The sequence below is a fragment of the Aulonocara sp. 'chitande type north' Nkhata Bay genome, linkage group LG10 (assembly GCF_057382095.1).
Source record: "Aulonocara sp. 'chitande type north' Nkhata Bay isolate Kocher_YH1m ecotype deep benthic linkage group LG10, A_spYH_male_GT1.1, whole genome shotgun sequence".
NCBI classification, from domain to species: domain Eukaryota; kingdom Metazoa; phylum Chordata; class Actinopteri; order Cichliformes; family Cichlidae; genus Aulonocara; species Aulonocara sp. 'chitande type north' Nkhata Bay.
This window is the reverse complement of record NC_141353.1, coordinates 4,818,385-4,879,332: the sequence shown is the minus strand read 5'-3', so window position 1 is coordinate 4,879,332 and position 60,948 is coordinate 4,818,385. Positions and strand designations below refer to the sequence as shown.

At 41.9% G+C, this 60,948-nt stretch overlaps 1 long non-coding RNA gene and 1 pseudogene across 1 annotated transcript; both read left to right on the top strand.

The window, feature by feature from the left end:
* Positions 1-11,277: 11,277 nt before the first annotated feature.
* On the top strand, positions 11,278-32,264 carry LOC147320064 (uncharacterized). The gene is made up of 3 exons (XR_015131203.1): positions 11,278-11,340; positions 31,894-32,062; positions 32,145-32,264. It is a non-coding gene; the product is annotated as an uncharacterized LOC147320064 (long non-coding RNA).
* A 5,303-nt stretch (positions 32,265-37,567) lies between these two features.
* On the top strand, positions 37,568-41,759 carry LOC147320063 (uncharacterized; annotated as a pseudogene).
* The last annotated feature ends 19,189 nt before the right edge of the window (positions 41,760-60,948 follow it).

Here is a 60,948-nt window from a genome sequence, read left to right as displayed (position 1 = left end):
CACCATATAAGGGTTTGTGTAACATTTGTATTATTCATTGGCTGCCAAAGTCCATTTCATCCTTGGTCAAGAAAACTCTGGAAAGGCACACCTAATGGAAAATTGTACAATGCAAGGTCTCTAGTAGCTGACCAATAAACTAGCAACTAGAGCCATAGCCATGTTAAGTATGTCATTTGAATATTTCATTTAGTTTTTTCATTAATATGGTCATTAATGTATTCTGTTAATATAAATATGTAATTTTAGTATAAAGTTGCCTATATTGAATAAATCAAAGAAAACAGAGGGATCTAAATGTGATAAAGGACATTTAGCAGATTTGAATCAGGCTGTTGCAGAAGTGCACATTGATCAAGCATGGGGAGCAAAGGCTGGTCCCTGTTGTCCATCCAACAAATGACCTCGTAGTACCATATCACCCCATCAGAGCACTTCACTCTCGCACTGCAGGCTTACTTGTTGTTGTAGAGTATTTAAAAGTAGAATAGGAGGCAGAGCCTTCAGTTTTCATGCCCCTCTTCTATGGAACCAGCTTCCAGTTTGGATTCGGGAGACAGACACTATCTCTACTTTTAAGATCAGGCTTCAAACTTTCCTTTTTGCTAAAGCATATAGTTAGGGCTGGATCAGCTGTCCCTGAATCCTCCCTTAGTTATACTGCAATAGGTGTAGGCTGCTGGGGGATTCCCGTGATGCATTGAGTGTTTCTTCTTCAATCACATTATCGCACACTATGTGTTAATAGACCTCTCTACACTGAATTATACTTGTTATTAATCTCTGGCTCTCTTCCACAGCATGTCTTTAATCCTGTCTTCCTTTTCTGACCCCAACCGGTCAAGGTATATGGCCGCCCCTCCCTGAGCTTGGTTTCTTCTGTTAAAAGGGAGTTTTTCCCTCCCATTGTCGCCAAAGTGCCTGCTTACAGGAGGCCATATGATTGTTGGGTTTTTCTCTGTATGTATTATTGTAGGGTCTACCTTACAACTGTATTGTGATTTTGAGCTGTTTAAATAAATAAGAACTGAACTGAACAGACAAGCCACTATAGCTTAAATTGCTGAAAAATTTGGTTCTGACAGAACTATATCAGAATACACAGTGCATTGGGGTGGCTGTAGCTCAGGAGGCAGTACAGGTCATCTACTAATTGGAAGTCTAAGGAATATGGAGAGAAAGTGTCTGGACTTCTTTAAGTTTCTTGAAGACATTTGACCTCCCATCTGAGAAGTTTCTTCAGTTCTAAAATCAAATCGTGGATTGTTCCAGGTATTTAAGCTCCAGTGAGAGTTGACCCTCACTATTGATCCTCTGGCTCACCACATGAGCCGAGGTGTGAAAAAAGGTGTAGGTCATTATCAACAGAGGAAACCGTTGTGGGACCTTGCCTCAGCCTATTATGTGACTTACTGAGACCACCTGACGCAAGATGTGAGTTTGAGTTGAGCCACCTGGAAAAGGATATGAAAACTGGATTGTAGGTGGCAGACAATTGGTCTGGTGAACCACCCTCTCTGTTCAAGAATAGTCGTTCACAGTGGACATAAATAGTGGAGAGACATAGATGGCTTCTTTCACCCCTCTTGCAAACCATCTGTTCTCTCTGTCCAAAATGTGAACACTGACATCCCCAAAAGAGTGACCTTTAGATGCCGATGTACAGCTCAGTCTCGTCCTGTGATGGTGGCTCTTCTGTGTTGTGTGATGCATTTATGGAGTGGTTGTCTGGTTTCTCCAGTGCAGAGGTCTGAGCACTCCTTACTGCACTGCACAGCATACACTATGGTGTTTAGTTTATGTTTGGGTGTTTTGCTCTTGAGATCAAACAGTTCGTCTCTGAGGGTGTGGCTGGGTCTGAAGTACACCGGGATGTCATGTAATGAGCAAATTATGCTGAGTTTTTCGGATAAACCTGCTACATAAGAAATGACAGTGTTGTTCTGTTTGTCATTGTGATTCTCACTAGTTGGTGTCTGACCTTCTTTCTTGTGCATCTTTGCTGATTTGATGAAAGCCCAGTTGGGGTAACCACATGTTTTAAGAGCTTTCTTTGAATGTGTGTGTTCCTTTTCTTTCCCTTCTGGCTTTTAAAGGGAATGTTTTCTGTTGCAGGATCCTGATTATTCAAAGTTTGTATAATTGAAGAATAGGTCTGGATCACTAAGAACCTACACAGACATACTAATTGGAAGGTTGATGGTTTAATCCCTGGCTGCCCCAGTCTGCATGCCAAAAATATACGTGCCACAATCTAAAGACACCCAAGAATAGATGGGAAACAAAGTTAGTGACATCCATCAGTCTGGAAAAGGTTACAAAGTAATTTCTACGGCTTTATTACTCCAATGAACCACACTAAGCCATTTTCTACAGTTGAATCATGCAGCAAGACAATGATCTGAAACACGCCAGAAAGACTTAAATCTGCTCTTTGGCATCTGATTTTTTTTAAAAACCTTCATACTTGAACGGTGATATAAAAGCCTATTATCACAAAAACTTGGACTTAAAGAGCAATTACCTTTTCACATGTTTCCAGGTAAACCAGGTTTATCACATAAATAAAGTATCTTCTTGTTTTCTTGACTTTGTTAAATTCACTGCATATCTGATACCAAACCTGATGACCTTAACATCTTACTGATCTGTAGCTGGGCGTTAGATCCTGTTGGTTCCACGCTGCCACATCAAAAGTACTTTATAACGCTGCTAATTTCTCTGGGCAAAACATGTCTAATCACTCCCTGAATTATGTTCCCTGGCTAAACTTCTAATGAAGAAGATGTTTTGTTTTTTGCCACAGCTGTAGTACCACTTTGTAGTTGACACCAGAAAAAGGATGTGCAATCTGTGTCCCATGAGTGGTTTTCTCTTCACATCATAAGACATTGTCAAAACTTGATTCTAACGCCTACCTACATATAAAACTCACCAACTCTGCCTTCTCTTTAGCGATTGTTTTTTCTAAAAACTTTTCCAGCATTTCTTCTCTGTGTTCTGCAGTTTTTTCCACACATGTCTGAATTAGTTGTGACCCCATGACTCACTGATGTTCAAATGTCAGGCTGTGATGTTTAGTCAGGGAACATTTAGAACTTATGAGCAATGGTGCTTGTTAAAGGGTGCATAAAAACATCAATGAAAATAATTATACAAGATCCCTTCTCAAAAAATAAATACAAAATTGAAAAGCCATGTGTATCAAAGGGACAGCGAACTGTTGAGGATGCTCTTTTCCAAGGAGTAATCCAAAAATCTTATCTGATTTAAATTTGGCCAATTTTATATTCAAGATCATCTTGAGGCCCCTTCTTTTATTTTGCAATAATCTTGCTCCTTCAAATGCACTTTTATTTCTGAATGTGAACATAGTCATGTGGAGGTAAATTTGGGGAAGGGGTGAAAATTGTGCTAGTGTAGCCAAAAAACTGTACTATATACTTCCACACAACAGCAGTGCCATAGTTCAGGTTGTTTCTACTCCTAATTTTCTCCCAGAAGCAGATTACCAGTCTTACCAGGTAAGATGTATTCACAGCACATAACCTTGTGGATATTAAAAAAAATGATGAGAAGCGAGTCTTCACATGAGCGGCTCCTTTCAATCTTAGAAACTGTGGAGCTTAAAACAGCTGAGACCAGTCAGTGGTAAATGGCAAAATATCTATTCACAACACCAAGACCAAGTCAAGAAAGTATTTGCTCGTCTGCCTTCACACACATATGCACTGGGAATTTTTAACTATTCTTCCAGAAGCACAAACTGTTCCCACACAGTTGGGAGCATGGAATTGTCCAATATGTCTTGGTATGTTGAAGCATTAGAGTTCCCCTCATTGGAACTAAAGGGCTAAGCCCTTTATTAGCCAAAAGCAACTCCTCCTCCAATAAACTTTAAACTTTGCATAGTGCAGTCAGACAACTACTGTTCACCTGGCAACTGCTAAATCCAGATTTTTGCATCAGATTGCCAGATGGAGAAGCATGATTCATCATTCCAGAGAAAACGTCTCCTCTGCTCTAGAGTCCAGTGTTGGCATTCTTTACACCACTGCATCTGACGCTTTGCATTGTTCTTGGTGATGTAAGGCTTGGATGCAGCTGCTTGGCCATGAAAACCCATTCCACAAAGCTCTCTACTCAGTGTTGTTGAGCTAATCTCAAGGCCACATGAAGTTTGGAGGTGGAGGTTTAGAGCAGTTGACTGCAGAAAGTTGACAACTTTGCTCACTATGTGCAGAGTTGTCAACTTTACATGACCTTCCACTTTGTGGCTCAGTTGATGTCATTCCCAAAATGACAATTCATTCCCAATCACTTCCAATTTGTTATAGTACACTGATTTTATACATAATACCACTAACAGCTGACTGTGGAATATTTAGTAGTGAGGAAATATCACAAGTGGACTCGTTGCATAGGTGGCATCCTATCATGGTAAATGGACGGACTGATTCCTATGTAGTGCTTTGCTACTCTGCTGGAGCGCTCAGAGCACTTTACACAACATGCTACATTCACCCATTCATACTCCAATGAATGCATTGGAGAGCAACTTGGCTTTAGTATCTTAGTATCCTAGGTACTTGATTTTGTACACTGATATTATACACTGTTGTGTACATTCAAGTGATTAAAGCGCTTGTTTCAACGATTCATGTGTGAGTTAGTACTTTAGGCAAAAATATTTCTCTTCCTTTGATCCAACCCTACATTTAGATCATGTTCTTCTTTTTTTTAACTGAAGGCCAGTTTTACATCAAGGACGATAATGTTCAAAATGTTTACAGAGAACATCAGAGAAAAGGGTTTAGTTCTTGTCATATTAGAAAGATCCTAAAATTAGCATTTAATGCTTTAAAGTGAATTGGAATAGAGTCTACATGATTAGAATCAACTGGTGCTTTCAACTGCCTTTCAGTTGAATGTGTATAAAAGATAGCATGTTCACTTCAGGACATTTCAGGAGATCAGGCACACGTTTCCCCTGGAGTTCTTTGACAATGACATATTCATTCATATCCTGATTAACCAGACTGACTAAGAAGAAAAAGGTTACACTGTATCTTATCTTGCTTGAGGCTAGTGAATGCCAATGAGGTGATTAAATCTCAAAAGCTGTTAAGTGAAGTCAAATTGGGTGTACAGCAGATATCCTTCACTTATATCAATCTGCATGACGCCCACAGGCCAAGTGCTTTCAAAGATAAGATGAACAGTAGTAGAAGTAATAGTGCGGTAGTGCGGTGCTCTGAACGGATAATTGGAGGTGAGCTTCCCTCCCTCCAAGACATCTACAGGAAGCGGTGCCTGAGGAAAGCGGGGAGGATCATCAAGGACTCCAGTCACCCCAGCCATAAACTGTTCAGACTGCTTCCATCAGGAAGGAGGTTCTGCAGCATCTGGTCCCGTACCAGCAGACTGAGAGACAGCTTTTTCCATCAGGCCATCAGACTGCTGAACACTTCATAGACACCTTAGCTTCACTACTGGAACTTTAACATTATGCACTCCACACTGTATATAAATGCCACTTGTTTTGCACATATTCAACTCTGTATATTTTATATATTTTATTATTATTATTATTATTTTATTTTATTTTTTTACTATTTAATTTGTAAAAATGTGTATACACACACACACACACACACACACGTAGGAAAATATTTAGTATACACATCCAGAAATGCATACACTATTATATATTGTACATATATTTATTAGTTTCAGGTTGGCCATTCTTGTATTTTGCTCGTTTGTGTTGTTGTGTTTGCACATCTCTGTTGCTTGTGGGGCTCGCACACAAGAATTTCACTCGCATGTGCTGTGCCAGAGTGCCTGCACATGTGATGTGACAATAAAAAGTGATTTGATTTGAAGTAATCATCTGTCTTTGTAAAGTCTCTAAGAAAAGACTGGGTTTCTCAAAAGACATGGAAAACCCCAAAATACCTCATTTAATGTGATTCTGTCCTTTCTGAATGCTTCTGGCACAGGAAATATACTTTGCCAGCAAAAAACAGATACAATTTAAGAAGGAAAGAAAATTGTAGACATGTAGGGACAACAAAAGAATGGGAAAATAGGCACCACTAGACTAGAGTTTGTTTTGCTTTTCTTTTGCTCTTCCTTAGCTTCAAAAACAGCAGAAAACTGTCAGTTTTATTTCTAAAGAAAATTAAGTGTAACAAAGTTGACCAAAATGCTTAACGAATTGGTTAACAGACAAGTGAAAACAATAGACAAAAATACACCATATGGAAAAGAAATAGAAAAAACTTATAAGACTTGCATAAGATTTGGCCTACTTCATATAGTGAATCATATAAGGCTTATATGATTTACTCATGAAAGTCACCACTTTCTCATTACTTTCATATATTGTTTTAGTAAGTATCCAAGTTTCATTTATATAATTTTTCAAGGGATCTTATATCTGTTTTCACTCTTGTATGCTTTTCATAAAAGTTTCACACAAGACAGATACAAACTTTATAAGATTTATATATATCTTTTCCATATGGGACAGAACCATAAGAAATAACATGAGGGCAAATACAATACATTTAACATAAAAACTGTCATAATGCATAAACAGACTCAAGCGCAGAACTCTGTTTGTGAAACGGTTGAACAGTTGTTGTTTTTTTTTACAAAAGACACCAGGTGCTTTATACAAATGTGCAAAAGAAGACAGGGAATCCAGGGACGGGAAGGGAAAACCACACTCCTGTAGGTCAAACGCACGAAATGCTCCTCTTCGGTCACACACGCCACTTGAAAAACACTCACAAAAGCACTCCAGGGGAGAGGCAGGGATGGGTCCAGGAAGATCTATTGACATGGAGAACACGGTCAGTAGCCAGGAAGAAAATCACAGGAAAACGAGGAATTAACTAGAGAGAGCCGGGGCTACACTGACAAGAGTTGTACAACAATCCAGCGATGAGAAACACCGAACCGCCATCTTAAATAGTCACCAGAATATGTTACGTATTTAAAATATAAAATCTAAGTAACTTTATTCCGTTTAAAAAGGTGATCATTAGAATACAGTTACTTTGTTGAAATAAATGGATTACATGGCGGTCTTTTCCGATTTCAAATGTTAGGCCAGTGGTTCCCAAACTTTTTTTGCCAGGCCCTTTCACACCGCAAACATTTAGTAAACAATTAAACAAATAAAAGTAAACTGCAATTAATTACAGGTAGCAATAAACTAAACTACTAACTCTTTTACGCTACATCCATCCCTACATGGGTATTTTTGAAAATGCAGCTTTTCTATGCATTTGGACTAGAGCTGGACGATAGAACGATAACGATATGTATCACGCAGTGGCGTGTCCAGCGGGGTGGCCTGGGGGGGCACAGGCCACCCCCCCAACCAGACTGGCCACCCCAGGTGCCACCCCAAAGACAAAACAATAAAATTCAATCAAATATCAAATGTCCGATTATGTTTTCACGGTGAAGCTCAGATATCCGAGTGTATGTGAATGCAGCATCGGCTTCTGCGCTATGTGCATCACGTTAGCAAAGGTAGGAGAGCCAAGCACGAAAGACGTCACTGCAGGAAACAATTTTTCGGTGAAAGAAAATGAGGACAGAATAAATGTCCCGGTAAGTAATATTAAGTTTGTTGAGTTTAGTAAACTTCGGTGAAATTAGAATACCAAGGAAAAAATAACACTTAAAGAATTATTGCAGCCGTGGAATATTTCAGACAGTATGCTACTGAGGGCAGCTAACATAAGAGTTATGCGTTATAAGATATAATCTAAGTCGTAACATTGCTGTATGGAGCTGCAGATTTGGTTGCAGGTTAACATAGCTGGACTGGCCATCGGGCATACCGGGCATATGCCCGGTGACTTATTTTTTATTTTTTTTGTAATGGCATGAACAATGAGAGGTGGTGGATTGGCCAGATGCAGGTCGATGTGTAAAAAATAACTCAGTTGTTTGGTGGTGGCTATGGCGGGGCTTCCACAGAGGCCAGCAGGTGGATGAGGGAAGGGGAGGCAGGAGAGACCCGAGGCAGCCGCCAGTCCGAGTGTCAGGTGAACTGAACTTCAGGTAAGAAGTTATGACCTGCAGTCTATCTGGGTCAGATATAAACTAAGTTTAGGTGGAGTTTATTTTCGTTGTGCTGACTTTTTACCCTCAGTTGCAATAACTCGTACTGCGTTCTAGCCAGCTTGGAGTTTTTAGGTGGGTGGATGCTATGATGTTACTGATAGTGAACTTTATTTTATTCATAAGGTTAGTTAGTAGAGTTGCCAACGGCTCCTTAAAAAAATGGAATGGTCCCTCATTCAGAGAAAATATTATGTGTTTGGTATTGAGCTGAGAAGAGACGCAGTTTGTCCCGGACTTTAGCTAGAATGGAAAAAGACACAAAGCTGGAGTTATTCTGTCGTTACGCTGCACAGCTGCCTCTTCTTCTCTCATTCTCTCCCCTCCCTCTCCTGTTGCTGCTTCAATCATGAAACTGATCAGTGATCAGCATATCGGCTTTTCTCTCTTGTTTGTTTATCGCCCACTTTGCGCCAGAAACAGGAAACCAGCAGATGTCGCGCTAAACAACAGCAGCACGTTTAAGCTTGATCAGCTGTTGTTAGAATTTATTTAATATTAATTTCTAGTATCAGCTGATGTTTGCTGGAGCCACAGCTGTAAAGCTGCTGGTCATGATGTCGGTTTGGATATGTGGTGAGAGGGAAACATGAAGATGAAACCAGGAGATGTCCTTACTGAACCATCAGAGCTGAACAGGTGATGGAGAAACAGGTTTACCTTTTAGGTGACATGAATGAGTTGAAGTTATGAACTGTTTCTGAGAGATAAATAACACCAGGATCCTTTTCTATGTAGCTGACAGCTGGTAACTGTGCAGGGGCGGGTCTAGCAAAGTGTTTCCAGGGGGCCAGGTAGGGCATTAACAGGGAGAGGGGGGCACAAAGAAATACTTTTCTTTCTTATTCTCATTTAAAATATCTAGCTTTTATTAAATAATTATCTAAATCGTACAACCAAAGTTTTTATCTGACGTAAAATGTATAGAAATCATACATATACCAACAAGACTGTACATCACTGTCACAACAGCATTTGTTTTCATTCAAAGTCTTTATGGCTTTAACACCTGGTGGGTCGGTCTGTAGTCAAAATGCCCGATTTTCTGTCCCAGTCCAGTCCTGCAGGTTAATACTGGCAGTGTCACCATGCCAGCTGACTGTATTTTATCATCAGCCAGTGTTGTTCTTTATCAATATTACCAAAGTTTACCATAAGGCAGCATAGAAAGTATTTACTTGCTTTCAGGTTTTATTCAAATATTAGTCTTTTCAGTTGTTTCCCCACTTTTTTCCTGTTTCAAAATCAAACACCAGTTTGTGAGAAGATTATCTTCTTTTTTAACAGGCAGATAAAGTTTTACATTGGAACTGGCTAATTTGTCAATTGTTTGTTACAAATGTTCGTATTTTAATATTCAAAAATGTTTTTGCTCAAAACATATGTGCACTATATGTCAGTAAAAATACTATGCAAATATTGCTGTCCTTGAATGCTGAGTAAACACTGACAAAGCACTGATTGTATCTCTTGTACTTTATCAACACAGAATCTAAAAACTTTGCACCGTAGTGGTTAAAATCTCATTCTAATAAGAGTTAAAAGCGCATTCGGTTATTAGGTTTATAGGATTATTGAATTATGGTTAACGGTTGGTAGAATCTGCCAATTACATCTGCCACCCTTCTCCAAATCTGTGCCCCTACCTGGCCCCCCTAACAAAAATTTTCTAGACACGCCACTGGTATCACGATATAACTTTTACTCGATAGAGAAATTAAGCTATCGCGATAGACTTCGCCGCTCTTGTCCTCTTAAAAAAAAAAAAAAAAAAAAAAGGTCAGCCAATCCAAATTAAGTAGCGCAGAGCCGAACCAATCACAGCCGCAGCGTCACGTCGCGTGACTTGTTACGTACAGCACAAGTGCCAAGCCGCACGTGTGTTTGTTTGGGAAGCAGCCAGCGGGTAATGGAGCCAGCGCGTAATGGAGGAAATGAGTGTGTCGACTAGAAAAATCAACCGAGCGTGACCGAAGAGAAAACAGATGATGGTTCCAATGCCGGAGAGATTGTCGAACGGAAGAGCCATAGAAGTTCCGTAGTGTGAAGGTATTTCGGCTATTTCAAGTCTGACAAAAAACAGAGTAGCGTGCACTGTAAATTGTGCCGAAAGCAAGTCTGGAAATACAATAAACTGGTGCATGCGTCACACTGTGCGCCACGTTATTGTTTCGGTGAAATGAATTTCTACAATACTGTTACTGTTAATTCTACTCTCTGCAGTGTTTAAATGCTTACATATACACACAGTTACTGTCCCTCCACACATACGACTCGGTTCTGCTTCTATGCCCCAGCTTTGTTTACTTTTTCCCACCGAGGCTTCTAGACTTCTAATTGGCCAACATTTCTGCACGGTTAGGAATCTAGCGCCACCTGCTGCTTTGGCATGTTCATAGCAGCGTTTTCCTTCATTTCTGCCTTTATGTGTGGACGGGATTATTTTTTAAAACGAAAACGGAAAATCTCCGTTTTCAAAAATACCCGTGTACGCGTGGACGTAGCCTCAGTCTCTGACTGGAAGCGCTAATTCGTCATTCGGCTTTTGTCAGACTAAAGTAACTGTTTGAAAAGCTCAGCTATACAACAAGGAGAGATTGAGAATTTCCTTTTAGTTCTCAGTTTATTTGATATTGACAAAAGTTAGTCAGTTTTGTCTGTTCTTCTGTAAAACAAACTAAGATTTATTTTTAGAATTAATATTTTGTTTCTAAGTGGAATTGACAATTTAGTAGTCTGTTTCGTTTGTTTTATTTTGAAACTTAAACGCTTTAGCGGCTGCCTTTTGTGTAGTTTGTAATATTTGCCTTTATTTATCTGAAAAAGTCTCATGTTCCTTAAGTACATCTACCCTGTTGAACTTATTATGGGAAATAAATATTTAAATAAAAACAAGCTGCTGATTATTTCACATTTTACTTGTGAGCAACGGCACATTTAAATCTTACAAATATAGTTATTTGGCTTATATCGTGATAGATATCGTTATCGCCTGAAATGAAAAAAACATATCGTGATATGAAAAAATCTCATATCGCCCAGCTCTAATTTGGACCTTTCGTCCACGTGTAAACGGCGTTTTGAATCACCGAAAACTGAGATTTTTTAAAATTCCTGTTAGGTTGGAGCTTTTCGAAAACGTTTTTGCGTTTATGTGTGGATGAGGAATACGGAGTTCGTCATGCAATGTCAGAGGTATGTGCCTTTTATCACGTAACACTGTGCACGCTACGTTATTGTTTACATGAGATGAATTTCTACAATGGCGGATAGAGACAAAATATTGTTACTATTAATCTGACTATCTGCCGTTTTTACACGCTTACATATACACATGCAGTTATTGTCCCTCCATTTAGAAAGGCAGAGGCGTCACGGTGTAATTATTTTACGTGTAGTTTTTTTTTTTCCTGTGTAATAATATTCAACATTGCTATCAATACATTTTTCAAAAAATGCCTCTCTGTGCAAAATGGGTTCAAAAGCATAAGCAACTGTGGGATACTGTTTGTCCATGATTTCGAAAGGGGGAACAAATTGTGGCAGGATCAGCCTGATAATATTTGTATCCCACTGTAACTTAACTGTATAAAGAGCTAAAATCTCCAAAATGTAGTAAGTCATTATAAGAAGTGTTTGTGAACTAAAAATCAAGAATGTGGGGTACTGTTTGTCCGTAATTTGCACAGCCCAGCGTGTGCTCCCGACGCAGGGGAAACTAATTCTGCCGGGGAGACCTACCTTGGCACTTGTCCAGGTGAAGCCAAAGGCAAGATATACTTCATCATATTTTTTAGTATTTGGCTTGGAAGGAAGATGGTTTGGAAACATATTTGGCGATGCTTCATCTTCTGCTTTGCGTTTGTGTGGGACTCCTGTCAAAAACCTGTCCATTATGCTAGCAGTGTCCAAGCCTTCTTTTTTTTATTATTCATACTGCCCCCCACTTTGGGAACCTCTGTGTTAGGCTATCCCCTCTGTAATTTAGCTAATTCCACGCATAGCCAGAAACCTAAACAGAACACACAATAAGAGGCTCTAATGTAAGCGTCCTGTTAACGTTGGTGGCATCAGTCACACAATGGACCTGAAACCAGCACAACAGAGCCAGCAGTGCATTTCTTACTTGGAAATTCCGACGCCACTTCATATTCAAAAAAGAGAGGGGTGGACAAAATCTGACAGTGCAATGCAAACTCTGCTTGTCAGCAACCAGGCTACTCTCAGCGTCAAAAGACTCCCCCTCCAACCCTAAATAAACATCTGGAAGTAAGTTTTAAAAAAAAACCCTCATGTTAGCCTACTGTAAATAGCTTGTTTTAGTTGTGGTAGCTACCTGGTTTATGTACCACTTCAGTATGTTTGATGTTACTATTGCTGTGTGATTTTAGCTAACATTGTTAGCTGCTGTCATGTGCAGTTCTGAAAGCAGTACCAAAATGATTAACAGTAGGGTGGACATTAAGGTTGGGCCATATGTAAAAATTTTCCAACCAACAATCGGCAGTTCGATAAATGAGGATAGGCGATAAATGACGATAGCTACTTTTTGGATTATTCATTTATTTATTTATTTGTTTAAGATGCATCAAATCACACAAAAGACGTCAGAGATTTTTTTTAATGTTCACTGGAAGAGACATTTAAATTTTTTACTTGTACAGGGGAAAAAGAAGCTAGTTTCTCTTTGTTTCCTTCCCAACCGTTGTGTTTTTAAAAAAAATAAAATTTAGATAAAATGTTTTTGTTTTCTTCCGAACATAGGCTGCTGCCTTTCTTTCTTCCTATTATGAGTTTGAGTAAATGAATCGCTGCATTTGGGCGCACTCTGAGGAGGGTGCATTTGCTCATAGCTGAAGAGGGTGCCGTTAAAACAGCGCTATTATTTTTCCCATTGACTGTTCTCACTAATAATGCTAGCTTCAACTAGCATTATTACCAAATTTACTCATGGGCAAATAACTCTAGTAAAAACAATTTGCGAAAGCCTCAGCCTATCCTTGATAGTCGATATATTCGTCCATTTGCCCAACCTTAGTGGACAGTAGGTAAGGCTGCACTTTTGCAGTGATTTTGTATAGAAAACTATTTATGTATCAGTAATATGTTTTCTTTTCGTCTTTCTATTTTCCCAGAGGATGCATCCCAGGGTCATGCACAGTTTACTCAACGCAAACACATTGGATGATGAACAAAGTAGCAAAGACACAACCCCTCCCCTCTCAAATAAGCCATCCTTAGCACTCCAGCCATCACCCAAAAATGAATAAATTCTTGGTATTTGACTTTATAGTCAATGAAGTGCAGCCCTTTTCTACTCTTAAGAAGACCTTATTCTGTAAGATGGTTGAAGGACTAAGTGGGGGCAGAACTCCTGTGTGAAGAAAAATATTGATGACACACATTGAGAAAATCTTTCCAAAAATGAAGGAAGCAATAACTGAAATTCTTCCACATGCTCAAAATGTGTGCACAGCAGCAGATATCTGGACTGCGCATCACAGATGTTTGGCATCTTGTGCCACTGGATGAAGTCAGACACATCTGATATCCTTGTGTTGGTGTTGTTCCCACATCATCACAATTAATGTTGTTCCAGGTTCAACATTGCAAGTGACCAATCACCTTCTCGTGACACCATAATTTTGCGACTTCGAAAAATACCTGCCTTAAAAAAACGTACTTGCGAGGAACCGCCTCTGTCTGCCGATCCAGCAATTTGAATTCCATTCAGGATACTTTTCTTTAATAAAAAGTAAGCATTATAGATAGTTTCCTTGCAATATTGAATTTATCGCTTGGCTTGTATTGATGGGATTTCCGGCTCTTTTTAGAGAACCGGCTCTTTCGGTTCGGCTCACTGAAAAGAGCCGGCTCTTTCGGCTCCGAACCGGCTCTTCAGGTTGTTTTGTTGCTTTAATTAATTTATTATTACCTCCCTTTGTTGAAACCTAAAGCTGAATAGCTGCCTTAACTTTCTGCCAAGAAACAGATGAAAAGAAATTGTTTGGTCTCTGTCAAACAGGTGTTGTTTGTAATGTGTTTTATTCATTACTTTGGGTTGGTTACTGGTTTTTATACCACTTCTTCTGTGCCCGTTGTCTTTAATATTTTTACATTTTTGCTCCATAAAACAGTACTTGTCAGTTTTTGGACATGGAATATCAGCGGTTGAGGTCCCTTGGCTCATCAAAATGGAAGTAAAAGGTTTCAACATCCAGCCTTTTTATGATTGAATACAAAGTATTATAACAGAGTTATCAGTATGTGATTTTGCAAATACTTAATCGTGCTTTATTGTAATTAAGAGTATGACTAAGTATAAGTTTAATAGTAATGATGAATAAGAAAATATAGCCAGAGTAATGAAATGAGTCTAATTCCTAATTCCACATTTCTAGCGTTAACTGAACTTCCAAAAGAGAGCTACACTAGATCACTTAAATTACACAATTGAAAGCATATGTGTATTGTTTGTGTATTTATTTATTCATAAGACTTAATGGGACACCAGAACAAGCTAAAGTAATTGTTGTCAGAGACATTGCAGATCTTGAGAGATTTAAACAAAAGAAATAGAGTTCAGTGTAGAAAAGAATTGCGTTGCTGACTGTGATATGAACAATATCTGATAAGTGTGAGAAAAATAACTATGCATGTGAATGATTGATTACAGTGGTAGAATAAAAACACCAGAACAAATTGTGGCTTTTAAAACAGACTTAGAAAATTATGACTGGCAAAAAGTTTATGTGGAAGACACTAATGATGCATATAATACATTTTTAGATATATTTTAGTCAATGATGATGAAGTAGATTCTACTTCTTGTAAATGTAACTCAATGTTTCTTGGTGGAGTCTGTGAGAGTGACATTGTAGAACTGGTGAGTAAATTCAAGAGTAAAAAATCCATGGATTGTGACGATCTTGACATGTCGCTAATTAAAGAAGTTCTTCATAGTGTCCTTCAGCCATTAACATATATTTGTAACAAATCATTTCAAACTGGAATTTTTCCAGATAAAATGAAAATTGCCAAAGTGATCCCATTATATGATGAAAAACAGTTTGGAATATGTGTGTTCATTGATTTACGTAAAGCCTTTGATACGATAGATCATTCTTTACTTTTACGGAAGTGTGAAAGGTATGGTTTAAGAGGTGTTGTACAATTTTGGTTAAATAGTTACTTGAATAATAGGTGCCAATATGTGAGTATTAATAACATGAAATGTAAACTTAGACAAGTAACTTGTGGAGTTCCACAAGGATCTGTTTTGGGACCTAAGTTATTTTTACTTTATACAAATGATATTTGTACAGCCAGTGATACTTTAAAATATGCGATGTTTGCTGATGGTACAAACTTATTTTGCTCTGGAAAGGACATAGAGAAATTACTGAAAACAGAACTCATGATGTTAAATAGATGGTTTGTATTTAATAAACTATCATTGAATGAAAGTAAAACAAAATTTATGTTATTTGGAGGTAGTGAAAGTAATATCAAAGTAAAACTGAATTTAAATAATGTTGAAATTTAAAGAGTATATGAGACATAATTTTTAGGAGTAATTATTGATGATAAACTCTGTTGGAAGCCCCACATAAAACATGTGAAACGGAAATTGTCCAAGTCTATTTCTATTCTTTATAAAACAAGAGATTCTTTGAATAAGAACTGCCTATATTTATTGTATACTTCCCTTTGTTTGCCTTAAATTACCTATTGTGTGGAAATTTGGGGGAACACATACAAAACATATTTGGATTCAATATTTAAATTGCAAAAAAGAGCTATTAGAATAATAAATAAAGTTGGATATAGGGAGTCCACCAACCAGTTTTTTGTAGGATCATCTATTAGTGATGTGTCGGTCGCGAACGAAATGGCTCTTAGAGCCGGATACTTATCGCAAGCCGCTTCTTTTTGTTTTCATATTTTAATTTATATTTAATTGTGTTGTGGTTTGCAGTGTTTTGTGTTGTTTCACTTTAAATGTGTTTAAAAGGAAAAAGCTGAAAATTTAAATAGTTAAAAGTTGAAATGTAAATAGTTGGTTTTTGTATTGTATGATTTATTTATTACATTTTATGTGGAGTGAATAAATAAAAGTATATTTACGGTGATCCCTAGAGACAAAACACGTACAAACTTCAAAACACGTACAAACCCTGAAGCACATAAAAACTACAAAACACGTAAAAACTCAGAAGCACGTAAAAACTCCAAAACACAACAGAAGTGCTCCAGAATGCTAGGCCCAGTGTTGAGCTTTTGTTACCTAGAGGCTACACAAAGCCAGCAAGTACCAAGGACCGGATTTGGTGTGTGGTAGTATGAATATATATAAGTGCTTGTGTAGAAATACACAAACAATACACATATGCTTTCAATTGTGTCATTTAAGTGATCTAGGTAGCTTTGTTTTGAAGTTCAGTTAACGCTAGAAATGTGCTTTTTGGAGTTTGTATGCGTTTTGTCTCTAGGGGCCACCGTATATATTTATGTATAAACATATATAAATAAAACCACATTTTTTTTACATTGGTAATTCCTTTTGTGCATAATTTCATATTATTGTTTTCTTGGCTAAGGATTTGATTATTCCTATGGGGGTAAGGGATAGGATAATTATAAGCCACAAGGCTTCAGCCTATTCCTTTTTCGGTTACTGTTTGATTGAGTACTTTTATGTAAAATTATAATCTGTTGTTGTTGTTGACCGAAAATAAATTTCATTTCATTTCAAATAATTAAAAAAAAAAAAATGTCCATTTACCTTTTACTACCACACACCAAATCCGGTTGTTGGTACTTCCTGGCTTGTGTAGCCACTAGGTAACAAAAGCTCAACACTGCGCTTAGCATCCTGGAGCACTTCTGTTGTGTTTTGTAGGTGTTTTGGAGTTTGTACGTGCTTCGGGGTTTGTACGTGCTTTGACGTTTGTACGTGTTTTGGAGTTTGTACATGCTTCGGAGTTTGTACGTGCTATGGTGTTTTTACGTGCTTCGAGGGTTGTACGTGATTTGAAGTTTGTACAAGCTTCGGGGTTTGTACGTGCTTTGTCTCTAGCGGCCACCGTAAATATACTTTTATTTATTCACTCCACATAAAATGTAATAAATAAATGATTTAATACAAAAAACCAACTATTTACATTTCAACTATTTAAATGATCAGCTTTTTCCTTTTAAACAAATTTAAAGTGAAACAACACAAAACACTGCAAACCACAACACAATTAAATATAAATTAAAATATGAAAACAAAAAGAAGACATATTCTCTGTCATATGGGCCTGCATGAATAAACTTTCTGAATCCTTTATCATCCACAACTGAAAATAGTTGTGGATGATTACTATACTTTTCTAATGTGACATAGTTTGGCTTTACGACCCTAAAAAAGAAAGCACAAACACCAAAAGAGCAGACACGTGCACAAATATCATTTAAATGTTTTTGTTCACATGGTGTAACCTTGTATATGTTGCAGCAAATGCACAATTTCCAGCCACATTGTTATTTCAGTGATACGAGTAACCTGGATTTATATCAGGTGACATCAAAATCACAAAATTTAAACGTACCCCACTCAAACCTCTGAAAATATGAGCTGACATGTTCTCTGCTTGGATTCTGCGCTTGAGCTTGTCTTCTGTTATTTTCATTGTTTTCTTACCTCCCTACCTGTTTCCAACCTGTCTTCCCAATGTGATGTTTCTGCAATGTATGTATGGTCAGAAGGGGGTTAAATTTTCACTGCAGGTTTATGTGTAACATTGCATGTGACAAATAAAGGCTTGATTGATTGACTGATTGATTACTCCACATGAGCTGGCATTTACCTGATATTCTGAAGGAATCACAGTTTCTGTAAGGACATAAGAGCATAACTTTTGGATGTGTTACACTTCTTTTTCACAAGTGAATACAATCATTAATTTTCATTCCATTATTAATAAGTTATATAATGTCCCAGGCCCAACTTTTACATGATGGCCCAGGACAAATTTAGTTTGATTAGTACAACAAGGATGAACAAATAAACAATGTAAACATTTCAGAACAATAAAACACCAAAATACATCCAACGTTTGATCAGGGATCTGTCTTGTTCATTCAGCGTGGAATCTCAGGAAGCAGTTGTGATCGGGGGTGAAGCAGAGGTGCACATTGCATTTGCAGCACATTGCTTTTGGTGTACCATTGCACACTGGCACCCTGCATCGTCCCTTGTCCCCAGTCATAATCAGCCAGTGGGTTGTTTGATCCAGGCGGACATCTTGGACTGGAATGGGAGCTGTGCGTCCTTTCTTCCTCTTCTCCTCATATGCGCCAGCAATGGACTGGCTGGGACAACCTCTCCAGGCTCTTCCCACACATGCAGAGGCCCTCTGCAATGTATGATTTGAAGGTATAGAGCCTCATTTGGTCTTTCTGCTTCATGCCAGTGCCTTCACAGTCTCTTCGGTAGAGCAGCCAAGTGGTAATGGTGATCATGTCCAGGAAGTGGAACAACAGCCGGTGGTACCATTTCTTGGATCTAACAATGTGAGTGTGTAAACAGATTTGTGTCCCCACAACAATAAGTAATATACGTCCACACACAGACACACAATTACTTTACCAACTGACTGACCAACCATGTGACTATGATCATATAAATGCACACAAACACATCTCTACACACATATGCTAATGCATTACATTGCCTGAAAAAAAATTAACTGCACAGTGTTGCTTCAAGGCAATGAATGAAAATTAACAGTTTAAAAAGTAGAACAATCAAATATACTTCTTAACATATTTATGCACATGCAAGTAGAGCAAGGCGATATCACCAAAAATATTTATCACGATATATATTTGAAAATTTGCGATAACGATATAACTGACATAATCGATGCGAGACAAAATGCAACTCCACAACTTTACAAGCGTAAAAAAAACATCCACTTATTTTCACTTAAACAAGCAGCTGTTTTTTTATGTGCATTAAAGCTATATAAAAATTTAACAGTGCAAATGCAAATTCCTTGCTGAAAGTTTAACCAAAAGGCATTTCCAGTAGAAATGGGCTGACATATCCTAAGCATAACCATGTACAATATCCACTGAAGTTAAAAAGAGGTGCTTTGCAACATTAAACTGCAGTGTGCCAAATAGTCAAATGCGTATTTTTCATACCATAAGGTGCACGGGATTATAAGACACATTAAGCGACACAAAGCAGTCAGATAAGTCAAACTTTATTCAACTCATTCTTCTTGCTTCCTCCACTTCTGTACCATTGATTCATTAATGCTGTATTCTATCACAGCTGCTCAATTCCCATGTTGTTGCAGTATATTAATGACTAACCTTCTATTGTGGATGGATTATCTCAGTTGTTCTCCTGACTGAAGTTTGGGCCGTTTACAGCATCCTGCCATGCGATTGCATTTGTCTCTAACCATCAGGAACCCTCATGTTGACTTTTATCGAGTGGAAAAGTGTTAGTGTTCGTCCTCCAGCTTCACTGTTTATGTTATGCTAACATAGCTGTGTCGCTAGCGATGACGTAGCACATCATTATATACCACCTAGCCCAACTTCAGTAACCTTACAAAGGTCACTGCTGTTCAGTTTCCTGTCTTCATTTATGTTGGAAGTGATAGCAGAGCTGTACATTTGAATTTTTTCAGAAATCTCTGTCAGAACATGCTATTGGATTGTTAAGTGATGACGTGACGAATCCTACTTCCGGGCCTAAAGTAGTCTGCGTTTAATATGGCTTTTGTGTTGTTAACATGTTTAATGTTTTGTATTTTCTTCTATTTGATCTCAAAAAGCTCCTAAAACAGTCAGTGATCATTGTTGACCTCCCTCGGCTTTTATTACCGCTAATCATTTATTTAAGCTCAGTTTTTAAAACCTTACGATGTAACTACAGCCCAGCCCATGCAGCAGTATATGAATGACTAACCTCGTATTGTCGATGGATTATCTCAGTTGTTCTCCTGGCTGAAGTTTGGTCCTTTTACAGCATCCTGCCATGCGATTACATTTGTTCCTGACCACCGAGAACACTCACGTTAACTTTTATCGAGTGGAAAAAAAGTTAGCTTGTTTATATTATGCTAACATAGCTGTGTCACTAGTGGTCACGTAGCACATCATTATATACCAGCTAGCCAAACTTCAGTAACCCTACAAACGTCACTGCTGTTTAGCTTTCTGTCTTAATTTATGTTGGAAGTGATAAGATAAGATAAGATAACCTTTATTAGTCCCACACGTGGGAAATTTGTTTTGTCACAGCAGGAAGTGGACAGTGCAAAAGTTATGAGGCAAAAATTAGAATACAATAAGAATAAATACAGTACACAACTGTACAGAATAGAATAAAATAAAATACTATACAGTAGAATAAAATAAAATAAATATACAATAAGATAAAAATAGAATACAAATACTATATACAACTGAGTAAAAATACAACGATGACAGAAAGGATTATTGCACTTAGTATTATAGCAGAGCTGTACGTTTTCATTTGTTTCCAAAACCCCGCAGTCAGGACATGCTATATTGTTTTTAGATAGAAGCTAGCGAGCTAACTTCCTGCTAACTTCTAACTCCGTTAAATGTCATAAATTCCATTTTCATGGATGCCTGGATGTTAAACTCAATTGTTACACCTGGTAGAGCAGAACGCTGATCATTTTATTAAAGATGAAAGACTTTAGACAGTTTTTCAACTCTCAGTAATGCCATAGTGATCGTTTGATATATGGACCTGCAGCGGAGTTTAGGCTCAGACACGGATAGTAACGTCAGACTGAACAACCGGATATCATGCTTGGGTAACTAGCGAAACTAGCGAGCTAACTTCCTGCTAACTTTAACTCCGTTAAATGTAATAAATTCTGTTTTCATGGATGGATGTTAAACTTAATTGTTACACCTGGTAAAGCAGCAATGCTGATCGTTTTATTAAAGATGAAAGAATTTAGACAGTTTTTAACTCTCAGTGATGCTGCAGTGTTCATTTGACTTTGGGACCTGAAGCGAACGGAGTTTAGGACCCAGATTTACGAGCACGTTAGTCCGACAAATACGGCAATAACGATGGCCACTTGCATGTTCTACAAAAAAAAAGAAAGTGCTTTGGTGGGTATCTGACAGACAAACACCAAACCAGTTCCACATCACTGAAGTGGCACCATTTTCACAAACCAATTCTGGTTCATCCGTTTCACTCAACGATCCGCTTTCTCCCTTCTCATTCTCTGTTACCGCCATGCGCGTATGAAAACAAAGGCACTGCGCATGCGCGTTTTACCCATATATTATTGCGATATTTCATTTACTTATCGTTGCCTAACATTGCACCTCTATTACCGTGAACGGTATAATATGGCCCGGCCCTACATGCAAGTACACTCAACAAAAATATAAACGCAACACCTTTGTTACTGCTCCCATTCCCCATGGGATGGACGTAGAGACCTAAAATTCATTCCAGATACACAATATAACCATTCCTCCCAAACAGTGGTCACAAATCAGTCCAAATGTGTGGTAGTGGGCACATCTGCTATACTGAGATAATCCATCCCACCTCACAGGTGTGCCACATCAGGATGCTGATCTGACATCATGAGTAGTGCACAGGTGTACCTCAGACTGCCCACAACAAAAGGCCACCCTGGAATGTGCAGTTTTGTCTCACAGCAAAATGCCACAGATGCCACAAGCAATGAGGGAGCGTGCAATTGGCATGCTGACAGCAGGAATGTCAACCAGATCTGTCGCTCGTGCATTGAATGTTCATTTCTCAACCATAAGCCGTCTCCACAGGCGTTTCAGAGAATATGGCAGCACATCCAACCGGCCTCACAACCGCAGACCTCGTGTAACCACACCAGCCCAGGACCTCCACATCCAGCAGGTTCACCTCCAAGATCGTCTGAGACCAGCCACCCAGACAGCTGCTGGAACAATTGGTTTGCACAACCAAACAATTTCTGCACAAACTGTCAGAAACCGTCTCAGGGACGCTCAACTGCATGCCCGTCGTCCTCATCGGGGTCTTGACCTGACTCCAGCTCATCGCTGTAACAGACTTGTGTGGGCAAATGCTCACATTCGATGGCGTCTGGCACGTTGGAGAGGTGTGCGCTTCACGGATGAATCATGGTTCACATTTTTCAGGGCAGATGGCAGCTGAGAATGTCCCAGTTCTTGCATGGCCAGCATACTCACCGGACATGTCACCCATTGAGCATGTTCGGGATGTGCTTGACCAGCGTATACGACAGCGTGTACCAGTTCCCACGAATATCCAACAACCTCGCACAGCCGTTGAAGTGGAGTGGACCAACATTCCACAGGCCACAATTGACAATCTGATAAACTCCATGCGACGATGTGTTGCACTGCATGAGGCAAATGGTGGTCACACCAGATACTGACCGGTTCTGGGTCCCCAGACCCCCAATAGCGCAAAAAACTGCACATTCCAGGGTGGCCTTTTGTTGTGGGCAGTCTGAGGTACACCTGTGCACTACTCATGATGTCAGATCAGCATCCTGATGTGGCACACCTGTGAGGTGGGATGGATTATCTTTTTTTTGTTTTTTGTTTTGTTTTTTTTTGCCTGTCCCGTTTGGCTCTTTTGCCATCAGAATTGTTGTCTAAAGGCAAAGAAAGATGCCCAACGGATTTACTTTACCAAATTGACCATCCCAGCCTTGCCGTAATGGTCCATTTGATTCACCTTTTATTCTTTATTTTATTTTCACTTACTGAATACGGGACAGACTTGACTGGGGGAAAGAAGGGGAGAAAGAAAGAGGGAAAGAGAAACAGCTGAGAAGAGGGACGGGGGAGAAGGGCAAAAAACATAAACCAACAGAATGAGCAGAAAAGAAAAAAAAAAGAAATAAAAAATGCATATATCAATCACCTGGATCACCTGCTGAGAAAGAAAAAAGAAAACAAGCAGAAGAGAACAAGAGTAATAGAATAAACAACATCACAATGATATATGGGAATATGACAGTAAATACTAAATATTAAACATTATTGTGCAGCACATAAGATCAACAGAACACAGTGTGCTTTGAGGTAGGAGCCAAAAAGGGTGTAGTTTGTGGGTGTGATCACCCGTGTGTACACCTGTGAGCATGGACGCGCTTGTTTTTTTAAAAGGTTCCTTCATGTAATGATCTGCTAGAGGGTGTGGGGGGGCCACAGCCCCGTCCTCCAGGGCATGAAGCAGGTATGGAGGAGATCAAAACTCCAGACATCCAGAGGCCCCCAGAACACAAGAGACCAAGGAAGACCAACAGAGGGGCAGCCGCGCCACTGTCCCAGAAAGAGCTGAGGAGAGTCCCAGATGAGGGCTCACTCAGCAGCCGCGGAGCAGAAGCCAGGGGGAGTTGCAGTGACGCGCCCGTGAGCTCCGCCGGCAGCCAGCCGTGCCTGAGTGACCGAGCCCCAGGCCGAGAGGCCGGGGCACCCCACCTCCGAAGTGGCCCGAGCGAGCCCCAGGCTCCAGGCCCCGATAAGCGGCCGCCAAGGAGTGAGCCGGTGTGTACCTGGACGCCCACCCCCGGACACAAAGAACCACCAACGCACCGATGTCTGAGGGAGTCCGCCACTGGCAGGGGAAGTGGTGGTAGGGGGAGATAGGCCTCCAAACCTTGGAGGGCCTGAGATGTCCCCAGAGAGGTGGCGCCTGACACCCAACCTGACATATAGACACAGAAATACAGGCACACACATATACAAACATCCATTCCCACCCTCATGCTCTCATATGCACTTACTCCACACTCAACCAACGTGGAGACAGACATAAAGAGACGCTGTACACACGATCACACTCCCCAAGCGTACTCTACAAACCGGGTCTAGGTACCCTTGCCCCTGGAGGGGGAACTGCACCCAGACCCAGGTGGTGTTACCCTTTTCCCTGCGGTGGGGGGAGGCAGACCGACTCCGCAGCAGCAGGGAGGCCCCACACTCCAGACCGCAGTCGGACGGCCAACTCCTCCTCCTAGCCCCCCCGCTCCAGCAGGTCGCAGAGAACGGGGGTGAGAGAAGACTCCAAACCTCCCTCCACCCGCTCATTGTAGTGTTGATGCATGTGTGTTCTAAGGTGCATTTAAAACCCAGGAGGGCATGGAGCTACCTGCCAGAGAGCAGCAGGTAAGTGCATGGTCCCTCCTGCTAGCCCTCAATGTCTACGTGTATTTAACCTTGAGAGGTGGGCAACGACGCCAGGGGTGGGGTGTACACCCTGATGGTACTTTGGATTCCGTGTATCGTGCCCACCCCCAAGATCCTATATGTATGTGTAATGAGAGTGTGAGTAATGTGAATGTCTAAGTTGTGGGATAAAATTGAGGCAGAGGCAGCCAGAAGGGGACCGGGGGGTAGCCTCCTCTGCACCCTGGTGACATACCCCTACTCCAAGGTCCTGCATGTGTGGGTGGTTGTGGTGGAGCGGGAAGAGGGAGGCAGCTGGAGATGGGGAGGGAACGAAGGGAGGGGCAGGGTAGGCACCCCCATACTCCGCGACCCGCCAGGGAAAGGGGGCCCAGGCCCATCCAGACCGGGGCCCAGTGCAGCAGCGCCTCCCGGCCCCACAGAGCCCGGGACAGTCCACCCAACCCCACCACAGAGAAAACTGCACCCACCCCACCATCCACTCATCTTCCAGACTACATAAGACAATAAACACCCAGGCTGAGATCTTCCTCCACCTCTCCTGTATCTCCCCCTCCTGCAGAGGGAGCTCCCGAGGAGAGGAAAGCTCCTGCAAGATGTGACAATCTCCCCCACCAGTTGAAGAGCCCCCCAGGTGGCTCGATGCACCAGCGGCACCCTGCTCCAGGGGTGGGCCCCCATGCACCCACCCGCCCACAACCCCGGCAACACACCAACCAGGACCCAAGCCCCCGAGGCCCGGCCCGGGCCCCAGCCCAGAGACGGAGCGCCCATCCCGGACCCACCCAGGGGCAGCCAGGCTACCAGGTCAGTAACCCACGTCCGTCAGCACAGACCCTCCCCTAGCCCCGCTGCATGCAGCCGCGAGGAAACAGTCACCTGAGAGCCAACAGAGCCCCTAACCGGACATGACCGCTACCCCGGGTTGAGCCCCCCAAGGAAGATGCCTCCGGGGAACCCCCCGACGCCCTAAGCCTGTCCCTACCCCCACACCAATCACAACAGTGAAGGCGGGACCAAACTATGACCCCCCACCCCCACTAGGTGATGGAGCTGATCAAAGGAGCCCAGAGCAATTGATCTGATGTGGTGGCAGAGGCTGTATCAAGACTAATGTAATCTAATAGATAATTTCTATATTGGTTAGAATTAAGATTATTTTTATTTTTCCAGTTCATGAGGACAGTTTTCTTGGCTATGCATAGGGCAGTGAAAACCATATGGGCTATATTCTTTTCTGAAGTGACATTATCTAAGCTGCCCAACAAACACACTAAGGGGGAAGTTGGAATGTTACATTTCAGACACTTCGATAAGTCTTCACATATCTCGCGCCAAAACTTCTGAACTGGTGGACAGAACCAAAGAGCGTGGATATAATTGTCCGGTGAATTGGTTTGGCAGTGTGAGCAGTTGTTGGTAGACGTAAAGCCCATCTTGAACATCCGATGACCTGTATAGTGCACTCTATGTAATATTTTGTATTGAATTAATTGAAGACTGGGATTTCTAATTAGATGAAAGGTTTTTAAGCAAATCTGAGACCAGAAGTTTAGGTCTAAGTTAACTGATAAATCCGCTTCCCATTTTGCAATAGGAAGTGATATTGATTCATCTGTTTTGGAAAGCATTCTGTATATTTTGGATAGTAATTTGGGGGTTTTAAGAGTAAGAAATTGAACCACACTTGGTGGTGTTTGTAGTTCAACTTGACCCGGTTTAAATTTCTTTTTTACTATGGATTTAATTTGTTGATATTCTAAAAATCTTTTCTTGTTGATTCCATATTGTGTAACTAGTCCGTCAAATGAGATAAATTCTGTTCCTTCTAGTATATGTTCTAAATATTTGATTCCTTTACCACTCCAATCTGAAAAGTTTATCATATTATTGTTTTGTAATATGTCAGGGTTGTTCCAGATAGGTGTACGTTTGCATGGGATTAATGAAGACGCCGTCAATTTTAGAAACTCCCACCATGCTGTCAGAGAAGAGCTGATGTTGATGCTTTTGAAGCATTCATGTCGTTGGATGTTTGAGCTGATAAATGGTAGGTCTGAGATCTCTAGATTATTGCAAAGTGCTTGTTCTACATCTAGCCAAGGTTCATCTAAGAGGGTATGTTTTAGCCATCCTGAGATAAACTGAAGCCTGTTGGCTAAGAAGTAGTGCTGAAAGTTAGGCAGTTCTAGTCCTCCTTTATCCTTGGTCTTTTGTAGTGTTTTTAAGCTTATACGTGGGGGTTTATTTTTCCAAAGGAATTTGGACATACATGAATCTAGAGATCTGAACCAATCTTGTGGCGGTTTAGTTGGGATCATTGAGAATAAATAATTTATTTTTGGTAAGACCATCATTTTTATAGCGGCAACCCTTCCCATGAGTGATATGGGTAGACATTTCCATCTAGCCAGATCATCTTCTACCTTCTTTAAAAGTGGGATATGGTTTAATTTAGTTAGATCTGCAAGCTTGGGAGAAACATTAATACCTAAATATTTTATATTTCCCGATTGCAGTGGTGTAGAAGAGGAATTATGGAGGGAGCAATTAATCGGTAGAACTGTAGATTTTGACCAGTTAATTGAGTAATCTGATATTCTTGCAAAAGAGTTTATCAATTCAATCACCCCAGAGATATTGGTTTGTGAATTTTGGAGAAAGAGTAACACATCATCCGCATAAAGGCTGATTTTATGTTCCACGTTCTTGCATTTTATGCCCTTAATTACTGAATTCTGTCTAATTGCTGCTGCTAGTGGTTCAATAAAAATTGCAAATAGTGAAGGGGAGAGTGGGCATCCCTGCCTGGTGCCCCTCAAGAGACAGAAGCTGGAGGATGTCTGGTCATTTGTTCTAACACAAGCTGTTGGGGAGTTATATAATATTTTTAACCAGTTTATGAAAGAGGATCCAAAACCAAATTTGTGTAAAGTTGCAAATAGAAATTTCCAGTTAACTCTGTCAAATGCTTTTTCTGCGTCTAAAGAGAATATTGTAGTTTCTAGGTTTTTACTGTATGAGTAGTCTATCAAATTAAGTAATCTACGTGTATTTGTTGATGAGTGCCTACCTTTTATGAAACCAGTTTGGTCAGGATGAATTAAGAGGGGGGTTATTTTCTCCAGTCTCTTTGAGAGAGCTTTGCAGATTATTTTAAGGTCTACATTTATAAGGGATATTGGACGATAGCTTGAGGGATATACAGGGTCTTTGCCTGGTTTTAGCAGGAGATTAATGTTTGCAGAATTCATATTTGATGGAAGTCTGCCCTTTTCTTTAATTTCCAACAACGTTCTGTAGAAAACTGGTGCTAGAATCGACCAGAATTCTTTGTAGAATTCTGCAGGAAAGCCGTCTGGACCTGGAGCCGTATTATTGGGCATACTTATCAGGGCTTCCTGGAGTTCACCTGGTGTCAGTGGTGAATCCAGTGCCATTGCTTGAGTGTCTAATAATTTTGGAAGAGTTATGTTGTCCAAAAACTGATCAATTTCTTTTTTAGATGGGTTTATTTGTGGTGAATACAACGTTTTATAGAAATCCCTGAAAATGTTGTTTATTTGTATTGGATCATATATTGTGTTCTCAGATGAATCTTGAACAGCACATATAGTTGTTTTTTCTTTATTTATTTTTAGCTGGTTTGCTAGAAATTGACCAGATTTATTACCATGTTCATAATTTTGTAGGCGTAGTCTTTGTACTAAGAATTTTGGTTTTTTTTATCAATTATCTCATTTAATTCTAGTTTAGTTTTGCGTATTTTGTTCAATGTTTCCTGATCTTGGTGGGATGCGTAGGCTTCTTCTAGTGATTTGATTTTTTTTTCTAATTCCTGAATATTTTTGTTTTCTTTTTATGTGATGAGAAAGAAATTATTTTACCTCTCATCACAGCTTTCCCTGCTTCCCATAGAACAGAAGCTGATGTTTCGGGAGTGTCATTATAGTCCAAATATGAAGTCCACTCTTTTTTAAAATATTTAATAAAGTCTTCATCTTTAAGTAGTGATATATTAAATCTCCAGTTTTTTCTTGGCGTAGTATTATTCTTGTGCATTAGTGTTAAAGATACAGGACCATGATCGCTGACAGCTATAGGGTGAATCTCAGTGTCTGAAATGTCGTTCAGCAGTGAGCTGCTGACCAAAAAATAATCCAGACGAGAGTAGGAGTGATGGACATGTGAGAAAAAAGTATATTCCTTACTGGTGGGGTGAAGGGAGCGCCATGCATCGCAAAGACCAAAGTCGCTCATATACTGTTTGATTATATTTATGGACTGCCAATTACGCTGAGTTCCCGCTGTATTGAGCCTATCCATGTCTTCATTTAGTCCAAGGTTGAGGTCGCCTCCAAGAACAAGTGTGCCATCTAAGTGTTCAGAGAGTGCACTGAAAAAACCGTGAAAGAATGAGGGATCATCAACATTTGGACCATATACACTTGCAATACATAGCTTTTTATCAAGTATAGATAGTTTAATGATTAAGAATCTGCCCTCTGGATCTATAACTGTATCGAGTACTGTGAAATTAATATTTTTATGTATTAAAATTGCTACTCCCCTTTGTCTAGAATTATAACAAGCTGAGAACACATTGGGAAACTCAGGTGTTTTAAGTTCATTCGAACCTCTAAGAGGTCTGTGGGTCTCTTGTAAAAGGACAAGATCTGCCTGTAGTTTTTTGAGTTGGTTAAATATTTTTAACCTCTTTACTCTGGAGCCAGCTCCATTTATATTCCATGTAATGAACCTCAGTGTACCCATAGATGTTTGTGTATAACTAGGGATGTATGCTGTGTGCGTCGCTTAGACAGGTGGAGAGAATACGTCACTTGTTCATAAATAAAGAGAAGGAGAGAGAGAAAAAATGTGTGGCGAGATGCTCCCTGAGTCTGACTTTGTGTATGCATAGTTACTAATATGAGTAGGCTTGGCTTAAGTGTGTGTGTATCTTATATGACTGTGTGCGCTGTCTGACTGATGTAAATGTGCTGCCGTTGAGCGCATGGTGCGTATGTGTCGAAATAAAGGATGTTTGTGGATGAGTGTCGAAGCAGGTGATCGAGGCAGTGAAAGGAATAAAGAAAGAAACCAAGGACAGGGGTGAGCAGCATAAAACCAAGAGGGGGAAAAGAGCGGGAAAAAAAACGAGAAAAAAACAAACAAAAACAAAACGTAAACATTCCAATTAAATCACTGACGGAGAGTGACGGTGTTAATTCTGCTATGAAATCACACTTTAAGATGCGATTTGATACTGGTAAGTTAAACAGATGTTAATGCAAGTTAGTGTGAGTGGATAGGGAAAGGGTGCAGCTGATTCTTATCTGGTGTGAGGTTAATACAGCCACGGAGTGATGTCGGGGTCGCGGTGGAGCTGTCCGTCCACGTACAGCCGGTCCACAGCGATGACAGCGCGGTAGCCCTTCTGGATGAAGCCGCGTCGGATTGGGAAGAGGACCCTGCATCGTTCCAAGATCTCTTTGGGGAACTGGTCGTTCACGCTGAAGTCCGTTCCTTTTAATTCCCTGCCGCGGCTTTTCACATGTTGCTTTTGTTTGAAGTGGCCGAATTTGGCCACGATAGGACGTGGTCTCCCGGCCGTAGCCCGAATGGGGCCGAGGCGATGTACCCGATCGAAGACGATGTTCTTCACAGTGTCCTCCGGCAGCTTCAGGTGGGTTTTGATGAAGCTTTTTACCGTGGTCTCCGCGTCCTCTCCAGCGGCTTCTGGAATACCAGAAAATACCAGATAATCACGCATGCTACGAGCTTGTAGATCGATAACTGTTTCTTTTATTTTTTTATTTTCTCTATTGAGCTGGGTAACATTATCTGTGAGACATTTCACCGACTCCCTTAGCGTGGCATTTTCAGCAGCAAGCGTTTCCACCTGCTGCTGGCTGTACTCCAGGGATTCTCGCAAGCATTTAAATTCTCGGTGAAGAATCTCCACCAAGGACAGCCTTGCGTCGAAACTGGACAATCGCTTGTCGATTGACTCCAGTATGTCAGCAATATCTTTGCCGGCTGGCGATGTTGAGCCGGGGGAATCTGCCGGGCGTTGTCTTTTCGACGACGGCGTCTCAGGTTTGGCCGGGGAAGCTGCACACTGGGTCTTCTTCATCACGAGATCCTGAAAGCACTGATCAATATAATCTTGGAGAGTCTCTAAACTCTCCTCGTTGTTCTCCAGGGTGTTGGAGATTATTTAGACAAATAGTGTTAGTTATAAGACAATTGATAAGTGTATTTGGTAATACTGAAGTTTAAATGAATTTGTTCAAATCTAAACTACCATTTGCTTTAATTTTCCGCCAAAATCTCTGACGTCAGTTAAAACATGAGTTGCTTACCTTGTCCGTCACTTCCGTCACTTACCTCTACCGCCTCCCACTTCGAAAGCCTGGATGGATTATCTCAATATAGCAGATGTGCCCACTACCACACATTTGGACTGATTTGTGACCACTGTTTGGGAGGGATGGTTATATTGTGTATCTGGAATGAATTTTAGGTCTCTACGTCCATCCCATGGGGAATCGGAGCAGTAACAAAGGTGTTGCGTTTATATTTTTGTTGAGTGTATTTGTTATATACATTTATTTCACTATAAACGTGTAAAATAGTGATCTTTATCTTACCTCCTAATGGAGATGTCTCTCATGTAGTGCAGCTTGCAGAAAGAGGTTCCCCCCCCCCCAAATGAAACTCACACCACCTTCAACTCATCCTTTTATTGGACAGAGCTGTGCCTGGTAGCATTAGTTGACAAAAAAAAGTTGGGGTTTTTTGAAGGAACAGTGTGAGGCATGAAAATGTGGTTTGTTGGCTCAGGACAACGCTATGCAGTAGAGGGATAAATTACTGTTAATCTCCATAGACTCAAGAATTCAAGTCAATTTCCACAGCTATGGGCCAGTTAATTATGTGTACAGCTGATATTTTTATTCATAGATTCAGCACACAACCATTAGGCTAGGCTATTTAGATCGATTTCTCTTTACTTATGTTTGTAAAATGATCAGGGAAGCTACTGTGATTTTGCCTGACAACATTTTTATGACAGCTAAATTTACTTGTACTTTCATAATAGATCATAATACATTGACACTCAATTTTCTGTCTAGCGCAGCAGTCCCCAACCCCCGGGCCACGGACCAAAGTCGTTTGGTACGGGGGGGTGCAAGAGTTGATGCTCGGACGTGAACTTTATGGTTTTCAGGGGGGGTTTTTTGTTGGGTTTTTTTCACGTTTTTATTGTTAACTCTATTTCCCTGGGTTGGGGACTGTCATGGTCTGGGTGGTTTTCCACAGCATCGGCTCCTCCCCACTGGGTGGAGTCTTTGTTGTTCCTCACCTGATGGCAATCATACCAGCAGTATTTATGACCTGTACACTCAACTGGTCTTCGCCAGATTATCTGCCAACTTTAGTCAGTTCTCGGCCTCACGTCTGTTCCTTGATGACTCATCGTGTATATTAACCTTATTTCCTCTGTTTTCTCGTCAGCCTCTGAAACCCACCTACCAAGCTCTCCTGGATACAAGTTTGCAGCCGCCGGTAATCTCTCCCCTTTTTGGAACTGCCAGTCTCTCCTGCCTGCCTCCCTGCATTGCACGCAGCACCCACCTGGACCTCTCCTGCCTCCCCCCTCCACGCAACCCCCACCTGCAAGCTTGTAAGACAGCTCAGTGTATTATTCTCAGATTCACTCGCAGCTCTCTGTGGGATTCCCCTGACTGCTCTCTCTTCTGTTTCAGTGCCCTGGCCAGCCACAGTTTCCCCTGCCCAGTCCCTGCACCCAGTTATCCCTGCCATCTAGTCATAGTCACAGTATTTTCTCTCGCCTCAGACGTCTAGTTTATGTTCCTTAATTCTAGTCTGAAATTTCTGTTAGCCTCTGAGCATTGTAAATAAAGACTCTTTTCGTTACACCGCACCTCTGGCCTCCGGGTTTGAAACTGCACTTGAGTCCATCCCATTTCCACGGGCCACTGTGCCATGACAGGGGACCACTGGTCTAGAGAACACTGGTTAGCCAATGCTGTCGTCAAGTAGCCTATCACTAGCAAACAAACAGCAAGCCAAGCGATGAATTCAATGTTGCAAGAAAAATATGTATAAAGCTTACTGTTTATTAAAGAAAAGTATCCTGAAAGGAATTCAAATTGGTGGATCGGCAGACAGAGGCGGTTTCTCGCAAGTGATGTCACAAGAAGGTGATTGGTCACTTGCAATGTTGAACCTGGAACAACATTAATTATGATGATGGGAACAACACCAACACGAGGATATCAGATCGTGCTAGTATCGCTGTAGGTCTGCTGTACTGGCATGTAAGAGGATAAGAGGCCGTCACACCTATTGTGGTATCGTAAGGAATTACTTGTTTATATATATATATATATAGTCTGAAAGCCAAGTTATCTGAAAAGTTGACAGTGCAAAGTGCAATTTTCAACTCACATCCTCTCAGCAATCATCAAAGCAATTGACACTCAATTTGCAGCCTGGCCTCCCGTGAGGCAAGGATGGCAGCATCCACAATCCCAAAATTTCAACTTTGGTGGCTTGCTGATGATGAAAGAGAATCCATGAGAAGAACAATGATCCAAAGGCTCGTCTCCTCAACACAGAACCTTCTAATAATACCAGCACCACTGGACATGCCTCAGTGGGAAATGAGCCAGAAGATAATGATGACAACTTCTTCAGTTTTCAGAGTCCACAGGTGATCTGTTCCACAGCGGAGGATGGAGGTACAGAGGTATCTTCAAGATTCAGATAAGACATTGCCTCATTAAAGGCATATCCAGTGATCAGAGCCCTCTTCTTGAAATACAATACGACTCTGCTGTCAAGTGCTCCTGTCAAACATCTCTTTAGCCATGGAGGACTTGTTTTCACCCCACACTGTAACCGCATGACAGACAAACACTTTGAACAGGTGCTCTTGCTGCGTTACAACTGCCTTTACTGGACTGTAGACTAAGTGGAAAAGATGTAGGTAGGTTGCTGAAACTATCTTGGTATTGTTCACAGATAAGGCTTGTAACCTCATTATTTTGTAATCTTAGTATTTGTTTTTTGGCATGGATTTGAAAAGCAGCACCTCATATGTTTACTGCAATTGTTAGCCAATTATTGGATTTTTGGGGGGATTTAAGGTTTTCAACCAAACAGTTCAGCACTGGCACCTTGGATGGTTCTTGTTGCATGCCTTTGTTAAATGCACATAAAGTAATGTTGCTGGGTTACATTAAAACATGGTAGAACAATATTGACAGTAGATGCCAAAATAATATATTTTTCATTTTTGAGAATTGTTTTATATATTGCCTTTTTTGTCCTAATAAGGAAAACGATTTTTTTCCCGTCCTTGTGCAAGGCTACTTTTTATTATAACTAAGTGATGTTAGTGACCATAATAGTAAATACTAGTGCTGTCAGCTGGACGGCACTAACACGTTGACGCTGTGCAGTCCCACGCATGGGGAGATCCACGCTAACTCGCTAACGGAGATTTATCACGTTAATGCGGTTATGGAGTTAACGTCATTTTAACGAGATTAACGCTGACAGCAGTAGTAAATTCTTTTCAATGGTATATTTTATGTTTGTCTAGTACTCTTCCACTTTTCAGCTTTGTAAATTTTAAAAAAATTGTTGAGGAAAGACGGTGCTTTTTTAAATTATCTTTAAGCAGACAAAACATCTTATGTTAACACACCTAAGTCTTTGCTCCTCTACAGTAAATATATTGTCTTTTCAGGGAGTTTGGGTTTAACAGCTGTTACAGGAAAAATGATTCTATGTTTCTTTACCTTCTTTTAAATGTACAAAGATGCCTTTTGTCTGCCCTTTGCCTATGGTTAGATTAGTTTAGAATTATCTTTTTAGACTTTCCCAGCAAAGACATCTTGCTTCTGGGACATATTGTTTTAGATTGTTTTATCTTCCCTAGCTCTCTGCTGACGAGACTAGCACCATATATGGAGTTGTTTTATTTTATCTGTTTATTATTTGTTATCCTGTTCTCACTGTCTCTGTGCTCTGTGCCTATAAAAATTACCAAGCCACTGTGCATGGTGTGAGTTGTTCTTGGCAGCTCACCCGTGTACACGTTTGATAAAGAAAGTAACTTTGTCTCATTGTGTCTTTATTTCTCCTGGGTCTTTTACAGAGTTTTCCCCCAACATTTCATGGTCCTTCGACAGCCGGAGCGCCTCCATCGTGTCCCATCTCCGTGACCAGTCCACGTTGTTCGTCTGTCGACAGCTCACACACCAGGTGTGTGATAAAAGTCCAGGAGCGTTTAAATTCGGGTCTTGGCCAACGTCTTAGAAAGCGACCCACGGTGGTGGGGCCCGATCGAGGTGGACCAGACCCGGCGACACTGACCAGGTAGATACAGACACACTGACACAATCTTGCGTAAAAGCGCATTTTGAATTCAGGGAATTTAAAATAGCGGAAGTAGCTCGTCGACTGGTAGCTTTGGAAGCTCGTCGACTGGTAGCGTAGCTCGTCGACTGGAAGCTTTGGAAGCTCGTCGACTGGTAGCTTTGGAGCTCTGGGTAGCTCCCCCAGCTGGGTCTAGACTGGGTCTAGGGAGTAAGTAGCTCTGGGAGCTCCCCTTATCATAAGGGTTCCGGTCGCGCGCGCGTTGAAGCTGTGAATGTGTGTGTGTGTATTGTTTTAATTAATGGAGCAAGCTGAATTTTCACGGTCCAATAAGAGACTGAGCTGCTCCTACTGTGTTTTTCTTTTACTGCTGTTCACTGACGTGCTGGTGAGTTGAGAGAACGGTCGAGTTCCGTCTCGTAAAGTTCACACCGCTTTTGGAAATAGTCCGAAAGTAGAAGGGCGTGTGAGCAACCACTCTCGTCTCTAATACCAGCGAAGGTGATAGCAGCTGTATTGTGTATATATTACTTAAACAAAAAATAAGTAAATACATAAATAAGATGGGTAATCAAGCAAGTGAAATTAAAACTCACTCCTGCTGACGAGCAGTGGTGAGAAAAGAAAAGTCCAGACGCCGGACAAAAACAGTGTCTGTAAACTGAGAGATTTAAGAAAACAAAATATAAACAGTCAGAAGAACAGAACTCAACTGCCAGTTTAGTAAAACCAGAAGACGAGACACTGTGCAGTGCCCACAATCCTTTTAGAAAGCCATCACTCATTCCTGCAGCCGCATCTGCAGCACCACCCATATCAGGAAGAACTTAATAATCCCTTATTAAGTGAAAACTAGAGATCAAAGTAGTTTGAGGTAGTTTAAAAGGGTTGAAAACAGACCCCACTGAGTAGATATAAATATAAAAAGTACGAAATAAAGATAAACAAAGGGAAAGTTACAGTAGAAATTATCTTTAGAGTATTTGAAATTAATAATAGCAAGGATAACAACCTGTAAAGTGATATCAACAATGAAACACAGTTGGCATGACGACCATGCCCAGCATGTATAAAATGAATATAAAGCAAATAATTCACACGAAAATATTTTAATAAAATAAATAAGGTATATTAAGGCTGTGTCATTGTTCAGCCAAGGACAGTGTGTGAAAAGGTAACTGTCTCCACCCTGGGAAAAGGATGATTCTGCAGGTCATCTGAAGCCCTTGATGGATACAAAATAAAATATAAATAATATATTATAATAGACCTGCCTGGTCCGCCATGCAACAGAGAGAACAAATGTGACCGCAGATTGCATGAATTCTAAATTATCTGTTTGCTGAATAAGATGATCCTAACTAACAAATTGGCTCAGGAGTAGTATAGTGGTACACACTGATAAAATATTATAATATGCTATTGCTGTTATATAAGACAAAGAGGATAATATTAACAATGACATAATATTAATATGAAGAGGCACCTTAATCGGTTATGATGTGAGGTGGATAACTGTTAAGCAGTAGTCTGCATCAAGCTTAAGGTTTGCTGAAACTCAGTGTAATGACATGTGAGATGAAGACAATACAGAGAATAACTAAACTAATGAAGTGCATAGAGGCACTTGACCAGCTTGAAACCTATCATCCTAGAATGACACATTGCTGAGATATAGAGCACACCTATAATAACAACCAATAAGCAAAACCCTGTAGACAACAGCTAAAACTACAGGATTGAGAAGCTGAATTAAATATGTAGACACTGCTAAGCTGATGAGCATGTTACACATTTTCTTTTCTTTTTATTTGTTTCTTTTAGAGCAGAAGCTGCTGTAACACACCCAAAGAAAGACTGTAGGTCTGACCAACCGTCCCAGTCGTGGGCAAAAAGATGTCAGTCAATAAAATTCTAAAAGATAATTTATTGACAAAAAATATATCAAGAGATAAAAGATAAAACAGTCCAGTGTCCCACTTAAGAATTGTATAAAAACACACAGTCCCAAGGCCAGAGCCAGCTATGCCACACAGCCAAGTTGCACTCCACATGTTGCCTTTAACAGGGTTAGAAGTTGTCCTTGGAGACCCACCACCCTGCAAGCATATAGTCAGTGGTCACTCAAGCCTCTGGAACTCTGCTGCCTTTAGGCTGTGGCATATAATAGGCCCTGGCCTGCACAGAGAGACAAAACGACACACTTAATATAAAATTCATAGGGCAAAACCCATCCATCCCAAACATATCTGATTTCATCACATTACATACCTGCACAGAGAGACAAAACAACACAGCAGTGTTTGTAGTGTGGGCTATAAGAAGACCGGTGTATCAGTGCAATCAAGTACACCTGCCTCTAATTACTCCAACCTCATTCCAGCCATTGGCTCACCAAAAATGTGACACACACAAAACCACTCCCAACCCAGTGCAACTTCACACAATAATATGGAGCTGAATTAACACAGGCACATTAGTCTACCATGTTACAAGCTGCATGCTATTACAAGCCAACATATGCAGACTTCTGCCTTGTTCGGGTGGCAGCATTTTTCTTTTTTCTTTTGTGTCCTGACACGTTTATGTTTTTTGTTTTTGTTTGATTATTTTGTTGGTTTTGGAAACGAATTTAAACGAACTTGTGACAATACTTGAGAATCACAGTGACACATAGTGATTAGGCATATGATTGAAAAATGCCTAGGTTTAGAGCTGTGAGCTATGCAAAGTTAAATATATATATATATATATATATATATATATATAAATGGGAAACAACCCTAACTTGAAAGTTTGAAATGTGTGAGATCCATGAATTGTTTGAAAAACTACAAATTATTCAAAACTGCCTTAAGTGAAAATGTAGTGTTGCATCTATTCTCCCAAACCAAGACAAACAAAAAAAGAAGAAGCTTTCTGTAACTTCAAAATAAGGCTGACTGTTGACAATAGACTAAAACACTAATCCGCAGGTGGCTATCAGGAACAGAGAGGCGAGCAAAGTCACAAACACCAAGGCTGCAGACAGCCACGCAGAAACAGCAGATAACATAGAGACAACGCCTGCTAGAACCGTGGAGAGGAAGGTCACTTCCCACGAGATTGTAGGAGTAGAGGACAAATTAGTTGTAAAGTCAGCTTCAGGCCACACAACTGTACAACAATTAACTGCCCTTTTAGAACTAGTACACACAGCAAGTGGCCGCAGGTGCTTTATTAAATGCATATATGACCCGTCGTGTCCAGTAAATTTGCTAGGTAGAGACGCTCTGACAAAACTTAAGATAGCAGTCATGCCATTCTTTTCTGGTATTACACCTGAGTGCCAGAAACCGACCGAGTATCACAACATTCTGAGATTTAAACAAACTCCAGGCCCAGATCCACCTTATGATCAGCAAGTGTGGAAGCTAGGAGAACAGCATTTGACCTTACAGCACAGGCCGAAATTGTGTAGGTTACGCAGTAACCACAGATAGTAAAATAATAGAAGCAAAACCACTTTCTTCTTCATGTCCTGCACAGAGCGCTGAGCTGATAGCTGTGATACGCGAAAGCTAAATACACAAAGACAAACTAATAAACATACATACAGACAGCCAGTATGTTTTCTCTGCTGTGCATCATTTTGCAAAAAATTTGGCATAACAGAGGAATGATTACACCAACTGGCAAACCAGCATGCCAACCTCTTACAACGCCTACTGACTCTTTCATTACTACAGGCAACAATTTTGCTGACAGAGCAGGCAAACATCACATTGATGGCAGTAAACACACATCAGATTCCACTGGATGTGTTGAAAAATGAACAAAAAGCAGCAAGCACAGCAGAGCAGGCAAAATGGCTAAAACACGGTGCAGTTCTGACAAACGACTTAATGATGTGTTATGGCAAGCCAGTGTTGCCAAAAAATTCCTCCACAAAATGGCGGCATTAGTGACTCATGGCTGTACGCATTTGTCAACGGGGGGACTGACCAGTATTGTCAACTCTCATTTCTACACTGTAAATTCTACACTGTAAATTTTGAAACCTCAGCAAAACAATTTGTCAGAACGTGCATGACGTGTCAAAAATATAATGCTCAGGGAAATCTGAGACCACACAATCCATATGGACTTTATTGAGCTAAATGAATGCCAAGGGTAAAAATACGCTCTAGTGGTTATAGATGTATTCTCAAAGTGGCCAGAAATCTACCCAGTGAAAAAGGCAGATACAATTTCAGTAGCAAAATGTATGTCTAAGTTGTAGGAAAATAAAGAGATGATTGTAAATGACGAAGAATGTAATGATGTCTATCAAGTGTCTTGCAGATCACAGCCCGGTGACTGGGTTCTGATCAAAGTGCTCCAAAGGAAAAACTGGAGCTTGCAAAATAGCGGAACGACCATCTTGCATCCATCAGAGCCAGTAAGTGAAGCCATCTAAACACAGCTGACGGCAGGCTTGCCCACTTGTTGTGATCTCGCCCGGTGGAGGGGTCAGCTTTCCTGGCCGGGGGGTCTACTCGCGACAGGAGGGTGTGTTCCGTCGTCATGAGGTGGTGGCTCTTAACAACTGCAGCGGCCCTGACCATGGCCGGGCTCCTCATCTTTGTTTCCGTGAGGGACAACAAGTCACGCTATATGGAGAAAAGGCAGACACTGTATGACAAAGGACAGTACACCGAGTTTCCCCATGGATACGCCACTAACTTTTGGTGGCAGTTTATGAACACTACAGCTCACTTGAATAACAAAACTGACTGCTATGCATGTACCCATATGCCCCTATCCTCGCAGACGTCTGGCCTGTGGCCGTACAGCATACCTGAAGATCGCAGTTGGTGTCTGTTGGGCCTGGCAACACATCCAGGCTACGGTACTCTTTGGTCCAAGGCCAACTACAGCATCCCAGCAAAAGCAACCTGGAGGTCATCATCACTCACGAATGTGCACTGTTCCGGACAGACCTACCTACTGACCTGGCCCCAAGTCTCAGACCCACTGCCTGATGTAATTCTACTGAACAAACTGAACGCATCACAACTTCCAGTATGTGTGATGAACAATGGATCGCGGGCAGTGGGGGAGCTGCCTACTTACCTATGCAAATACATATACACTTTCTGCCCACCGAGGAACGAGAGGAAGTGTATGGACTGTTCACTCAACGAAACCTGTGCCAGTAACACGACGCTGATGAGCCTCAACTGTCGCTCAAACTACAGCTACCGAATGCCACTACAAACAAAGACTCAGTACCAGACAGGATGTGCACGGACGGCACCCAGCAGCAGAGGAACCAGAGTTTTGGCTGACTGGTACTTCCTATGTGGCAACAAGGCTTATCTGTCACTCCCTGAAGGTTGGGGGGGTCTGTGCGCCCTAGTGGAATTATCAGATCACGTTTTCTTCATGCAACGTGTTGCACATCACCCAAGCCGCCGACAGAGACGTGAAGTGGACTTCACCTCACCCAATTCTTTCGGCATTACTGTGGACACTGGAGTGCCAGGAGAGTTTCGCATCTGAGGAGGAGTGAAATTCTTACAGAGCTTGATCCCCGGCATTGGAGTTGCCGAGGTGCGGGATCATGTGGAAATCAACCGATATGCTCTGCTACGACACATCAACTTGACTAAGACCCTGGGAACCGCCTTAGCAGGAGAACAGCAGGCCATCAGAACGATGGTGCTGCAGAACAGACTGACACTAGACCTGCTAACAGCATCACAAGGAGGAGTTTGCAAGCTGATCGGGGAAACATGTTGCACTTTTATCCCTGATGGATACGAAACTGGAGGAGACATTTATGAAGCTTTGCAGAATTTGACCGCTCTGCAAAAATATGTCACTGACCACACACCTGGAGCAGCTACAGCACAAGGCTGGCTTGACTGGCTGTTCAGCGGTTCATGGCTGGCTGCTGTAGCAAAGCCATTTTTCCTTCTAGGTCTCATCATGATAGCACTGCTCATATTAGTGTTGTGTGTGTTGCCATGCCTAAGAGTAATGATTTCAAAGATGATAACAACTACAATGACTGCTTATGTTGCCGTGCCTCAAGAAGAACAACATCCCGTTGCAATTCTGTTAGAGGAGAACTTGTACTAGCTGCTAATAAATGACGTGGTGATTAAAAATGACTTGTCAAGTGATCACGCACTGATTAACACATTAGTAGTTTATGCAGGTACAATATAAGGTTTTCACCCTTTTATTTTTTGAAGTTCTCATCCTTTATTTTTTGAAGTTTTCATTTTACCTATTAGGTTTTCATCATTTTTAAATACAAAGTTTTCATTTTAGTTTTCATCCTTTTATTTTTTGTAGTTTTCGTTTTAAAATATAAGGTTTTTATCCTTTATTTTTTTGTAGCTTTAGTTTTATTATTTTTTCTTGTTTATTCCACTTGTTATTTCATTTACTATGTTTTTCTTTTTATTATTTTCTTTTGTTTTATTCTTTAGACCAAATGACTTCCATTTCTGCTATGCTGACATTTTGAAAATTAAAAAATTGCTTAAGATACTTAATAAATAACCTTCACAGACAATTGTTGTATACATTTAAAATAAGTTAAAACAGGAGGGAATGTTACAGGAAAAATGATTCTATGTTTCTTTACCTTCTTTTAAATGTACAAAGATGCCTTTTGTCTGCCCTTTGCCTATGGTTAGATTAGTTTAGAATTATCTTTTTAGACTTTCCCAGCAAAGACATCTTGCTTCTGGGACATATTGTTTTAGATTGTTTTATCTTCCCTAGCTCTCTGCTGACGAGACTAGCACCATATATGGAGTTGTTTTATTTTATCTGTTTATTATTTGTTATCCTGTTCTCACTGTCTCTGTGCTCTGTGCCTATAAAAATTACCAAGCCACTGTGCATGGTGTGAGTTGTTCTTGGCAGCTCACCCGTGTACACGTTTGATAAAGAAAGTAACTTTGTCTCATTGTGTCTTTATTTCTCCTGGGTCTTTTACAGAGTTTTCCCCCAACAACAGCAAATTGGTAGAGAAAAACAAACAAGAATTTTGCAGGATGCAATTGCTACATTCATGTAGTTGTAAAAAGCGTGACAATATATTAAGCAATCCAAAGTATTCAGAATATGTTACTCACACTGAGTAACTTAACAGAATACGTTCCAAACTACATTTTGGGCCACGTGTTCTGTAATGTAAAGTTGAATACATTTTAAAAGTAACCAACACTGGTCACCGGTGAGTCAGGATAATGTGCAGCAGGTGTGTGATTGTTTGCAGGTTTGTAGGCCAGAGGCGGGAACCTGCATGAGTTCCACCTCATCTGTACCAAGAGTATCTGGCTAGAAGATCTCAGTGCTCTTTTGGGGTTATATATGTTTAGGAGTTTGCTTAAATAGCTTGGCGTCATACCATTCAAAACTTTGAAATTAAGTAAAAGAATATTAAAATCAATACAATAATGGACAGGGAGCCAGAGTTAATTTGCTAAAACTGGAGTGATGTCATCAAACCTAACACCTGCTAAACGAACTGCAGCTCCATTTTGGATCAACTGTACATGATGGACAGATGAGTGTTTAAAACCCAAATAAAAATAATTGCAGTAGAAGAGATGGAGGCATCAATACATTTTTCTAGGTCTTTAGGACTTTGCTTTGGCAATTTCACGTAACTTGTATCTCTAATTTAAAAGAGCTATCTAAAACAAGTCAGAGATGTCGTACATTCTTGGAATGATGACAAACAACAGGACCAAGGGTACCAGTTGGGGGCATGACTTCCAAAAACATGAACTTCAGACTTATTTTCATTTAGGGTAAGGAAATTCTGTATTAGCCTGTCTTTCACATCATGTAGACAGATGCTGCAGTTTGACAGAGGCATCCAATTTCAAGGGGAAGAAAAGTTGGATATCATCAGTATAACAGTCAAAGGGAATGTTGTATTTCCTGAAATTTATCCCAAAGGCAGCATGTATAAAGAGAACAGAGCGGGACCCAAAACAGACCCTGTGGTCAATGTCACCAGCAGGCCTCTTCCATTGAGGGCTGCTGGTGACATTGACCACATTGACCAGAAGTCTTCTTCTTTGTCCAGATGAACTTTTGTGTGCTTTATCTGGAGAAGTGGCGTCCTCCTTGGTCTCTTCATCTGTGAAACCCAGCATTGTGCAATGTCTGTTGGACTGTGTGCCTTGAGACATTGCCACCAGCAGAGCCCAGATTCACCAGGATGGCCTTGATGGTGATCCTTGGATTCTTTCTTTTTTTTACTATCCTATCCTCCTGGCCAGCACAGGTGTCACTTTTGGCTTCCGATCACGTCCAGATTTTCCACAGTGCGGAACATCTTGTATTTTTAAATAATACTTTGCACTGCAGCCACTGGAACTTGAAAACATTTAGATATGGACTTGTAGCCCTTTCCTGACTTGTGAGCAGCCACATGTCCTCACTGTGCTCCTTTGTCTTAGCCATGGCTGTCCACAAACCAACTGCAGAGAGCTGCTGTTTTTCACCTGTTGAGTTGATTAAAACAGCTGTTCCCAATTAATCAGTGTAATTAGGATGCTTTAGAACAGCTTGGACTATTTGGAATGGTATAGAACTTTGGATTTTCCCAGAGACTGTGACAGTTTGTGAAGGGTATGAATAATTCTGGACATGACACTTTTTGTTCAAATTTAAATAAAAGCTCAGAAATAATTTTTTCCCACACAATGCCACTTTTACATCGTCTTATTATCTTTTGGAAGATGCCTATGCCATTTCCAGTCAAAAAATAACTTGCTAAAATTTGCCAGGGGTATGAATAATTGTGGGCTTGACTGTAAAAGTATTAGTAATGTGAGACACACATGCAAAGACAACTTGAGTTGCTATGCTGGGCTGTACTGCTTCCTTCTATTCCACTCCTTCATGTGAAAGTGCAACTTTGAATATCAACGAGAGACCTAAAAACAGCATAGTCACCCTGAGGCAAAACTGAGGTGCAGAGGTGAATGAAACGGAGAGGTGAGGAGGAAGAACAGTGTCAAACATAATCTGTGACCCAAATATGTGTTCCAGCTTTGTCTCAAGTAACTAGGCAAAAGACTGAAATGGATGATACGAGAAAGGTTTTCATGTTTCAGTAGACTTGTGGTATCGCAAATATTTTGCAACAAGTATCATTAATTTTATTATGATTATTCCTAGTGATTTTATTTTAAATTTGGATTTCTGTTTTCCATTAATTCATATGATGACAGATGGATACTCACCGCATGGATGGATTGTTTTACTATATAAATAAAAACATACGTACATAATTCCTGGACAGTAAAAGATACAAGAGAATATTCTACTCTACATATATGCCTTTTACATAAGAAAAAATATATTAAAATGCAATCATTTTAGAATAAACAAATTTTTTTTCTGAGTAATGAAACATTTTGCTATGTGTGTATTTTGTGCTCAATCAACTATTACTGTAAGTTGTTATTGTCCACCACTAAAATAATTATTCACACACATCATTTTATGATACTTGGTTGAATGAGTTAGATGTGACTAATTTATATAATTATTTGTTAAACAGAACGTTTTTTTTAGGTAACCTGTTTTAAACGGCCTCATAAAATCTATTTTGACTCGTTATTGTAGTTGAAACATTTGATTCTTAAGAAGAGTAATGACAGGAACACTATTGGGATAAGCGTATTAGCCATTGGCTCTGTAGTACAGTAATGAGCATAATGTTCTAGTATGTGGATTTACTGGATTTATTTGATAAAAGCGGTAAACATATCAGCTGACAGATGAATATGTTCTGAGAACACAACAGCTTGCACAGAGAATGCAGCTTATACTAAAGCCAGATGGTAACCAGTGGTTAATTGCTCAATAATCTTCACAAACACCGGTTTGTGGTGTTTTAGGTGTAAGCTAGCATTTCCAGACTGCATGCTGGGAGATCAGAATTTAAGTCTTATCTGCTGATTAAAATTATCTCTGGGGTCTTCACTGTTCAAAAGCAGATTATAATTTCTCACTGTGTCTTACTGTTGTTCTCTGTCTTTGCTGTTATTGACAGAGTTGTGTTATGAAGCATCAGTGGAAAGTACCAATAAATACATATATAATACTTTTACTTACAAGGACCACTCACTTTAATGATGATCTCACTACTGCAGCAGCTACTATTTTCTCATAACTGGTTGTGATTCCTCTTTCTTTGCCATAAATAGAAACTCACTATTTCTTTGCATGCCGGATATGAAGGACAGGTACCTCTAGATTTGCAAAGCAGATGATATTTGACACTCTTCAGGTAAAGGTACCCTACAGAAAGACAATCAGATTGAATGTGAGCATGAGAAGCATCTAAGGTAACATTGATTTATCACCTACAGTGGCTTCCCTGCATACAAATGACCCCAGCTGGACTGGATCTTCAAGGGCACTGATGAGTAAGGAGGTGGGGTGGAGAAATATGTCCAAATGACCCACTGCCACACAAGAACTGTGACTCAGTACTAAGAGTGTACTCCTCCCTTCCATTTAGGCCTGCTAACCTCATTTACATGATTGAAAGATTGTGGGCTACACATGAATATTAATACAGGATGCATAAGGATGAGTCGAAGTATGTTATAGCAAAGTAATGGTACTCTATTAAAGTAATATGGATCAAGCTCCACTATTTGGGAAAATACCATCTAATCAAGACAATATCTTATATCTGTGTGTGTGCAGGAACTGAGTGCAGTGAGTCAAGCAGGAACAAAGTGGCTTATGAATGAAAATTTAAATGAAAAAATAAATTTTCAGCAAAGGGTAAGCTAAAGAATGTAGTCAGAATCTTTCTGCAGCAGTCTTTAGAGTTTGTCATTGTTTACTTTTTTTTGTAAAATTCGCCTGCCTTTGACAAGAGGCCTAAAAACTGCACAGTCACTCTGAGGCGCAGCTGAGGTGTAGAGGTGTATAAAGAGAGGTGAGAAAGAGTAAGAGAACAGGACAAGTGATGGCTGTGCCACAGAGAGAGAAACAGCCTCACAAGACATATTCTGGTGTCCATCGGCTAAATCTTTGGTACTCGTGACTTACCATATTCCACTTGTGCTCCAGATCTTTCCATGCACCAGCTGCTTCTTGTCCCAGTCAGTCATCTCCTTGTTGTTAATCTGATCCTGCCCACCCACTCTACCGTGGCTCAACCTGGCAACTGTCTGAGCCTCGGGATATTTAGATGTTTATTCTCTCACTGCACGCTCAGTTGTTGAATAGACATTTTCTTATACTTCTGCTCTGTCTCATTCTGTTCCAAAGTCCACATGCTCCATTTCCAGTGTGCCTCTCCTATAAGCTTTGCTCCCACTAATCATAAAAAAGGGTTTCAAGCAAAAGTGAATTTACTTAAATTTATAGAAATTTACATCTTAAGGTATGATATCACCACAACTTTCAAAATACCTCTTTAAGAACTCCCCAAACATTGGAAAGGCATATTGGTGATAAAGGTTTAAACCAAAATCCACTTTTAGTGCAGTAAGTAACACCAAACTGAAACTCAAAGGAGCTTGCAAAGAAAAGCGTCTGGACTTCTTTAAGTTGCTTGAAGACGTTTCACCTCTCATCCGAGAAGCTTCTTCAGTTCTAAGGTCAAATGGTGGAGAGTCCCAGATAAAAACCTAGTGGGAGTGACCCCTCCACAGGGGGACAAAAGGACCCCCTGATGATCCTCTAATCGCCTGAGCCAAGGTGTGAAACTGGGTGTGGGTCCCAATCAGCCAGAGTTTCGGGTGTGTTCATTGTGAAACCTGGCCCCACCTTATCATGCGAAGTCCTGAGGTCAGATGGCCCAGGATGTGAGTGGGCGTTAAGGCGTCTGGGAAGGGATCTCAGAACTGGATTATAGATGGCAGAGAGTTGGTGTCGTAAACCCCCGCCTCTGTTCAAAGATGGTCGCTCACAGTGGACATAGATGGCTTCTTTCACTCCTCTTTCAAACCATCTGTCCTCTCTGTCCAAAATGTGCACATTGGCATCCTCGAAAGAGTGTCCTTTATCCTTAAGATGCAGATGGACTGCTGAGTCTTGTCCTGTGGAGGTGGCTCTTCTGTGTTGTGCCATGCGCTTGTGAAGTGGCTGTTTGGTCTCTCCAATGTAGAGGTCTGAGCATTCCTCGCTGCACTGTACAGCATACACCACATTGTTAAGTTTGTGTTTTGGCGTTTTGTCTTTCGGGTGAACCAGTTTCTGTCTGAGTGTGTTGCTGGGTCTGAAATACACTGGGATGTCATGCTTGGAGAAAACTCTCCTGAGTTTTTCTGATACACCGGCTACATAGGGGATGACAATGTTGTTGCGTCTGTCCTTCTTATCCTCCCTCGCTGGTGTCTGATCTTCTTTTCTGTGCCTCTTTGCTGACTTTAAGAACGCCCATTTAGGATAGCCGCACGTTTTGAGTGCTTCCTTTACATGTGTGTGTTCCTTCTTTTTTCCTTCAGGCTTAGAGGGAACATGTTCTGCCCGGTGGTGTAGGGTCCTAATTACTCCAAGTTTGTGTTCCAGAGGGTGATGGGAGTCAAAAAGGAGGTACTGGTCCGTGTGTGTGGGCTTCCGGTAAATTTCGATGTTGAGTTTGCCGTTCTCTTCAATGTGCACGGTGCAGTCCAGGAGAGGCAAACAGTCGTCCTTTGTGTCTTCCCTGGTGAACTTGATATTTTTATCCACAGCGTTAATGTGCGCAGTGAAGGATTCCACTTCTTGTGTCTTGATTTTGACCCAGGTGTCGTCCACATATCTGTACCAGTGGCTGGGTACTCTTCCTTTGAAAGAGCCAAGAGCCTTCCTTTCCACTTCCTCCATGTAAAGGTTGGCTACAATAGGTGACACGGGGGAGCCCATGGCACAGCCATGTTTTTGTCTGTAAAAGCCTTCGTTGTACTTGAAATATGTAGTGGTGAGGCAGAGGTCTAACAGTGTGCAGATCTGATCGGGTGTGAAGTTGGTCCTGTCCTCCAAGGAGCTGTCTTCTTGTAGTCGTTTTCTGACAGTCTCCACGGCCTCTGTGGTGGGTATGCAAGTGAAGAGAGAGACTACATCAAAGGACACCATGGTTTCATCTGGATCCAGGGTAAGTTTCTGAACCTTGTCGGTGAAGTCGGTGGAGTTCTTGATGTGGTGTGGGGTGTTCCCCACGAGAGGCGCAAGGATGGTAGCAAGGTGTTTTGCAATGTTATACGTGGCTGAGTTTATGCTACTGACTATGGGTCTGAGTGGGACAGCTTCCTTGTGGATCTTCGGAAGTCCATAGATGCAGGGTATGGCATCCCCTGGGTAAAGGCAGTGATATGTAAGGCGGTCAATAACCTAAGATGTAGACAAAGCAGAGTTGTTCCTAAGAGCCTGCGCCTTGGATCCACTGTCAGGGGATACAGAGCAGACTTGATTCTACAGAGAGCACAAAATCACCTTTTAAGTGAAAGGATAAGACAGGTCCATTTCACCATAGATGCCCTCCAGATCAAGATCAGCCAGACCCTGCAAGAACTGGAAATCCTTCTACCCTCTCCAATCTTAGAAGAGGTTTACAAGTTTGTGGACAAGGCTCAGCGGGCCCAACACTCTAAAGGAAAAGAAAGACAACGCAGGAAATTTCACACCTTGCTTTCAAAAACACACACTCCTCATCCTGAACCTACACAACCCAGAGAAGAAAACACACCTGATGTCAGTCAGGAGAAATGGGTTAAGAACTTTTCAGACAGGATTCTCACTGAACCTGAAAAGAGAGTATTAGCCAAAGGACTCAATTTTGCCATTTCTCCACAACAGTTGCCCATAGTGGACCTCATCACAGCCACAGAATCTGCCATACGGATTAATAAATTATCACAGACAGAAGCAGAGCAAATCAGGATGAAAGTCTCAGCCACGCTCTCCAGTGCCAAAGTCCCTCCATCCAACCTCACAATACAGGAAAAGAAGGCCGTCGCTTCCCTGAGCAAAGACCACAACATCACTGTTTTACCAGCTGATAAGGGAAGATGCACCGTGGTCCTAAACACTACAGATTACCATACAAAGATCACTACTCTCCTCAGTGACAACAATACCTACGAAGCCCTAAAGCGAGACCCCACAAGCAGCTACAAAAAGAAAGTTATAGCTTGCCTTCAAGACTTTGAAAAGGACAAAATTATTGACTGCCTTACATATCACCGCCTTTACCCAGGGGATGCCATACCCTGCATCTATGGACTTCCGAAGATCCACAAGGAAGCTGTCCCACTCAGACCCATAGTCAGTAGCATAAACTCAGCCACGTATAACATTGCAAAACACCTTGCTACCATCCTTGCGCCTCTCGTGGGGAACACCCCACACCACATCAAGAACTCCACCGACTTCACCGACAAGGTTCAGAAACTTACCCTGGATCCAGATGAAACCATGGTGTCCTTTGATGTAGTCTCTCTCTTCACTTGCATACCCACCACGGAGGCCGTGGAGACTGTCAGAAAACGACTACAAGAAGACAGCTCCTTGGAAGACAGGACCAACTTCACACCCGATCAGATCTGCACACTGTTAGACCTCTGCCTCACCACTACATATTTCAAGTACAACGAAGGCTTTTACAGACAAAAACATGGCTGTGCCATGGGCTCCCCCGTGTCACCTATTGTAGCCAACCTTTACATGGAGGAAGTGGAAAGGAAGGCTCTTGGCTCTTTCAAAGGAAGAGTACCCAGCCACTGGTACAGATATGTGGACGACACCTGGGTCAAAATCAAGACACAAGAAGTGGAATCCTTCACTGCGCACATTAACGCTGTGGATAAAAATATCAAGTTCACCAGGGAAGACACAAAGGACAACTGTTTGCCTTTCCTGGACTGCGCCGTGCACATTGAAGAGAACGGCAAACTCAACATCGAAATTTACCGGAAGCCCACACACACGGACCAGTACCTCCTTTTTGACTCCCATCACCCTCTGGAACACAAACTTGGAGTAATTAGGACCCTACACCACCGGGCAGAACATGTTCCCTCTAAGCCTGAAGGAAAAAAGAAGGAACACACACATGTAAAGGAAGCACTCAAAACGTGTGGCTATCCTAAATGGGCGTTTTTAAAGTCAGCAAAGAGACACAGAAAAGAAGACCAGACACCAGCGAGGGAGGATAAGAAAGACAGACGCAACAACATTGTCATCCCCTATGTAGCCGGTGTATCAGAAAAACTCAGGAGAGTTTTCTCCAAGCATGACATCCCAGTGTATTTCAGACCCAGCAACACACTCAGACAGAAACTGGTTCACCCGAAAGACAAAACACAAACTTAACAATGTGGTGTATGCTGTACAGTGCAGCGAGGAATGCCCAGACCTCTACATTGGAGAGACCAAACAGCCACTTCACAAGCGCATGGCACAACACAGAAGAGCCACCTCCACAGGACAAGACTCAGCAGTCCATCTGCATCTTAAGGATAAAGGACACTCTTTCGAGGATGCCAATGTGCACATTTTGGACAGAGAGGACAGATGGTTTGAAAGAGGAGTGAAAGAAGCCATCTATGTCCACTGTGAGCGACCATCTTTGAACAGAGGCGGGGGTTTACGACACCAACTCTCTGCCATCTATAATCCAGTTCTGAGATCCCTTCCCAGACGCCTTAACGCCCACTCACATCCTGGACCATCTGACCTCAGGAATTCGCATGATAAGGTGGGGCCAGGTTTCACAATGAACACACCCGAAACTCTGGCTGATTGGGTCCCACACCCAATTTCACACCTTGGCTCAGGCGATTAGAGGATCATCAGGGGGTCCTTTTGTCCCTCTGTGGGGGGTCACTCCCACTAGGTTTATATCTGGGACTCTCCACCATTTGACCTTAGAACTGAAGAAGCTTCTCGGATGAGAGGTGAAACGTCTTCAAGCAACTTAAAGAAGTCCAGACGCTTTTCTTTGCAAGCTCCTTTGACTACGATGACCTGGATGACTGAGAACCTTCACAGACACCAAACTGAAACAGTTAGATACCCATAAATATAAAATCTGACCAAACAAAATTAAAAAAAAATGCTGCCATGAATTGTGACATTTTGATTAAAGAGCAGACAAGGGTGGCCCTACAGTCATTTGGAGCCAAGATCAATATAGACAAAGAGCTTGCCGCCAACTGTATGATTCCATAATTCATAACACTATTTAGACCTTATGTCTAATCTTTTGTAGTACATAAAGTGTGTGTTAGAAGGTATTTTGAATAATGCATTTCAGAAGGAGTGGCTCAATAAGAAGAAGGAGCAAGAATTATTAAGAAAAAAAATAATCCCACTGTACCTAGCCTAAAACAGTGGTCCCCAACCCCCGGGCCGTGGACCAGTACCGGTCCGTGAGTCGTTTGGTACTGGGCCATGAGAGTTGAGGCTCAGATGCGAAATTCATGGTTTTCAGGGTTTTTATCGTTTCTTTTTAATCATTTTTATCGTTAACTCCGTTTCCTCGGGTCTTTTCCTGCGTGTTATGAATACATTTTCTTTTTTTAGGTACTGGTTTTATTTAGTCGTATTTATCTGCGACACTTTTAAAGGCCGGTCTGTGAAAGTATTGTCGAACATAAACCAATCCATGGCGCAAAAAAGGGTTGGGGGCTGCTGGCCTATAAAACACACAAAAATGTCTATAATCCTTCAGGTGAACCTATGATTAATGGCAAGGATTACATTTCTTTTTCCAACTTAAACCAAGACAAAATCATTTAGAATGGAACATACATTGATGATTTGCTAATGTTTTATATGGGCAATTTTCCTTAACGCCACTCAGTCCAACTCCTTTAGAATGTATTTCAAGTGAAATTAACTTGTTGGACCTTAAAATCACTAAAACATCTTCTGAAGAGCTGCATACCATAATCTTTCAAAAGTGTACACCATCCTTCATGCCAACAGTTTTCATCTTCCTTATTTGGTCAACAATAATCCTTTTGGTCAGTTTCAATGTCTCATGAACGTGGGTTTATGAGAATGAATCATTTGTTGGATGACGCAACTGTGCTTGGGCTTCAAGATGCAAACTGATGACATGATAGTATAAGGTCGTTAAGATAAGATGGGGCCTGATTATTCAAGACCTTGTATCCAAGGAGCAGGAGTTTGAATTAAATTTATTTAACAGGAAGCCAATGAAGGGAAGCCAATATAGGGGGAAATATGCTCTCTCTTTTTAGTCCCTGTCAGTACTCTTGCTGCAGCATTTTGGATTAACTGAAGACTTTTCAGGAAGTTTTTACAACATCCTAGTAATAAAAAGTTACAGTAGAATAAATAAAATCATTATTTACAAACTGCATTTTGTAATTCTTTGGGTTAACCTTGTAAAATATTTAAATTTGTAAAAAGATGAACCAAGAAAATACTGTCAAAACAGAGAGAGTGCAATAAAACATAGCTACAATAGAAATTGAAAAATTAAAATACAAAGGAGGAGATGAACCAAGGATAACATCAGTAACCACAGACACGACAAAGACAACGACAGTGCCCAGTATTTCCCTGGCCCCTCTTGTTTGGGTTAAGGTCCTGACAGGCCTGGGGTTGAATCCTTTCTCCTCCCTCCTATCTCTTTCTTTTTATAATAGGGGTGTCCAAATTCATAGGCTGCATCCTCCTGATACACCCGACCCATCCTTCAAATTCGGGGAAAAGGAGGACGCATTTGTTGGCTGCATTCGGAGGAGTCTGCGAATTTGGACAGCCTTTGTCGCGTCGCTGTGACGTAATCGGCCTACAAATGCAGCCTCAGGAGGATGCAGCCCATGAATTTGGACACCCTGAGTCTCTCTCGTGTTCTTTCTCTGCGTCTCTCTCATTCTCAGGTGGAGTTATGAGCCAATATTCCTCCCTGGTCTGCCCGCAGGTGGTGTTTCTCCCACACCTGTTCTGTACTAACTCATTTGCTCAGGGTATTTAAGGACCGTTTGGCACTGATACTCACTGCCAGATTGTTTATGCCGTTACGATGCCGCTTGCCCAAAGCCAGTGTGATTACCCTCTTGTCATGAAATCCTGTTGCTTGGAGGAATTTAACAGAAACTTCCAATTACACTTCCTTGTTAGCAGTGTAGGGACTAACGCGTTACATCATAACGCGTTACAGTTCGACTTACCTCGGAAACCGGAACACGGACCTGGGAATGATGTCACACTCCAGTAAACTGGCTAGTCTCGGGATTCCAATATGGCAATGCCCTCGAAAACGGTTGTTTTGCTAGCCCTCTACAAAAACAAATTGCTACTAAACACGTATGCAGCCATAGCTGGACTCGGTGGGCCGGTGGTGATTTTTTGTTTTTATGGGCCGATGTTTTTGGGGTTTTTTCTTTTTTTTCTGTAACGGTATAAACAATGAAAGATGGTGGACTGGCCAGATGCTGGCAGATGTGTAAAAATAACTCAGTTGTTTGGTGGTGGCTGTCACGGAGCTTCCACAGATTCAGTAACATTAGCAAGGGGTGGAGGCCAGCAGGTGGATGAGGGAAAGGGGAGGCAGGAGGAGGAGAGACCCGAGGCAGCCGCTGGTCCGAGTGTCAGGTGAACTGAACTTCAGGTAAGAAGTTATGAACTGCACACTAGCTAGCATGACGGAGTTTCTATACAGCTGGGTGGGTGCTATGATGTTACTGATGTTGAACTTTATTTTATTCATAAGGTTAATTATTAGAGTTGCCAACCATCCCCTAAAAACGGAATCGTCTCGTATTCAGGGAAAATATTACGCGTTTCGTATTGAGGTGAAAAGGAACACAGTTTGTCGGTGAATTCAGCTACAATGAAAAAAGACACAAAGCTGGAGTTATTCTGTCTTTACGCTGCACAGCTGTTTCTTCTTCTCTCATTCTCTCCCCCTCCCTCTCCAGTTGCTACTTCAATCATGAAACTGATCAATGATCAGCTGATCGGCTTTTCTGTCGCAAGTCCCGTCTCTCTTGTTTGCTTATTGCCCACTATCACCCAGATGGAGAAACAGGTTTACCTTTAGGTGACATGAATGAGTTGAAGGGAAGTTATGAGCTGTTTCTGAGAGACAAATAACACCAGGATCCTTTTTTTTTAGGTAGCTGACAGCTGGTAACTGTGCAGGGGCGGATCTAGCAAAGTTTTGCCAGGGGGCAGGTAGGGCATTAACAGGGAGAGGGGGGCACAAAGAAATACTTTTCTTTCTTATTCTCATTTAAAATGTCTAGCTTTTAGCAAATGATTATCTGAATCTTACAACAAATGTTTTCATCTGATGTAAAATGTATAGAAATCCATTCTTGTACATAGTAAGTTTTTTTCAGGGTCCCATCATAATTTCTTCAGAAGTAAGTACTGTATATGATGCCAGTATTTTCCCACATTTTCTAGATTCTGTACCAGTACTGTGTGTACTGTCACAACAGCGTTTGTTTTCATTCAAAGGCTTTATGGTTTTTCCTATAATGGTGGGCCAGTCTCCTGTCCATCCCTGTATGCAGCTCATCTGCAGTCTGGAGTTACCTATATCTTCCTACTCGGAAGGCAGAATTTCTGAGTTGCGAGTACAATCGAAAGTAGTTTCCATGTTGGATGTAAAAAGCGCACATGACACTGTGACGTAGGTAGGCTAGAATCATGGCGGCAGTCGACGACGGTCCAGGCGTGGGATTTCTCTCGTGGAAATATGCGCATTATTTTTTCCTTTCTGTTGGTAGGTGGCACAGTGCACTGTGGCAGGATAGTGCTAACATGTAGGCAAGCTAGAAGACTGGCATCCTTGCTGAGTATCCAGTTAGAGAAGCAACACATTAATAAGAGAATTCTGAGTAAAACCAAAATTACTTTCCCTAGTAACTAGTTACTTTGAAAGTAAAGAGTAACTTGAAGTAACAGAGTTACTTTTGAAAGAAGTAGCAATGTAACTAAGTTACTAATTTAAAGTAACTTACCCAACACTGCCTGTTAGTTACCTGCCTGTCCACTCTCGACCAAAACTCCCTGCTCCTTTGGGAAGTTCTCTTTGCTAGATACAAACAAGTAAGGTATCAGAGTCAAACCACAAATACTGCTGAATTTTGTCAAACTCACCGTGGCTGTTTCTAACTTCTCCTATTCTCTCTAGCAGATACTCCAGTTCTGTTCCTGTTGGCAAATCTTTGTCCTGGTTTCGTATTTGTGGAAGAGACATACGACTGATGGTCCATTGTGCGTCAAAACAATGATTTTATTAAGACACATATATGTGGGAAGATGAGCTCTGCAAAACATCAGCCTCGATCTTCTCCGAACAATAAATGGGGTGTGATATATATAACATCAGGGTATCAGGAAATATAACGCCCCTGGTGCGTCCAAACAGATAAAAAACATGCACCAGCTCCAGTAATTCTGTCTTAGGACATATTCTAAAAAAGAACAGTTCCTTCCTCTGTTCCTCCGCCACCCGCCAGATGCTTCCTGTTATTCCACTTTCTGCGCTTCAGAACAGAACATGAGCATGCCGTTTACAAGCAAAACAAGTCTATATACTGTGCATGTGTGCAGGCAGCCTATGTGACTTGACCTCAGTGCATGACTTCAACTCTTTAATTAGCACAAAAATGCAATATGTGTATAACATGATTACAGTTGCACCTGCAACGAAAGATTATTATATAACTATGCTCCCACCTGAAATACAGACTTTAATGTAATAGCAACAGTTTCAATAAATGCTCTAATGAAATGATAAAGATAAATCATAAGTGATGCAACAGTAATAATAATGGTTATGAATAGTAACAGTAAAATAATATTCTCATCTCTACATCTTCCACCCATGCCACTTACCTATTTTCAATATACTCATTCCCATTTTACAATAAAGACCTGTAAACCTCCTGTCATTTTCCTGAGTCCAAATTGTGGACCCATGTTGAACAATCTGGCCAACCTTCAGATTCAGCAGCCATTCAAGCAGCTGTTTTCCACCAAGGTGTTTTGTTACATAAACAGATTCGCACTTCACTTGATGAAATGCTACAGGCAACACATCAGAGGCTAGATCAAATGAATGGCATCATTTAATCAGTTAATTCTCCCTAAGTTGGCTCCCTTTATTATAGGTTTGCTGAAGGGTCAGGCCCTCCAGTGGGCTGAGTCTTATTTAATTACCAATTTAACTGAGTCATCCACATATGATAAGCTTGTAGAGGAGTTTAAAAGAGTGTTTGATCATCCCCTCCAAAGAAGAGACAGCTAGACAGCTCTTTAATTTATGAAAGGGAATAGGAGTGTGACTGAGTACTCAAGGGAATTTCTAGTTCTCGCAGATTGCTTGATGCCCAAGTAACTGGGATGCCCAGTTGGTGTAGCAAACCACTCATTACTCCCCTCCCAGTCTCTGCTCTCAATGGGCAACAGTTGGCAACAGAGATGGGCAGTAACGCGTAACGCGTTACTGTAATCCGATTACTTTTTTCAAGTAACGAGTAAAGTAAGGGATTACTATTGCAAAAACGGTAATTAGATTACCGTTACTTTCCCGTAGGAACGCTGCGTTACTGCGTTACTAAAACCGTGATTTTTTGCGAGAATGTCTCATGACAATGACGTTAGCAAGTGCAACGTTTGTGACAACAGCTGTGTGCAGATCAACAATGGATCATATATCAAGTGCGGGAGAGAGTATGAGCATGCAGTGTTTAAAGCGTGAAAGTACTGACCTTACTTTGAGTTTGATTCCATAAAAAGTGACAAAAACATTAGCGTCCATTAGCATTGTGCGTGGGAAGAAAACTTCTTTTTACAGCGAAAAAAAACCCCTAAACTTCCGAGCAAGCACAGAGTGCGCAATGACGTAATGGGAAATTCACAGAGAAACTCGCGGATTCTTCTACTGACCGCTGCGGCACACCTGCACCAAGATAAACCTCCGCCTACCCCACTCCTGCTTTACAGGTGAAAATAGAGCAAAAGGACCGCTAGTCTTTGACTTTATTTATTTTCTGCTGTGTTTTACTTGCATCTATTTGAAAGACTGAGTGTAAACACAAAAGAAAAATTATTTTATGTGCTGGAATGTGCAGAAAATAGGTTTAAATGTTAAACAAACTTCTTCCAGTCAGAGAATGTTGCATATAATTAAATGTTTGCTTGATGCATAAAGTTAAAAGATTAAAACTAATAAAACAAGTTTTAAAAAGAGACTTTTCCATTTGATTACATTTTGTATGATGGATTATGTAGAAAAAGTAGAATTGGGCTGAAAGATCTATCACTTTATCACCTATTCAGGTTGTAAATCGTGTTTTTAAAAAGTAACTAAGTAATTAATTACTTAGTTAACATAACAACGGGATTACTTTTTGGGGGAAGTAATCAGTAATTAGTTACTGATTACTTTTTTCAAGTAACTTGACCAACACTGGTTGGCAATAATCACTCATTAAACTAAACCTGTTTTCCTTGTCATTTCTGGAAAACCACCAGAAAGTACCAGAGTATTGTTCTTACAGTATCTCACAAAAGTGATTAAACCTCACATTTCTGTTAATATTTTGTTATATCTCTTCATGGGACAACATTGAAGATGTAAAATTGTCAGTGTACAGCTTGTACAACAAGCAACAAGTAAATTTGGTGCCCCCTCTAAATAACTCAACCCACAGCCATTGTTTCCTAAACCACTGGAAACAAAAGTGAGTACACCTATAAGTAAAATGTATATGAGTAGATGACTACATGAGGGAACACCAGCGCCACAGGGCCAGCCAGGCTTGTGAGGCCTCGCCCTGCAGGGATACCACCCAACCAGGCGGAGAGTCCCCTGCAGAGCCCGGTTGGCAAGACTCGTTTAACTCCAGAGGAGTAGAGTAGAAGAATAACAGCCATGGAGTGTCTTTATTGTGTTGAATCTGGTCATTTCCTCTATAAGTGTGAGTAGGCCGCCAGTCAAAGTAGGAATGCTGGCAGGTAGGACACCGGTTAACTCATTCCTACCTCCTTTAATGATTCCTGGCACAGTTTCTTATGATTATCATTCTGTTTAACTTTAAGCTCTTGTTGACTCTGGGGAGTTGCAGAGTTTCATGGATTCAAAGCTTGTTAAACAACTAGGTGCTGCTCTGGTCCCACTTCCTGAATCTCTTCGCATGTCAGCTGTCAGTGGTGACCTCCTTGCCAGCATCACCCATCACCCTCAACCCTTCTCAATCCTGCTTTCCGGAATCACCATGAGTACATTACTCTGTTCATCTTCGACTCACCTGATTCACCTCTTGTTCTCACCTCCCTCACTACAAACACACAACCCAACAACATAAATTGGATAAACAGTAATAGCCCTTTTCCACTAGCACCTACTCAGTTTCAGTTGTTTCCAATACAACCAAGTACCGGCTAATGTGCACGGGGTTGTTCTAGCAACACGGCCTAAGATCCTGTTGTGGTGGACCACTAGAGGGCTCCACTCACACCCAGTGTAGAGGAAGTGTGTTCCTGTGTTTTGTGGCGCGATATGCGCAGTTGATGTTGGAGACGAATAAAGAAGGAGTGAGAACTGAGAGCTGTGTCGTTGATGCTTACCTCCACATTGGTGACCCCTGACTCGAGCATGCAACGGGCCGTAGATAACGCACACTCCGCTATGGATGCATCAGCGGCCGCCGGACCTCCGCCTCCTGTTGCAGCTACGTTCGCTGTGGCGCTGAAACTGCCGGACTTTTGGCTCCATGACCCCCCGTCATGGTTCGTACACGTGGAGGCTCAGTTCGCCCTTCGCGGCATCTCGGCTGACGACACGAAGTATCACCATGTGGTGGCCTCGCTCGACCCGCTGGCCACCCGTCGCGCGATGGCGCTCCTCCGGGACCCACCCGCCCAAGGGAAATACGCCGCCCTCAAAGAGCTGCTTCTTCGGCGCTATGCCCTCTCCGACGCCAAACGAGCCGAAAAGCTCCTCAACCTGTCAGGCTTGGGTGGCGGTACCGCGCTCGAGCTCATGGAGAACATGCTATCGTTGCTCGGGCCGGATGACGGTGGTTTCCTCTTCGTGCACCTCTTCCTTCGCCAACTACCGGCCGCCGTGAGAGCTGTCCTCGCGAACTCTCCGCTTCTGCCTGCGAAGGATTATCGCTCCCTGGCTGAAGAAGCGGATCGCATTCTCCTGGCTAGCCGCACTTTCGACGTTCACGCCCTGGCTACGGACACGCCGGCGGCACCTTCCACGCCTCCACCTGCCTCCCCCGGAGCATCCGCCCCCTTGCTGACGGCAGGGATTGCTACACGCCGGCACCGCGGAAAGAGCATCTGTTTCTACCATCAGCGTTTTGGCGACAGAGCGCGTCGCTGCCTGCCGCCTTGCGCTTTCACGGCCCAGGGAAACGGACCCGCCAGCGCGCCGTAGCAGCCGCGACCGCTGGCAATACAGAAAGGCTGCTCTTCATAGAGGACTCGCGCTCCGGGAGACGTTTTCTCGTGGACTCCGGCTCCCAGAAGAGCCTCCTTCCCCCTACCGCTGCCGACGGACTAGCAGCGAACTGTGGGCCGCAGCTCATTGCAGCTAACGGCTCTCCCATCAAAACGTTTGGGGAAAGGTTGGTGACTGTTTGTTTTCATGGCCGGGATTTCCAGTGGAACTTTGTTGTTGCTGCTAGCTCTGTACCTATTTTGGGTGCTGATTTCCTGTGTGCTCATGGACTACTTGTCGATGTCGCTAACAGACGTTTAATCGATGCTCTCTCATTTTCTTCGCTACCCTGTTTTACTCAGGCCGCCGAGCCCCTGATTCGGGCTAATGTAGTGACCTCCGGGGATGCTTTTCAGCGTTTGCTTTTAGAGTTTCCATCGCTGTCTGTCCCTAATTTCTCTAGCACGGTAACGAAGCATGGGGTTGAGCATTATATTCCCACGGTCGGGCCCCCGGTGTTCGCGCGCGCGCGCCGCCTCGACCCCGCGAAACTGTCCGTCGCTCGGGAAGAGTTTGCAGCCATGGAGCGCCTTGGCATTGTACAGCGTTCGAACAGTGCATGGGCCTCTCCGCTTCACATGGTGCCCAAATCGGACGGTCGGTGGCGGCCATGCGGAGATTTCTGCCGTTTAAATAATGCCACGGAGAATGACCGTTACCCCATCCCCCACATTCAGGATTTTTCTGCCAATCTCGCCGGAACGTCGATTTTTTCTAAAATTGACTTGGTGCGGGGGTATCACCAGGTTCCCGTGCGCCCCGAAGACGTTCCTAAAACCGCTGTCATTACCCCCTTCGGCTTGTTCGAGTTTTTGCGCATGCCGTTTGGCCTGAAAGGTGCCGCCCAGACCTTTCAGCGGCTGATGGACTCCGTTTTGCGTGGGCTGCCGTTCGTTTTTGTTTATCTGGACGATATATTGGTGGCCAGCTGCTCAGCGAGCCAGCACGAGTCCCATCTGCGCCAGGTTTTCCAGCGTTTGGAAGCGCACGGCCTGATCATCAACCCTTCCAAGTGCCAGTTTGGGTTGCCTGTTCTGGATTTCCTCGGGAACCGCATTTCCGCTGAAGGTGTGGTTCCGTTGCCCAACAGAGTCCAGGCCGTTTCGGCTTTCCCGCGTCCCACGTCGGTTAAAGCGTTGCAGGAGTTCTTGGGGATGATAAATTTTTACAACCGCTTTCTCCCCAGAGCTGCCCACCTGCTACAGCCACTCTATGCTGCCTTAAAAGGTAAAACAGCCAAAGATCCGGTTGACTGGCTGCCTGAACGCGTCCGTGCGTTTTCCGCAGCCAAGTCTGCGCTGGCTGACGCCGCCCTGCTGGCCCACCCGCTTCCGTCGGCGGAGATCGCGTTGACCACCGACGCCTCGGACTTGGCAGTGGGCGGAGTGTTGGAACAGCGGGTTTCAGGTCTCTGGCAACCGCTCGCCTTTTTCAGTCGTACGCTCCGGGATGCTGAACGCAAGTACAGTGTTTTTGACAGGGAGTTGCTGGCCCTGCACCTCGCAACACGGCATTTTCGTTTTTTCCTCGAGGGTCGCAACTTTGCTGCGTACGTTGACCACAAACCTTTGACGTTTGCGATGTCCAAGGTCTCTGACCCATGGAGCGCACGCCAGCAGCGCCAGTTGGCGGCCATTTCTGAGTTTACCACAGACATTCAGCATGTGGCTGGTAAGTCCAATCACGTCGCTGACTGTCTCTCACGTGTG